This window comes from Leopardus geoffroyi, chromosome B2 (genome assembly GCF_018350155.1).
Source record: "Leopardus geoffroyi isolate Oge1 chromosome B2, O.geoffroyi_Oge1_pat1.0, whole genome shotgun sequence".
NCBI classification, from domain to species: Eukaryota; Metazoa; Chordata; class Mammalia; order Carnivora; family Felidae; genus Leopardus; species Leopardus geoffroyi.
The window spans coordinates 536,555-608,643 of NC_059332.1; the positions used below are offsets into that span (position 1 = coordinate 536,555).

The window sequence follows — 72,089 nt, forward strand, 5'->3', positions numbered from 1 at the left end:
TTTTTTTTTTCAACGTTTATTTATTTTTGGGACAGAGAGAGACAGAGCATGAACGGGGGAGGGGCAGCGAGAGAGGGAGACACAGAATCGGAAACAGGCTCCAGGCTCCGAGCCATCAGCCCAGAGCCCGACGCGGGGCTCGAACTCACGGACCGCGAGATCGTGACCTGGCTGAAGTCGGACGCTCAACCGACTGCGCCACCCAGGAGCCCCAACACTTTTATATATTTTATAAATTTGCTCTGAAAAGCATATATTATATTTGTTTTAACAAAAGGTCTACATTTAAATATTTTAGTATCTGTATTATACATACATTACATATTTATTGAAGAAACCTTAGAAACAAGGATAAGAAAAACATCTGCAATATAAACGCCTGGAGATTCTACTGTGAACATCCCATTGTAATCCTTTCAGATTTATAAAACTAAACAAAAATGGTCATGGTATACAAATCGTTTTTAACTTGCTTTAATAATCACTCTTTTTTTCTGGATTGATCATCATTTCTAATGCCTGCCTATAATTTCTGCCTATTGCATAGCATAATTGTTCCCCAGTTAGTTTTGCTTGTTCTGATTATTCCCATTGTCATTTACTCTGCACATGTCTAAATATGAACCACAATGCGTTATGTGTGAATGAATCGGACAGTTTTTGGTAAAGTAGGGATATCTGGAAAACACATCTTGGTCATTAGTGGACGTGACTATTGTCCCCTGATAGAATCATCACATTAGCACATTCTTTTTTTCTTTTACCACTAACTGACAAGCAAAACTGCATGTATTTAAGGTGCACAAGGTGATGAAGTATTAGCACACCTGAGTTATTGACACACCCATCACCTCAAATAGAGATTGTGTGTGTGGTGAGAGCACTTCAGATTTGCCCTCTCTGTGCACATCAAGTGTACAATACAGTGCTGCTAACCAGGGACCACACTTACATCACACCCAGGACTAGTCATCGTGCACAGTGATTGGGTCACACAGCTACGCTTGGTCCTATGACAGCTACTGCCTGAGTTGTTAGCAAACCCTCCTGCATCCCAGCACCCGTGAGGGCTGGGTGTTGGTGCCTCAGGCAATGCCTCTCCAGGCGCCTGCAGCTACTGTGTTGTGACCACGTTCATTTCCCTTGAGAGATAGTGTGTGGCTCATTTCCAAGCATAAGGAGCCAGAATTCATCTGTACATATGCAAATTTTGTAAATTATATAAAAATCTTTTAAATTGTTTATGTTAATTATGTTTAGTTCATTTTTATCTTTCTATCCTATAATTTAAATATGATTCTCTTTTTTTTTTTAATTTTTTTTTCAACGTTTATTTGTTTTTGGGGGGACAGAGAGAGACAGAGCATGAACGGGGGAGGGGCAGAGAGAGAGGGAGACACAGAATGGGAAACAGGCTCCAGGCTCTGAGCCATCAGCCCAGAGCCCGACGCGGGGCTCGAACTCACGGACCGCGAGATCGTGACCTGGCTGAAGTCGGACGCTTAACTGACTGCGCCACCCAGGCGCCCCTATGATTCTCTTTTTAAAAGCATTTTCACCATGGAGACTGATAAAAATTTCCCACTTTTTTCTTTTAATGTTCTGAAATGTGTTTGCTTTCTTTTTTTTTGCATGCTTACATATTTTATAGTACACGCAACTCACAGAAAGAATTAATTCCATGTCATGTAACAATAATTACAGTTGGAATGCTTAAAACATTTTTTATGGAAGGAAATAATGTGTTTCATGGAGTTATTAGGGATTTGAGCGTCATGTGGGGCAGACATATGTGGGAACACTTTCCCCAGGGACTAGGGCAGAGAGTCAGATGGGACCCTCGGGGACTGGAAAATGACTAAGACTGCAGAATGAGAATTTGCCAGACTTCTGAGATATAATCTGGCAATTTATACACTAAGTCTAGACTAACATATTTTGGAAAACCTGTCTAGTGTTGGACTCACATATTAAAAATTTTTGGTAGCCAACTTCCTTCCAGAATTTGGCAATCAGAACTTAGGCTGTGAGTACAGAGGTGTCTCCAAAATTGCAGCCACTGTTATCACAGAAGGTCCTTACACAGGCTGCAGGGCTCAGTGTTATCACAGAAGGTCCTAACACAGGCTGCAGGGCTCAGTGTTATCACAGAAGGTCCTTACACAGGCTGCAGGGCTCAGTGTTATCACAGAAGGTCCTTACACAGGCTGCAGGGCTCAGAGTTATCACAGAAGGTCCTAACACAGGCTTCAGGGCTCAGTGTTATCACAGAAGGTCCTAACACAGGCTGCAGGGCTCAGTGTTATCACAGAAGGTCCTAACACAGGCTGCAGGGCTCAGAGTTATCACAGAAGGCCCTTACACAGGCTGCAGGGCTCAGTGTTATCACTGAAGGTCCTAACACAGGCTGCAGGGCTCAGAGTTATCACAGAAGGTCCTTACACAGGCTGCAGGGCTCAGTGTTATCACAGAAGGTCCTTACACAGGCTGCAGGGCTCACAGTTATCACTGAAGGTCCTTACACAGGCTTCAGGGCTCAGTGTTATCACTGAAGGTCCTAACACAGGCTGCAGGGCTCAGTGTTATCACAGAAGGTCCTTACACAGGCTGCAGGGCTCAGAGTTATCACAGAAGGTCCTTACACAGGCTGCAGGGCTCAGAGTGTTATCACAGAAGGTCCTTACACAGGCTGCAGGGCTCAGTGTTATCACAGAAGGTCCTAACACAGGCTTCAGGGCTCAGTGTTATCACAGAAGGTCCTTACACAGGCTGCAGGGCTCAGAGTGTTATCACAGAAGGTCCTTACACAGGCTGCAGGGCTCAGTGTTATCACAGAAGGTCCTTACACAGGCTGCAGGGCTCAGTGTTATCACAGAAGGTCCTTACACAGGCTGCAGGGCTCACAGTTATCACTGAAGGTCCTTACACAGGCTTCAGGGCTCAGTGTTATCACTGAAGGTCCTAACACAGGCTGCAGGGCTCAGTGTTATCACAGAAGGTCCTTACACAGGCTGCAGGGCTCAGAGTTATCACAGAAGGTCCTTACACAGGCTGCAGGGCTCAGAGTGTTATCACAGAAGGTCCTAACACAGGCTGCAGGGCTCAGTGTTATCACAGAAGGTCCTTACACAGGCTTCAGGGCTCAGTGTTATCACAGAAGGTCCTTACACAGGCTGCAGGGCTCAGAGTGTTATCACAGAAGGTCCTAACACAGGCTGCAGGGCTCAGTGTTATCACAGAAGGTCCTTACACAGGCTGCAGGGCTCAGAGTGTTATCACAGAAAGTCCTTACACAGGCTGCAGGGCTCAGAGTGTTATCACAGAAGGTCCTTACACAGGCTGCAGGGCTCAGTGTTATCACAGAAGGTCCTAACACAGGCTTCAGGGCTCAGTGTTATCACAGAAGGTCCTAACACAGGCTGCAGGGCTCAGTGTTATCACAGAAGGTCCTAACACAGGCTGCAGGGCTCAGAGTTATCACAGAAGGTCCTAACACAGGCTGCAGGGCTCACAGTGTTATCACAGAAGGTCCTTACACAGGCTGCAGGGCTCAGTGTTATCACAGAAGGTCCTTACACAGGCTGCAGGGCTCACAGTTATCACTGAAGGTCCTTACACAGGCTTCAGGGCTCAGTGTTATCACAGAAGGTCCTTACACAGGCTGCAGGGCTCACAGTTATCACTGAAGGTCCTTACACAGGCTTCAGGGCTCAGTGTTATCACTGAAGGTCCTAACACAGGCTGCAAGGCTCAGTGTTATCACAGAAGGTCCTTACACAGGCTGCAGGGCTCAGTGTTATCACAGAAGGTCCTTACACAGGCTGCAGGGCTCAGAGTGTTATCACAGAAGGTCCTAACACAGGCTGCAGGGCTCAGTGTTATCACTGAAGGTCCTTACACAGGCTGCAGGGCTCAGAGTGTTATCACAGAAGGTCCTTACACAGGCTGCAGGGCTCAGAGTGTTATCACAGAAGGTCCTAACACAGGCTGCAGGGCTCAGAGAGTTATCACAGAAGGTCCTTACACAGGCTGCAGGGCTCAGTGTTATCACAGAAGGTCCTAACACAGGCTTCAGGGCTCAGTGTTATCACAGAAGGTCCTTACACAGGCTGCAGGGCTCAGAGTGTTATCACAGAAGGTCCTTACACAGGCTGCAGGGCTCAGTGTTATCACAGAAGGTCCTAACACAGGGTTCAGGGCTCAGTGTTATCACAGAAGGTCCTTACACAGGCTGCAGGGCTCAGAGTGTTATCACAGAAGGTCCTAACACAGGCTTCAGGGCTCAGTGTTATCACTGAAGGTCCTTACACAGGCTGCAGGGCTCAGAGTGTTATCACAGAAGGTCCTTACACAGGCTGCAGGGCTCAGAGAGTTATCACAGAAGGTCCTTACACAGGCTGCAGGGCTCAGTGTTATCACAGAAGGTCCTAACACAGGCTTCAGGGCTCAGTGTTATCACAGAAGGTCCTTACACAGGCTGCAGGGCTCAGAGTGTTATCACAGAAGGTCCTTACACAGGCTGCAGGGCTCAGAGTGTTATCACAGAAGGTCCTTACACAGGCTGCAGGGCTCAGTGTTATCACAGAAGGTCCTAACACAGGCTTCAGGGCTCAGTGTTATCACAGAAGGTCCTAACACAGGCTGCAGGGCTCAGTGTTATCACAGAAGGTCCTAACACAGGCTGCAGGGCTCAGAGTTATCACAGAAGGTCCTAACACAGGCTGCAGGGCTCACAGTGTTATCACAGAAGGTCCTTACACAGGCTGCAGGGCTCAGTGTTATCACAGAAGGTCCTTACACAGGCTGCAGGGCTCACAGTTATCACTGAAGGTCCTTACACAGGCTTCAGGGCTCAGTGTTATCACAGAAGGTCCTTACACAGGCTGCAGGGCTCACAGTTATCACTGAAGGTCCTTACACAGGCTTCAGGGCTCAGTGTTATCACTGAAGGTCCTAACACAGGCTGCAGGGCTCAGTGTTATCACAGAAGGTCCTTACACAGGCTGCAGGGCTCAGAGTTATCACAGAAGGTCCTTACACAGGCTGCAGGGCTCAGAGTGTTATCACAGAAGGTCCTAACACAGGCTGCAGGGCTCAGTGTTATCACAGAAGGTCCTTACACAGGCTTCAGGGCTCAGTGTTATCACAGAAGGTCCTTACACAGGCTGCAGGGCTCAGAGTGTTATCACAGAAGGTCCTTACACAGGCTGCAGGGCTCAGTGTTATCACAGAAGGTCCTAACACAGGCTTCAGGGCTCAGTGTTATCACAGAAGGTCCTAACACAGGCTGCAGGGCTCAGTGTTATCACAGAAGGTCCTAACACAGGCTGCAGGGCTCAGAGTTATCACAGAAGGTCCTAACACAGGCTGCAGGGCTCACAGTGTTATCACAGAAGGTCCTTACACAGGCTGCAGGGCTCAGTGTTATCACAGAAGGTCCTTACACAGGCTGCAGGGCTCACAGTTATCACTGAAGGTCCTTACACAGGCTTCAGGGCTCAGTGTTATCACAGAAGGTCCTTACACAGGCTGCAGGGCTCACAGTTATCACTGAAGGTCCTTACACAGGCTTCAGGGCTCAGTGTTATCACTGAAGGTCCTAACACAGGCTGCAGGGCTCAGTGTTATCACAGAAGGTCCTTACACAGGCTGCAGGGCTCAGTGTTATCACAGAAGGTCCTTACACAGGCTGCAGGGCTCAGAGTTATCACAGAAGGTCCTTACACAGGCTGCAGGGCTCAGTGTTATCACAGAAGGTCCTTACACAGGCTGCAGGGCTCAGTGTTATCACAGAAGGTCCTTACACAGGCTGCAGGGCTCAGAGTTATCACAGAAGGTCCTTACACAGGCTGCAGGGCTCAGAGTGTTATCACAGAAGGTCCTAACACAGGCTGCAGGGCTCACAGTGTTATCACAGAAGGTCCTAACACAGGCTGCAGGGCTCAGAGTTATCACAGAAGGTCCTAACACAGGCTGCAGGGCTCAGAGTTATCACAGAAGGTCCTTACACAGGCTGCAGGGCTCAGAGTTGTCACTGAAGGTCCTAACACAGGCTGCAGGGCTCAGTGTTATCACAGAAGGTCCTAACACAGGCTGCAGGGCTCACAGTGTATGTTTCTTTCTTTCCTCTTGGGTTGTGTGTGCATCTTTTCAAAGAGCAGATCTGCACAGTCCTTCGGTACCTACCCGCGAGTTAAAGCTTTTTTCCAGAGGGTTCTCCAGAGAGCTGCCTTGACCTCCTTGTTACGCAAACTGTAGATGATGGGGTTGAGCATGGAGGTTACCACTGTGTAGAAGAGAGCTAGGAGCTTATCTGTTCCTGGCGAATGGCTGGCCTTGGGCCTCAGGTAGGTGACAGACCCTGAGCCGTAGAAGAGTGTCACTACAAGCAGGTGGGAAGAGCAGGTAGACAGAGCTTTCCGGCGGCCTTCAGGTGAGGGCATGATCAGCACGGCAGCTAGGATTCTGCCATAGGAAGCGATGATCAGTAGAAATGGGCTGGAAATGCAAAGAACAGCTACAACAAAGACCGCGGCCTCGTTACGGGATGTATCCCCGCAGGCAAGAGCCAGGATAGGGGGGAGGTCGCAGAAGAAGTGGTCTATTTCACAGGGGCCACAGAAGTTCAAGGAGAAGATATAGTTGGTCTGGCCCAAGCCTACCACGCAACCCACTGCCCAGGAAACCACGGCCAGCTGGGCACATAGCCCACGGCTCATTCGTGTCGCGTAGTGTAGTGGGGAGCATATGGCCATGTAGCGGTCAAAAGCCATGGCTGCCAGAAGACAGCACTCACTGATGGCGAACAGCGTGAAGAAGAACATCTGTGTGGCACACCCCTCGCGGGAGATGCCCCGGGCCTCACTCACAAGGCTCTGAAGCATCTTGGGTATGACCGAACACGTGTAGCCAATCTCCAAGAGAGACAGGTTGGCCAGGAAGAAGTACATGGGCGTGTGGAGGGTGGGGTTGGTGCAGATGGCCAGGGCTATGAGAGCATTGCCCGTCAGGGAGGCGAGGAACATGAGCAGGATGAGGGTGAATAGAAGCAAGCACTGCTCGGCAGCGGCAGAGAACTTGGCGAATGCAAAGTGCTTGACGGACTCGCTGTTGTCCTGCCACTGGGAACAGCTGAGGTTCATGACCTGGGAAGGGGCCAGCAGGCAAGGATTCGTTCAATATAAATGCAAATCTACCTCTAAAGAGCGCTAGTACGCCAGGTAGGTACATTTCTTACCTGCAAATCTAAAACTCAAAAAGTTTGGAAGTTACACTCACCCTCACGCCTTTATGAACCAAATCCTCCTCTGTTCACAATACCAGCTGAGCTGCTCAAAAATACACCTGGTCACCAAGCATGACATTGAAAACATTTCCGTCTTCATCTAGTCTGAGCCAGGAATTGCACTCCTAGGTATTTATCCAAGGGGTACAGGTGTGCTGTTTTGAAGGGGCACATGCACCCCAATGTTTACAGCAGCCCTATCGACAAGAGCCAAAGGATGGAAGGAGCCCAAATGTCCATCGAAGGATGAATGGATAAAGAAGATGTGGTGTATATATACAGTGGAGTATTTCCTGGCAATCAAAAAGAATGAAATCTTGCCATTTGCAACTACATGGATGGAACTGGAGGATATTATGCTAAGTGAAATTAGTCAGAGAAAGACAAATAATCATATGACTTCACTCATATGAGGACTTTTAGAGACAAAACAGATGAACGTAAGGGAAGAGAAGCAAAAATAATATAAAAACAGGGAGGGGGACAAAAACATAAGAGACTCCTAAATATGGAGAACAAACAGAGGGTTACTGGAGGGGTTGTGGAAGGGGGAATGGGCTAAATGGGTCAGGGGCACTAAGGAATCTACTCCTGAAATCGATGTTGCACTATATGCTAACTAACTTGGATGTAAATTTAGAAATAAATAAACTATTTAAAAAAAAAGTCTAACTCATAAACTAATTAGTGAAGATTTGCTCTTAGCAGAATCTTCTCTGGCCGTCCAAGAGCACAGCACAAATTTCCTTCTGTTTTATTCATGGAGTTCCCATACATTTAATCACTGAGCTTTATCATAAGTATTTTATGGGGCCAGAGGCAGGTGAGTGGTTTCCAATGTTCTTATACATTTTATTGTATCCTATTGAATAAAAGGTTATCTGGTAAAAAAAAAAAAAAAAAAAAAAAAAAAAATACACCTGGTCACCAAGCATGACGTTGGAAAAAAAATTAACTCCAGCTCATTTCTGTCTTCATCCAGTCTGTTAATCAGTCTTCAGATACCACCAAAGGTCCTCTGTACCGATCCTTCCTTTTCCCCATTTCTGTTGTCACTGAGTCCTTCACACACTTATTCAGCACGTGTTTACTGAGCACAGAGATTCTGCCTTTCCTGCTGCAAGTCCTGAGATTCAACAATGAAAAACAACAACCCATTTCTTCCCAAATGGGACTTATTCAGTGAAAGAAAGTAGAGATTAAATAGCTATTCAGTAAATAAATAACTGCTGTACTGCAGAGAATTAAAGCCAGTGTGTCCTGGGGGCTCTGTGGGAACAGCAGGAGCCCGTACCCACTCTCACACCACGTCTACACTGCATGCTGAGTTCACTGCATTGAGGCAATAGACTACTCTCCTGGTGATTCTTCTCATCTGCCAGGCTTTCCCTGTCACAGGATTCTTTGCTAAATGACCACTGCCTTCAAGTTACAATTCAGATGTCTTATTAACGTCATTCATGCAAACCCATGGATTGGCTCAGTGACTATGACAGAGACGTTTGCCCCTTAACCAGAGGCCTCCTGTGACTGTCCTATCGAACCACACACACTCGCACCTTTTAGAGTGTGCCTTTCTTGCACGTGTTTCCTTTGTGCTGATTTTCTCGCAGGGACTTGACCTCTGCCACCCTGACTGTCCACCCAGTGAAGCGCCCACTGCGTTCAGGCTGCAGGATGCATCTTCTCCTCTCTGGAAACTTCTTCCTCACTCCTGCTCTGCCCTGTCCCCACAGCGGGTGTGGACATGTCCCTGAGTGTGTTCCCACCACCTGGTAACTCACATTCCTCCAAGGCAACTGCTCATTTCTTCCTGAGCGGAGCCTCGGACACAGACACGGAGTGCAGAATTGTATTTATCAGGACGCCTGGGTGGCTCAGTCGGTTAAGTGTCTGACCCTTGATTTAGGCTCAGGTCATGATCTCACAGTTCGTGAGTTCAAGCTCTGCATTGGGCTCTGCACTGACAGTGCAGATCCTGCTTAGGATTCTCTGTCTTTCTCTGCGCCCCCTCTCCTCTCTCTCTGTCTCAAATAAATAAATAAACATTTAAAAGAAACTAATTGTATTTACTTACCTCTTACACGCACCACACTTACTAATGAATAAGTTCTCGTGTAACGAGGAAAAGCTCGAACGCTCAGCTTTACTTTTCTGCCCACGGGTGCTGAGTCTGTTTTCTGAGGCTATGATAAATCTCATCTCCTTCAAATGTCCCAAATGTGACCGTCACCTTTCTCTCAATCTAGGAACATCAACTCCCGGCAAAATAGCCCTCGTTCCGTTTGTGGACGTCCTGCACTCTGGGTTGTTCTTTGGAAACGTCGTGAGTCAAAGCTCCAAGCCAGGTCTGCCATCCCAGGGGCGGGAGAGCAGGGAGGTCGCATGCCTGTCGGCCTGGACTCTATCTGCTCTGGCGTCACCTGAGATCCTGTTTGTACATTTGTTCACAACACATCACTGTTTATCGCACAGTAACGTGTGATGCCGGCACATGTAACACAAAAGTGCTTCCTGAGGTTGCACGTTATTGTGGATAGACAAGTACATGAGGTGCACTCACGAAAACCTAGCACAAAAATGTGCATTCTTGCATACACACGTACACCCACACACAGAAACACACATTCCAATCCACACCGAGTAGCATAGTAATCACGAGTGTTTTGGAGCTTTTCTATCTGGGTTCAAATCCTAATGCAGCCATCTAGGGCTGGGTCAAAGTCAACATTTCCTGGAACTATCTGTTCCTCAATTTTCCCATTTGTAAAAGGAGGTGACAGTGGTATGTCCCTAACGCGGTTGCTATGAGATTGAGTTAATTCCCATGAAAGCACCTAGAAAGTAAGCATCGGCCACGGCAGCGGCTGAGTCCGGGTACACTGTGGTGTTCGTCACCATAGATTTACCTTCACACACACTCCCTCTTGTGGGATTTTCATCCATCCCTGGTCATTTCTCCTGACTCTTCTTCATCCCCATGTCATGTTTTGCTGTGCACCTGCCGTGATGGAAAGAGGAACAGCAGAAAACACACACACACCCATACACACATAAAGATGCCTCCTGAGTGTTACGTCCTGAGAAAAAATAGTTATGTTGTGGACCGTTTTAACCTACTAATTTGGGTGTCCACGGAGCTATGCAAAAGGCCCAAAGCTAAGGATGGGAACAAGTGATCTGATCTAAGACTGGGAAATAAGAAATAACAACTCTGTGTAATGACAGGGGCTCCCACATCAAGTAGTCTATTATAATGTACTTATACAGATATTAAAGCATTTATAAACCTTTTTCCTGCATTGAAATTGTTTTTAACATCTATGTTTCCCATGAAAGCACACAATTCAGCGAAGCCTGAGGCAACAAAAACAGACAAGGACGTACTTATCTTTGTTTTTGCCCAAAACATTTTCTTGAATTTCCTGACTCTTCAGTCAGGGTCTATAGACAGAAAACTCTGCCTGTGGGGAAGGTGTCAGTCCATTTGTCAGTTAGACACGTGCACAGGCCTCTTACCCTGCACATCTTCCCTCATATTGGGAAGACAGCAGTTTCCTGAGTGGTGCCCATGGAGGGACCAGGCGGAAAGTCCCCAGCAGAGAAGGACAACGTCTGACTCCTTCTCAAGCAGTGACAGCCTGATGGTCTCCTTTCCTAAATGTCCCACCCCGTTTGGACAGCGGACAGGAAATGCTGGGCCTGTTTTGGGGCTAGGAGTCGGGCAATGCTGGGGGTGGACGGCACACAGTGGGGCCGCTCACACGGCCTAATGTGTGCTATGGCACCTGTTGTGCTTTGGACTCCCAGTATGAACAAAAAAGTCATCCTGTGATAGGACATTTTAAAACCTCACAAGTTCAGAGACAGTTGGAGAAACAGGATAACAGAGGCAGCAAAGGTCTGTGAGCGTTTCTAACTGTTGAACAAAGAATGGCACTCTGCCTGGAAAGAAATACTAAATCATATAACAATGAATGTACAGGACTCTCTGGAGGTGAGGGTACAACCAAATGCAGTCAGTCTCTTTTCCCTCCCTCTCTGTCACTTGGCCTGATACTGAAGCAGGTAAAATCCGATTGTTTAAATCACAAATCCTGCTGTTTTCAGGGTTTACTGTGTTGGCCTTAGTCTGGGGACCCGAGGCCCATGTGGTGGAGACCAGCCTTACGTACACCGATCACTGCTGTGCAGACAGTGAAGAAATGGAAGCAGAAAGGGCCTCCAGCTCGTACAGCAGCCAAGTTTGCACGTCGCTTCTGCTCTCACTTGACACCTTTTCTTGACTTAAAGTTTCTGACTCACCATTTTCACGTAAAGGCAGGGTGATGAAGCCTTCCTAGCTTTCTTGCTAAGTTGTTTTGAGTTAAAAATGCAAACACTGTGGAGGCAGACCATGAATAAAAAGTAAGAAATGGCCATTAAAATGCAATTAATCAGCATTAAAATCTCTTGTCTTCTAAAACAATGAACGAACTCCTAGGACACTGCATGGAGTATTTTCTGTTGTTATCATTCTCTATTGTTAAATTGTAACATATACAAAATAAATATATGCCATATAATATATAACTATATTATTATCAGTCTATAAGAGTAACTTATGAAGGGTGCGATCAAGCAGATAGTAACGTCATGTAACCTAAAGATATGCAAGTTTCATGCCCCGTGATAAATTCCACTTATAGATTCCTATTCCATGGGATCAGATTAAGTGGCCCTTGGACACTGGCAAGATTCTGAGGGTTTACACTTCAACATGGACTTTCAGTGATAGGTGGATGTGTGAGAAGTAGGAGGGAAATAAGGTGATTTTCATGCCCAGTCCTAAAAGCCAAGACAAACACTCTCTATAGACTTCTGCTTTGGAAGTAACCCAGCACAAGATGATTGGGTCATCTCCACATAATGAGAAATGTTCCTTGACTGACTCATTCTCTTATTAATCTCCGTTTTCATAACAAAATCTTTTTTTTCCAATCAACCAAAGGAAAACTTGTTATACATTATTAGACACTGTATCTGAAACAGCACAGTGCCTGGCATACAAGAAACACTCAGAAGTATTAATGTTCATTATAATGAAGTTTCCATTTCTAAAATGTCTGCATAGTAGATACAACCTATGTAAATGGCTCGTTATGGATTACGGAGGTGGTTACCCATTGCTTTCCACAATTTCCCCGTAGTCGCTTCTTCGAGGACCTGAGGTGATGCCTTACCATAACGCAGCAGAAACTATTTTGTCATTTGATTGGGTTAACGTGTACAGGACAATCTAGGTAGTTCACTCTCCAACAATAAGGTATTTCCATTTCCTATGAAGTAATTAATTTAGAACAACTCACAGCAATTTTATGACAGGAATACTGGCAAATTGGGTAGACTGTTCCACTCTCTGGAGATGGAGGAAATCGCTGATTAAATAGTGCTCAGAAGGAAAATGCTGCAGGTGCTGGCTGTCTGTTTCCACACTTTAACCCACTGTCTCCTACAGCCTCTCTTCTGGAAACATCCACTTATGCCACATTCCTTTAATCATAACGTTTGGGGGAAAGACTAGGTGGTTATGGCCACTGCCTGGTTTCCTCTGCACCCTCCCTTTACAACCTCCCAAAATCCAGAGGCTGTAAGTCTGTGGATCCTCTAAGACTGTTCATCCAGAGGCTTGGATTGTGCTCAGCACCTCCCGGCTCTCCGGACACCTCTGTGTCTCATGGGATCATGTCCCTCCAGCAATGCCCTCCACGCTCCCGCTGCCCCCTACGAACGCGCACAAGGCTGTGCCAATTACATGATGATATAGTTGAGCCTTCCTCCTTCCTGGAAAACAACAGAGCTTGAACAGTTATATTTGGATCCTTCTGGCTCTGGATCCTTAGCCTTCTTCCTCCCCAAGGAGGCAGATTTCTTTTCCCTGGAGACTCTCAGGGAGCAGTGTGATTCTGCCTCTCAGGAATTGTCACGGGCAATTCCTCTAACTGTTGGTAAAAGCTAACAGGTAAATGCTAAAGAAGTAAAAGACAAAAAAAAAAAAAATCAATAGTTATAATGAAAGCTCTATTATGAGTAACTGCTACCCCAGTCTGTGTACAAAGCATGATATGAAATCCATGAAATGCACTGTTGCAACCAAATCTTTGACAACTCCATTAGTATAAAATATTAAGATTTCAATTTTTTGTCTGATTGAACAAAACTCATGAAAAACAATTACGAAAACTACATAAGTACCATTCATGTCATATTACATCGATGCAGATAATATTTATTCCAACTATTATAAAAAACTCAAATTAATAAATCATAGTAATCTTGTTACACGTGAGTTTGACAAAGTGTCTACTTTTTTCTATCAAAGGAAATAATAAAATCATCAAAAGTCAAAGGATATATATTAGGATAGATAAATAAATAAAACTGTAAATACAGTTTCACAGGAAAAAACTGTAAGGTACTGAATGCTTCTTATTTAAATGCTACAGAAAAGTGGGTGAGGTACTACATTCATATTATTGTCCTGATACAAAGGCAAGGAGACATAGGAAAGGAGAAAGTGTCATTTCGGTAGAAAATTCTCCTGGTTGGAGCCCTCTCAGGTGAAGTGAGAACGTGTTCTTGGGAACCCCACACAAGAGCTTACGTCCCAAGTATACATTCTGGTATGTACTTTTTGCTTTAAGTCCTCCTGAATTAGAACCTGACAGCTTGAATGTGATTAAAATGTAGTTCTCCTACAATCATCACTCCCTAATTTGAACACAGAGCCAAGGGGTTTTTATTAGGTTTATCCATACAGGATGAGACAGCTGTCCTCTCCAACATTCTCCCCCTTAGTAACAGAATACAGACTTTATTTGTGGCAAATGCTCTAGTTCAGGAACTTTTCTCAGCTTCTCTTGCAGCGAGGTGCACCCACACCTAACTCTGGCCGAGAAGATGCGAACAGAGGCAGGTTGGTATGACCGAGAGGTTTCCTGAAAGGGAGGGAGACTGCCCTGCTTTGCCCCTCTCTGTCCATCCTGTGGCCCGGGAGCCCAGTGTGACATCCGCTTCAGCCAGGCTTACACCTTGCACACAAAGGACAACTCCAAAGCTGGGGGACGTTGGAATAGAAGGCCAGAGAGACGCGAATTCTGGACAAAGTGGACTTCATTGTGTGAGATGTATAAACTTGTATTTGTTAAGAAGGCACAGGTGTTTGGGAATCTTTCACTATGCGCCCCAGATTCAATGGTAACCTCTCAAGCAGGTGGTTCGGGTAAGGTGAGGAAAGCTGCTGGGATTCTGTGGACTTTCTATCCTGGACACGGGACTTTGCCCCTCTCCATCTGTCAGCACGAAGGAGCAAATGTGCTTGTTAGAGCTTTCTAATCGAAGGACATTACTTTAAGTATCATTAAATGGCCTTAGCACTGGAAGAATGCTAAGGAAGTTAGTAGCAAGTTGAGCTAAAAGGGAGAGTTTTGTGGAAGGAGACCTGGCTGGAAGTGAAGGGACGAGAGAAGAAAATAAAGGCAGGTGTTCAGAGCTACAGAATGTTTTGGCACAGGTGCACAGCCTGTCTGGGAGAAGTGCTAGCATGGTCTTTCCCCTAAAATATGCGGGTGTGTGCCCTGCTAAGTAGGAGTTGTACGTAGCAGCAGAGCCTCTAACATAACGCATTCAAATCCTTAAAGTGTCCCAAGTAATATGCTCTCCAAAGAAAAAAGATACTTATTCCAGGAATAGTAATGCACACTACTAGTTACTTAGTTTGTATGTGTTCATATTTGGCTTTTTAATTAGCATTGTTATATGTAATTATATAGCTTTATGCTTAAATATATGTTTCAAATAAACAATTTTATGAGGGAAGGAGAAATGGAGAGGAAAGCAGTTTAGTAGAATGAGTGAAGGTTATCAGTTTATTCAAAACATACCCATTTGGATGGAGCCAGAGGGTGTTAGGCTAAGCAAAATGATTTCAGTCATGTGTGGAATTTAAGAAGCAAGCAGATAACCATAGAGGGAAAAAAGAGACAGAGAGGGCAAACCATAAAACAGACTCTGAACTCTAGAGAGCACCCTGGCGGCCACCAGAGGGGAGGGGTGGATGGGGATATGGCTGATGGGGATGGAGGAGGCCACGGGGCGGAGCATCAGGGGTTGTAGGTGATGGGTCACTACACAGTCCACCTGAAACCAGTGTTACGCTGTTTCCGCGAAGCCTGCGTTAGCACGATGTCGACAAATGCACGTGTCAGGGTAGTGTACTGAATAATTATGTGGATCTTTTTCGAAAACTGCCTAACCCTCCTTTGCTAGTTTCTGTGGACAACTGCTAGAAGGGGGGCGAAGATGTTTGTTTAGGCAAAATCTCTTTATTTTACTCATAATCTTACAAGATGCCATTGACGAAACAGGGTGGATCTCCAGGAAAAAGACGACACAAGCTGGAAGAACTGGGCAATAATTAATCCCCACTTGTATATGTCCATTTATGTCACCATATGCTCTCTGTGAGTTTTGTATCCTTACCCTCCTCCTGAATGTGCACGGCTCCCCCACGTACGACACACAACACACACGTGACACTCTCGCCCACGCACACAGACACGCGCACACGCATGCACACGACGCACGCACACTCACAGGACGCGCGCACACGTGCTCACGCACTCACAGGACTCGCGCGCACGCACAAGGACACACGGGACGCACGCGCACGTACACGCATGCGCGCACACCCTACCTCCCGTCTCAATGCGGGTCGACCGCGTCCTGACGCTGGCTGGTCGCAGGGCACCGACCTGGCCAGGTTCGCGCTGAAGACTGGGCACAGGGAGCCCGAATCAGAGGACCTTGGCTGCCGGCTGCAGGACCAGACCCACAGGCAGCCGACACTGCTTCCTGCCGTCTCTCTGCTGCGTCTCCTGACACACACCTGTGTCACCTGCCAGCCAGTTGTTGACCTGCAGTGCAGATGTGACCAGTCCAGAATGCCCCCAGTCAACCTGCTCGGGTCTCAGCCCTTTCTCTTCTGTAAGTGTTGGCCTTGCCGAGTTAAATCAGTCCCCTGATTGATCTCCGGTATAAATAGTGTGCCGTTGATTAGCTGGACGTCTTTGAGCTAATTAGCAGTGCATCCCTGGAGGTCCCTGCGATGCCGCGCCCCTGGACCCCACGCTGGACCAACGGAAACAGGTGGTCTGCAGGGGACCTCCTCGGCTGCAGCCACCCTCCCGAGTCTGTTCTGGTGAGTTTCCCGGTTGAGCTGTTTTCGGTCTTGCATGTACACCTGAGTCTTTGCCAAGTTAGCGTTCCGTTGATGTTTCGATGGTGCACAGCCAGTCGTGTCCGCAGTGGTGCCAGCAGACCGGATTTTCAGTCGTGACCTTTACATTTCGAGTGTTAAGTGATTTCTGTCCAGTGACAGATCTTGGGAATTCGGCCGCAGCCAGGCGAAGGGTGAATCTGATTCGTTCGGTGTGTAAGTGCGTGTGCTTACTTGTGTGAGGACTCTTGTCTGTCTAGCAGGGCTGTTTTCTGGCCCGGGAGTCCCAGGGTGAGAGGTTTAGTCTTCTGTCTCTCTGACTTTTGCTGAATCTTCTCTGTGTGTTGTGTCTGTATGACTGTGAGTGTTCCCAGCCTGAAGCTCAGGACTCTGTTCCTCCTCCCAACACTCTGACTTTTTAAATGTAGATTCAGGGCAAGCCCAATAATTGTCGGTGTGCAAAATGGAGTTTGTGTGCCAAAGTGTATCGCAGCATCCCAGGTTCTCCAACAGATATTTTTGGTGTTAACAAAATTGTATTGTATTGTAACAGAATTGTATTGGTGTTAACAAAAATGAAGAGAAACTGAATCCCCGGTCTCTCACATTCAGCCTTCTTTGGTTTGCTAAAGTCTTTAAATGATGAAAGAGTTGGAATCAGTGCTCCTTCACGCCTCCTTAGGTAAGATAAGTCAAGTCATTGCAAATTGGACAAATTGATTCGGGAAAATGAGGGTTTTGTATAGCTGTGTAAATCAAGATTTAGTGTTTCCCAAACCTTAAGCCAGCTCATCTTTTAATAAAAAACTGATGGAAACCAATGTCACTATGGTAAGGGACATGAGCACAGAAGGGTATCTCACCAAGTTCAAAGGGAATCAGGTCACTACTAGGATTTCTCATCAGTGAGGATTCTGGAGTGATCCAATGATATTTAGTGGTACGTCTTTATTTCCTTTGTGTACATGAACGCTTTGGTTTCTATTTTAAATCATGTTCTATTACTTTTATGGATCTAATGTGCACAAGAGTTGATAAAATTTTCAATTTTTATAAATAAGAGGTTTTTTTTAGCAAATAGATCAGTATTCCTTGTCTTCATAAAGAGGGAGATAATGAAAATATTCCTCTTGAAATGCAAAGGCGTCCTGTTTGTTTTACAAGTAACAGTATACTATCAGCTTATCCCATTTGACATGGATTCTTAATTGTTTTATAAAGCATAACATACATAATGAAGAAAACACTAAACCTAACTGAATTACCACAAAGTGAGAACAAAACACATTCAACCACTTCCAAATGGAAATCTAGAATGTTACCCCACCTCCAGACCCCCTCATATCCATCCCATTTGCTGTTTCCACATTCCTCCCCAAAGGTAATCATCATCCAGATGTCTACAAAGTTTGTTTTACCTGTTTTTGAAATTTTCGTGCGTCCAAACATGTAGTACTAATCTTTCCATCTGACTTGTTTCTGAGATTCACCTGGGATGTCACAGGTAGCGAGGCTTTGTTTCGTTGCTGTATAGTATTATATGTAAGGATATATTACAATTTTATCGATCTACTTTACTACTGATGCATAGTTGGCAATTTCTATTTCGTTTTATTATTAATACTGTTTGCATAAGCATTTTAGTTGAGCTACTTTCTGCGTATCTGTAGCAGCAGAATTCCTGGGTACGAAGATATGCATACACTAGGCTTTAGTAGGTGCACTGCCTACTGGTTTCCAAGATGGACGAGCCACTTGGACTCCCGCCAGCCATGGATGAGAATTCCATCTATTCACGTTTTGCCAACACTTGGAACTATCAGTCTGTTTTAGTTCAGGTAACCCTGTAAGCATGCGGTGGTATTGAACTGTGAGTTTAATTTGCATTTCCTTGGTGACTAATGTAGGTGAATATCTTTTTGTATATTGATCGGTCATTTCATTTTTTGTGAAGCACTTCAGGCCATTTTTCATTAGGTCATTTGTCTTTTTCTTCTTGATTTATGACTATTTATATATTCTGGTCTAGCTTTTGAAGTTGTATTATAAACATCTTCTCTCACTCTGTGGTTTGCCTTTTCACTTTCTTAGCGGTATCTTGTGATTAGCAGAAGTTTCTAGAATTAATGTGGTCTAATTTATCAGTTACTGCCTTTATAGTTAGTGCTACGTATGCATTAGGTTTTTTGAAACTTTTGCCGACCCCAAGATCATGATCATATTCTTCAGGGTTATTTTCCCAGATGGTTTAATATTTTGCCATTCAAATTTATAATATCTAAACTCTATGGGGAAGTAGTTTCTGAGGCAAAGTGTCAATATTGATTTCATGTGGATAGACAAAGTACTATTTATCTTATTAAATATCGCCATGCCCCCTCTCCGCTGCCAAGTTCTTTATAAACCTAATGTCCAGGTTCAGGTGGGTCTGTTTCTAGATCCTCCACTGTACTTCACTGTTTTCTGTGTGTATTCCTACACCCATAAGAGACCATAATTGCTGTCTCTTTATAGTAAATCTTGATATCAAGTATTCCAAATCCTCTGACTTCGATTAGAAGGTAAAGTTGCAAGCCTGTCTCCCTCATGAGCATAATCTAAAATTCCAGCCAATAATTAGCATTTTTAATCTAGCAATTTATAAAAAGGAAAACAGATTATAACAAAGTTGATTTTATTGTAGGAATTCAGAGTTCTTTTTAATGTTAAAAAGTCAGTTAACAGAATATATTATATTAGAAAAAATAACAAGGGAAAATTATATAATCATTTCAATAGATGTAGAAGTCTTTTTTTTTCTCTTTCTACAGTAAAAGCTGTATAAAAAACAGCATCCATTTACGTTAACATAAAGACACACCTAGCATTACCAACAATAGAAGAGAACTTTCTTAATCTGATAAAGGGTAGGGGCGCCTGGGTGGCGCAGTTGGTTAAGCGTCCGACTTCAGCCAGGTCACGATCTCACGGTCCGGGAGTTCGAGCCCCGCGTCAGGCTCTGGGCTGATGGCTCAGGGCCTGGAGCCTGTTTCCGATTCTGTGTCTCCCTCTCTTTCTGCCCCTCCCCCGTTCATGCTCTGTCTCTCTCTGTCCCCAAAATAAATAAACGTTGAAAAAAAAAATCTGATAAAGGGTAGCTGCAAAGTCTCAGAAGAAGGGAAGGTCCCTTATGCTTAAAAAAATTCAACAAAATTGAAGAACCAACCATTTTAACGGAAATTTCCCAGGGTTATAGTTACCATATGTGACCAAGAAATGAAGCCTAAAAGCTCGGGACCATGTACACACAAGATCCTTTGAAATACTCCATCCCGCACCTCTTACACCCTGAGGTCACAACAGACTATCAGAATAGACACTGCTCGATAGCCCTTACCTTTCTGCATGTGATACATATCAGGCCTGTAAATGGGGGTAAAACCCACTAACTTTTCTTTTTAATTCTGCCAAACAACTTGAATACCAACTTTATTTACATAAAGATAGAATCCAGAAAAGATCAGTGTATTTGAAAAACCAAGACTCAGTCACAAAACCTACTCCCTACCCCCTCTACCAAGTCACAAACAACATAAGATACGTAAATGCTTAGGGAGGGTGGATAGTCATGATCCCTTAGAGAGGATTGGGAATACAATGTCTGTAATGTCTGAAACGTGATTTCTCATCCTGTATACACTTCTGAAATACAACACCTGTACATAGGGCACACACACAAGCATATACATATTAGAAAAAATGAGGAAATTTATATTGGGATAGAAGAGGAATGACAGACCGAGAGAAGGAGAAGGCAAGCCACAGACTGGGAGAAAATGTTTGCAAAAGACATATCTGATAAAGGACTGGTATCCAACATATACAAAAAGCTATTAAAACTCAACATTAAGAAAACAAACAACCTCATTAACAAGTGCACCAACAACCTTAACCTTAGCAAGGAACAGATGGTAGATCAGCGTATGAACAGATGCTCCACATCGTACGTCATTATGTAAATGCAAATTAAGGCAGCAGTGAGATACTACTATATACCAATTAGCATGACCCAAATCCAGAACACAAACAACACCAAGTGTGTGTGACGATGTGGAACAATAGGAACGCTCATTCATTCCTGGTGGGTATGCAAAATGGCGCAGCCACTTTGGGAGACAGTTTGGTGGTTTCTCACAAAACTAAACATACTCTTACCGTGTGGTCCAGCAGTCACACTCCTTAGTATTTACCCAAAGTGGTTGAAAACGTATGTTCTCACAAAAACCTGCTCATGGATGTTTATCATAGCTGGATTCGTAATTGAAAAATCATGGAAGCAAGGACCAAGATGTGCTTCGGTAGGTGAATCAATAAATCACCTGTGGTCCATCCACACAGTGGAATATGATTCATCACTTTTTAAAAAGAAATGAGCTATCCAGCCGTAAAAAGACATTGAGGAACTTAAATGCATATTAAGTGAAAAAAGCTGGCCTGAAAAGGCTATATACCATAACGATTCCAACTGTATGACATTCTGGAAAAGGCAAAACTATGGAGACAGTAAAGAGTTCAGTGTTTGCCTGGCACTGGGAGAGGGAGGGATGAACAGGTGGAGCACGGAGGACGTTTCAGGCAGTGAAAACACTCTGTATGATACTATCATGGTGGGTACGTGTCATTGTGTATTTATCTTAAACCCACAGAATGGACACTGAGAGTGAACCCTCATGTAAATAATGGACTTTGGGTGATAACGATGTGTCAGTGTGGGTCCATCAATTATAACAAATGTCCCCTCTGGTGTAGATAGTGGGGAAGGCTGTGTGCAGAGGGGCAGGGGCATGGGGGGGGGGTCTCTCTGAATCTCTCAGTTTTGCTGTAGATCTAAATCTACTCCTCCAAAAATGAAGTCTTTGATAGAAAACGATGTCAGAAATTTTGTCACATCTTCAAACAGCTCATTTTCATTACTCTTCAGGAGAATTGAACTATATACCCACTGCTCAGACATAGGTAGAAAGGACCACTGTGTGTCGCCACTAATAAAATAACTTGTACATTACAGTCTTTGAGAGTAGATGCTTTTTCATATTCTTCTGCTGTAAATTTACCCAGATGAAGATGTGGTCATTTTTTCCCCTCTGTTCCAAATGTGAAACCATAACTTGCACAAGAAGATAGGAAGAGAAGTAATTAAAATTTAATAAGACGTATTGATAGTAGGAATGTTCTTTCGATGTTTGGGCTGTTTTCATAGTACATGCAAGATATTTGGTTGTGTCAAGCCTACACATCCTTGCCTCGAGGTAGGCCTTTCATCCAGCAATGGTTACATAAAATGTAGAATCTATGAAACCGGAACTGGGGAGAGAGAGGCAAACCAAGAAACAGACTCTCAACTATAGAGAACAAACTTCTGGTGACCAGAGGGAACTTTGAGTGGGGGATGGGGGAAACAGGTGATGGGGATTAAGGAGGGCATGTGTCGTGATGGGTACTGGGTGATGTATGGAAGTGTTCTATCACTAGATTCTACACCTGGAACTATTATTACACTGTACGTTAGCTAACCAGAATTAAAAAAAAATCCTTAAACACATGGCGTTGGGGATATCTATCCTGTGTGTAGAACTTATATGCTTTCTTGCTTTTCGTTTTGGAGAAAAATGTCTATTTTTCTATTTTGCCTGCTGAGAATGCTGATAAAGATGACTGAGCACCAAAAATAAAATTTATACTGATTGGGAAACAAGTGTTTTCAGATCAAAAGCCATTGCTGAGAGATATACATGTTGTCTGTATATTGGCCATGAGGAAAAACTTCCATATGAGAACATGTTGAATTTTTAAAATATGCTAAAAGAGGCTGCTAGAAGGGTTGGATAAATGAACAAACAGGCAGAGGTCTTGCAGAGAGCTCTCTATACATCCACGCCTTTTTCCCCAGAACTGTGTCAATGCTCATAGCATGGATGTGGCTCCCTGAGGATGCTTCATTCTAATATTGACTAAAATGAGGTCAGAGGTACAACAGCTATACTGACAACACAAGAAAATATGGGTGGAGGAAATGAAGTTCCCTCTTGAGTATAAGGGCATTCTTCTAATTTTGTGGCATAATGTAGTTATTTCAGACAGTCCTCTTCCTGTTTTTTAAACAAGTCTCAAGATTAGCCCCTTAATCACCAGTTTTAATGTGCCATGTGACAAGAAAACTTACTTGGTTATTAATTTTAAGACTTCATTGGAAAAGACAGCATGGCAACAAATGCAATACTTTACTAAAATCTATGAATATTCATTATCTATTTTTAGAGCTCTTTCATTATTTTAGAGGGAGAATAGTCAGCATTTTATTTCCTCTGAAATACAAAGGTAATAGGAATAACAGGCAGCCACTGCTATTGGACCTTGGTGATGGCGTCCATGGCAGGCATTCTGGGAGTGAGGACACGAATTGCAAGGAACCACCTTCTCCTAAGCTGTGCTTCACCCCTGCTCTTCTCTCCCCAGTAGCTTCTTTACTGCTCCCTTCACATCCCTGTTTCTCAAGGTGTAGATAAGAGGGTTAAGCATTGGAGTTACAAGTCCATAAAAGAGAGCAAGAAGCTTGCCCTTCAGTTTGGCTGAATTGCTCTTGGGCGCCATATACGCATAACCACTGATAGCTGAGCCATAGAACATAACGACCACCAGCAGATGAGACCCACATGTGTTGAAGGCCTTCTTGCGACCCTCAGTAGATTGGATCCCAACCACTGCTCTGACAATGTTGAGATAAGAGAACAGAATTAATCCAACGGGGATAACTTTTATGATCACCACAGCTGCATACATCTCGACTTCGTTGGTCCGTGTATCAACACATGATAATTGAAGCATGGCAGGTACCTCACAGAAGAAATTCTCTACCCGATATTGACCACAGCGAGGCAACAAGAAAGTTAACACTGTTTGCACCAAGGAGTTACTGAAACCTGTTCCCCAAGCCACCACTGCCATTTGTTGGCAAAGCCGAGAGTTCATGATAACTATGTAATGGAGAGGCCGGCAGATAGCGACATAACGATCAAAGGCCATTATTGAGAGAAGTATGCATTCAGTGGATCCTAAGCCAACGAAGACGAAAAGCTGAGCTATGCATCCCGTGTAGCTGATGCTTCTCCGGTGGCTCTGTATGTTGACCAGCATCTGCGGGACAGTGGAGGTAGTGTAGCAGAGGTCCAAGAAAGAGAGATTAGCCAGAAAGAAATACATGGGTGTGTGGAGTCTGGGATCAAGGTGTGACAAGAAAATGATGGCTGAATTTCCGAGGAGGGTCATTATGTAGAAGGTGGAGACAGCCACAAAAAGAACCATTTCTAGTCTGGGCCATTCAGAGAAGCCCACCAGAACAAAGCCATCGGGGTGAGAAAAGGTGTTGTTGAATCTTCCCATTTCTGGAACACTACTTGCCAGAAACAACACAGTCAGAATCCTGGGAGCTTTGTTATCCTGTGGTTAGAACCTGATGCTGGCTTGTGGACTTAGAAGCAACACAGAAGCTGGGCAGGGGGTGTGAAACAGAGAAAATAATTAACATACTGCGTTTTATAACTTCAGCAAGAATAATGAGAATTAACAATTACATATCTGTATCTTAACAACCATGTTTTGTTTTGTTTTGTTTTTGTTTTTTTTTTTAACAACCATGTTTTAATCCTTGGTCTTCATTTAGTTTGCTAAGTGGGAGTATTGCAAAGATCAAGATAGTAAAGAGGCATTACTAATTATTTGTTACAGAAAGAAGATATCATATCTGTTAGGATTGGGAGAAACCAAGACATTGGAGCTTCAATAAATCTCTAATTTACTCAATTTTTTCTAACTTAATTCCTTTCAATTCATTTTTCTTGCTGATTTTTAATGGATTTCTATTATAGCATGTAAAATTACCACCCTTGAAAGTCACTATCAGTGAAGGTAAATTCTCCTTTCTTCTGGTAATTAAGTCAATATGGCTAAAACCCCAAGGACCCAAGGTAATGCACTCATGGAATTAATTTATCATGATATTTAGCCAAAGGGTAATTAGTAGGAGTTAACACAGCTAGGACTAATAGCACAAACACTTTCACTTAGTTTACTTATGTCAAACACTTTTATATTTGTATCAAATATCATGAACTAAAAAAAAAGTGTGGTATTCATGGATGGCCTCACTGTTCCTTCCATTAAGCCACACCTCCAAGTACAAAGATTTTCAACACAGGCTGTCCTGTAATAAAGCTTCAGTATAATATAATCTTCTGTTTTCTGGAAACTGTGATTACACAATGGACAGAGCTGTGAAGAACATTATATAGATTCTCCAGCGTGAGTCCTGGATGTGAGAATTCCCAAATATATGACCTTGCACATACACACACACACACTGGGCATGTGCTTCATTTTCCTTATGTATCAAGCAAATATATAATTCAGGAATGTTATACTCAAACTTTGAGCAACGTACAATGCATCACATAAATATAAGTATTACTATTAAGATAATAATTGTCAGTCAAGAAGTGATTCCGTGAGTGAAGGGCTTTTTTAAACACTTTAATTTTTAGAGAAGGTAACTTCTTTTTTTTTAAATTTTTTAATATTTATTTATTCTTGAGAGAAAGAGAGTGCAAACAGGGGAGGGGGAGAGAGAGGGAGACACAGAATCTGAAGCAGGCTCCAGGCTCTGAGCTGTCAGCACAGAGCCTGACAACAGGGCTCGAACCCACAAACCATGAGATCATGACCTGTGCCAAAGTCGGACGCTTAAGCAAATGAGCCAGCCAGGAGCCCCTCCTTAAGAAAACATTCTAGATGTATGATTAAATGCACAAAAATATTTACATGCTAGGATAAACATCATTGCTATATGTACATTATGGGAAAATTAGAAAAAATAAGCTTGATGTTTCAGAACAGAGAAATGTCAAAGATCATGTATCCATTGATTAGATTATTACATAGTCAATAAAATTAATTTTAAATATGTAATACCTATTCATGATGCTTACAATGTCTTAGTATATGGGCAGGCCTAATATAAAATATGAAATATTTTCCAAATATTGCTGAAATATATGAAAATGTAAGCATACAAAAGCATTGGAAAACACACTACAAGAATGATAATTTAGATTATCTGTGACTTTGGGATTATTAATAGTTTTCATTATATAATTGTGTTCTGCATTTCCAAATTTTATTCACTGATTAGGCATTCTTTTTATAATTAGCCAGTAAACACTGGATGTTAAACAAGGCACCTGGCCCAAGGAGCAGCCCTGTGTAATCCTACTTTGTTCTGGTAATACTGAATAGTCCTTGCCGAGCTATATGCCATGGTCTTGCTATTGTATATGTTAGAACTCCTGGTGCTTGTTATTAATTTTTTTACTGCTATACAATCTACTGATTTTGTGCTTTAAATGTTCTCACTCCAGAGTATTGATTAAGTCATTCAAAGAGGCAGTCACTGAGAGTAGAGGCCGCATATATTCTATTTTTATACTATTAGTTTACTGTCCTTGAACAATTGACTCAGGTAATTTTCACATGAGGGTTGTTAGGGAGATTCAATGAGTTGATGTAAAACAGCACAGAGGTGGATAGAATAAAGGATTTAAATCCTAATTGTTTTTATTGTGGCACGTATCTCCCCATGACCACTAAAATACTTTAGTCATCAATTTATTTATAATTAATCATATCCATAGTACAAATATGCAGAATTATTTTATAGGCAGGAAGGAATAATGAAAGTTTAGGTACTTTGGGTTAAATTATTATCCTGATAAAATGTACACTGTTCCCATAGATACATCATTCACCACTCATATTGTGATTTTTTGATATGAGGGAAAAGAGAAGTTATCGCATAGCCTATAAAAGCTTCTGAGTATGGGGAGGGGTCCTACCTTCAGATGGTGCAGAGAAGTTTTGAGACCCAGACAAGTTGACCTGAAGGAAGAAAGGCAGTGAAAATAGAAATGAAGTCTCCAAACTTGAATTGAAGTTTCACCCAATTCAAAATTTAGTCTGAGCCAGTTGTAATGTCCACACCTTCAAAGGATATTATTCACTACTCTTTTTGAAAGAAAGAAAGAGAAGGAGAGACAGGGAGGAAGGAAGGAAGGAAGGAAAAGGAAAATTTTGATTTTAATGACATTTCCTGGAAACAATAATTGTTAAAAAGAACTTTTATAATAATACAAGAGACAGATTTCAAAGGCTAAGAATCATGAAGATGTATTCAGAAATATGTTTACATCCTAATTCATCTAAATTACATTAAATAAATACCTCACAACAATCATTTGAAATGAATTTTCCTCAAGCTGTCTTAGTATAAAGTATATTTTTAAGTGCATAATTTCTTAGTGTCAAATAGTGTGAAATGTTTTTTCTTTCCTTATCTTTAGTAGAATAGGAGCGGTGACCAAGAGGCATAATTAAAATGGTCCTGAAAAAAAAGTGTATCTCTTTGTATCATTTATGATGCCTAATGGGTGTAATAATACCGTGCACGCCAGCAAACTTCCTGGACTATTGTGTCACTAAAATGAGTTTGTAGTGTCCCTAAACCACTGGTAATCATTTCCAGATTGCTAATCATGTACATGCAGTAATATGGTTCCTTGGTAAATAGGGGTTCATCCACTTGATTATTGAGGTCATTTCCCAAACCTCTAAGCAGACGACTTACCAAGTCTACATTGTTTTGGGGGAAAAGATCACTCATGCTTCCAGAGAATTGCCCAGCATAATTTCCCACAACTGTCGTTAGACCTTCCCATAAGTAGCAATCCCAAAATTAAAAAAAAAAAAATTGTCCAACTTAAACTCAGCACCTTACTTTACTCTTGTTACTTAAATATTTGAATATCACTGTTCTTTTCCTTTTACTCTAAATAAGTTTTATTCCTAAATTATTTTTAATCCACATGCCATGATCATCCCTCCCCTCTGCTGTACTCTGTAGCCTGTTTCCCTAAGACAAACCCATTGTTGTCGAAATGACCTCCAGTAAGGAAAAATTTCAGTCTCTAAGGTCAAGGAGAGCATAACCAGTAAAAGTAATTTCCCTCTCTCAGAACTGAGGCTCCTTGTGCTCTGAAAGTGTCTCTGATGTTCCTCGTGCCCTTACCTCTTGGGTTTGTGGCATTGTCCAAAGTCATGTTTCACTCCCCGAAATCTCCTTGTCTTCTCCACCGTTTGAAATATTACAGGGGTACCCGGGGTCTCCCTGTCTTTTAATCCTCAGGAAATGTGACTATAGGATTGGGGCTAGAAATTTTGACATTAGGGAACCAATCTCCCATTTGCAATTAAGCAAAACTCATGGAGAAAGGAGTTTGGGCCATGGGGAAAATATTAAAAAGTAGTATCACAAGTGGTTTGCAAAGCAAATGAATCCTCCTGAATTCTGCCATTTGGTTCTCCTTCCTATAGAATAAATCCTGCATTTCAGAGTTAGCTCTTCCCCAGATTTTTTTCTACCTCTATATTTATGAACACTTAAGCTACTTTCCAGCTTCAAGGAAAATTTCAGATCCAACTATAACTTTCTTAGGGTCATTTTATTGAAATAGTTATTTTTTCCCACAAGGAATCAATGCTTCCTTGAGGGCTAAGAATTGTAGGAAAAAATATATTCTCTGGATTGAATTTTAAATCCATAGTCCCTCTTGGTAGTTATACATACCTAACTTGTAAATCTTAAAGTGAATATTTAGTGTTTACTTTGTGCGAGTTATTTTTTCACTAGAGCTTAAGATGAAATACATCATTTACTTCTCCCTAGAGCCTCACCGATATAGTATATTGTCAACTTTTGGGATTTTGTTTCTCTTTCTTTCTTTCTTTTTTGGGCTGTAAATACTCTATTTTATTTTTTTAAAGATATAAGTGTCTTTATTTTTATTCATTTATTTTTAGTTAATTGGATTTCTTTTTCAAACTGATAGTTGAGAAATGGTATCTTATTGCCATTTTATTTTGCATTTTTTATTTTGAATGAGACTGATATTCTTTTTATATATTTGAAGGCCATTTAACCATTTGTGAAATATCTGCCCATACTTGAAGATGCTGCTGCCCATTTCACTATTAGCTTGTAAATATTTTTCTTCTTGATTTTGGGGAGCTCTTTATACATTAGGGGGTTGGCCCTTTGGCAACAATATAAAAGGAATTTTTTTGGTTGTCATGGGTGGTTTGACCTTTCTTGTTACATTTTTCCCATTGAATTATACATGCAGAAAAATGTAAAACTCCTAAGTGTAGCTCAATGAATTTTGATCAATGAATTTTGAGAGTATAAAGACTCCTGTAAGCACACACAGAGCCAAGAGAGAATATATCTACCAAGTCAAAAGTTCCCTGTGTGGCTCATCCAAGTCACTAGCCCCTCCAACATGATTTTATTATTGAAATTATAAGTCATATTTGCTTTGTTTTGAAATTTACATAATTGAATTCATCTGGTATATACTATTTTGTATCTCAACATTGTGTTTGCAAGATTCACCTATATTTTTACATGTACCATTAGTTCATTGATTCATATTACTGTATGCTTCTATATTTATGAATATGATACAATCTATTTATTCTTACTATGTTTGGAAAGTTGTATTGGTAGGTATTACAATATGGATATATCCAGTTGTACATGTCTTTCAGTGAACAAATTTATACATTTCTTTGGGTATATACCTAGGAGTAAAATTTCTGGCTCAGATGGTATTGAGATTATTTATTTTTAGTACAAACTGCTGACTAGTTTCTGAAGTAGTCAAGATAATTTATTCTCCCACCAGCATTTATAAACATTCATTTCTACCATTCGTAGCCTCTTCAATTGGTAACATCAGCTTTTGAAAACAGTATCCTTTCTATTTGGCATGAAAGGGGTATCTTATTTTGATTTAATTTTCATTTCCCAAATGACTGAAAGGATGAACAACTTTTCAAATTAGCCATTTATATACGCTCTCTTGTAAAATGTCTGTTCTTTTATCCATTTTTTTTCTATAAGATTTTATCTTTGTCTTACTGATTTCTAGGAGCTCTTTATATATTCTAGATACATGTACTTACAAAATAAATGCACTAGAAATATTTTCTCCAATTCTGTAACTAATATTTTTACTCTTTTAATAGAGTTGTCTTAACTTTTACTGGGAATTTTTAAAGATAAGCAAATATAAGAGAATAATCAGAATAGATCTGATGTACCCATCAGAGAGCTTCTAACAAGTATCAATAGATGGCCCAATTTGTCTAATTTATAACCCTTAACCACGTCAATACTTATTTTTGAACAAATCCCAAACATCATTTATTTCATGTGTGTATATTTCAGTATTCATCTTTCCTCATCTGCAGAGATCCCAAACTGACCCCTGGGTATCCCTAATGCTCTATATACCTCAAGCACAGCCCTTGCACACCCTATGGCCAACTCCCAGATCACACTCCCATGGATGATGAGTGTGACCTTTGCAGATGGCTAGCAAGGAAGCACAGAAAGCCAGCCTGACTCTGTTGATTTGGGAGAAGGTTCACAAACATGAGCATTTCAGGGCACCAGCCCAGGGAAAACAAACAGGAGGTTATCAGCACTCAGCATGCTTTTGTGGGATTGACCACAAAAAGAAGACATACAATCTTAATAATTGTCTACCTGCCAAGGGAGAACAGGAAGTAAAGAGTGGAAGCATCCACAGAAATGTTCTGAGAGCCTCATAATACCTGGCTAGATTGACCAATGAAGGTCTCTCTCTCTCAAAGCCAGTGAGTAAGGACTGGAGGAAGTGACTGCTTCTTCAAATGCAAAGACAGAAACACCAGACTTTAAGCAGTAGGAAACATCAAAGGATCATGACACCACCAAAGGAGAACAATAATTTTCCAGTGACCAACCTCAAAGAAGTGGAGATATATGAACTGCCTGACAGAGTATTCAAAATAATTGTTTTAAGGAAGCTCAGTGAGCTACAAGAGAACAGAGTTAAACAATGCAATGAAATTGGAAAAAATACATGAATAAAATGAGAGATTCAACAGAGACAGAAATCATAGAAAAGAACCAAATAAAATTGCTGAAGCTGAGTATTACAATTAATGAAATGAAAAAAGTAATAGCAGAAATGATCAAGCAGAAGAAAAAAAATCTATATGCTGTAAGACAGATCATATGAAAAAACCAGTCAGGAAAGGAGAAAGAAAGAAAAAGAGAAAGAAAGAAGAAAGAAAGAAAAAGAGAGGAAGATGGCGGCATAGGAGGATGCTAGGCTCACGTGTCCTGCTGATCGATTAGATTCCATCCACATCTGCCTAAATAACCCAGAAAACTGCCAGAAGACCAGCTGAACGGACTCTCTGGAACCAAGCTTAGACAAGAGGCCCAGGGAAGAGGGTGGGAAGGGCAGAGAGGTGGTATGTGCTACAGGGACTGGTGGGAGGGACCTGGGGTGGTGGAGGGGCAGCCTGCCCAGCAAGGTAGAGCCCCCGAGTCTGGCTTGCAAAAAGTGGAGGGGTAGACTTCGTGAGTTCTCACAGCCAGCGGTACTTAACATTTGGAATGTTAAAAGTCAACAGCTCTGCTCTCAGAGAGCGAGGAGGGCAAGAGGACGCTGGGACAGAGAGTGGTTGAGTCCTGGAAAGACAGAGCTTGGCAGGGGAACAAAGGCACTGGCAAGCGCCATCTCCCCCTCCCATACCCCAGCCAAAATTCCAGTGGGAACCAGTTCCTGCCACTGAACTTGCTTGCACTGCACAGATGCCCAACACTGTGCTTCTGTAGATCCATCCTTCTCATGGGACTGCCTCCCTCCCAGTGTGCAGGGCCCCTCCTGCAGGGGACCACCCATGGCAAAGCGAGCTAAGCCTAAGCCTGCCTCTCCCCACCTCCCCCCTGCCCCCGCCCCCACCCCCGCCCTGGTGCACCTTGCAGATCCACTCCTCTAATACGCCCTGGCCAGATCCCATTGAAGCAGTACCACAAGCCTGGCAGTGTGCAAGCAGCCCTCATAGGGGCCAACCACTCCACAGTGAGTTCTGCCCCTGGGAGAGGGGAAGGTAAGGTACACACCAGTCTGAATGTTGCCCCAGTGGTGGGCTGGGGGCAGACATTGGTCTAACTGCGGCTCCGCCCACCAACACAAGTTATTCTGGACAGCCTAAGGGAAGTGCCCTGCAGTTTGGAGCTACCACAGGGACTACCGAAGGTGATGAAATGGAAGAATTCTCCTCAAAATAAACTCTAGGAAGTAGCGACAGCTAACGAATTGATCAAAACCGATTTAAGAAATATAACGGAACAAGAATTTAGAATAATAGTCATAAAATTAATCGCTGGGCTTGAAAAAAGCAGAGAGGACAGAAGAGAATCTATTGCTACAGAGATCAAGGGACTAAAAAATAGTCATGAGGAATTTTAAAATGCTATAAATGAGGTGCAAAATAAAATGGAGGTGACTACAGCACAGATTTAAGAGGCAGAGGGAAGAATAGGTGAATTAGATAAAATTATGGAAAAATAGGACGCTGAGAAAAAGAGAGATAAAAAAATCCAGGAGTATGAGGGGAGAATTAGAGAACTAAGTGATGCAATCAAATGGGATAATATCCATATCATAAGAATTCCAGAAGAAGAAGAAGAGAGAGAAAGGGGCTGAAGGTGTATTTGAACAAATCATAGCTGAGAACTTCCCTGATCTGAGGAAGGAAAAAGGCATTGAAATCCAAGAGACACAGAGAACTCCCTTAAGACATAACTTGAATCGATCTTCTGCATGACATATCATAGTGAAACTGGCAAAATACAAGGATAAAGAGAGAATTTTGAAAGCAGCTAGGGATAAATGGTCCCTAACATACAAAGGTAGACACATAAGGGTAATAGCAGACCTATCTACTGAAACTTGGCAGGCCAGAAAGGAATGGCAGGAAATTTTCAGTGTGATGAACAGAAAAAAATATGCAGCCAAGAATCCTTTATCTAGCAAGTCTGTCATTCAGAATAGAAGGAGAGATAGAGATTTTCCCAAACAAACAAAAACTGAAGGAATTCATCACCACTAAACCAGCCCTACAAGAGATCCCAAGGGGGATTCTGTGAGTGAAATGTTGCAAGGACCACAAAATACCAGAGACATCACTATAAGCATGAAACCTACAGATACACGATGACTCTAAACCCTATTCTTTCAATAATAACACTGAATGTAAATGGACTAAATGCTCCAACCAAAAGACATAGGGTATCAGAATGGATAAAAAAAACAAGACACATCCATTTGCTGTCTACAAGAGACTCATTATAGACCAGAGTACACCTTCAGATTGAAAGTGAGGGGATGGAGAACTATCTATCATGCTACTGGAATTAAAAAAAAACCTGGGGTAGCCATACTTATATCAGACAAACTAGACTTTAATTTAAAGGCTGTAACAAGGGATGAAGAAGGGCATTATATCATAATTACAGGGTCTATCCATCAGGAAGAGCTAACAATTATAAATGTCTATGCGCCGAATACAGGAGCCCCCAACTATATAAAACAATCACAAACATAAGCAACCTTATTGATAAGAATGTGGTAATTACAGGGGACTTTAATACCCCATTTACAATAATGGATAGATCATCTAGACACAGGATCAATAAAGAAGCAAGAGCCCTGAATGATACATTGGATCAGATGGACTTGACAGATATATTTAGTACTCTGCATCCCAAAGCAACAGATTATACTTTCTTCTCGAGTGCACATAGAACATTCTCCAAGATAGATCACATACTGGGTCACAAAACAGCCCTTCATAAGTATAAAAGAATTGAGGTCATACCATGCACACTTTCAGACCACAATGTTGTGAAGCTTGAAATCAACCACAGGAAAAAATCTGGAAAACCTCCAAAAGCATGGAGGTTAAAGAACACCCTACTAACGAATGAGTGGGTCAACCAGGCAATTAGAGAAGAAATTAAAAAAATATATGGAAGGAAATGAAAATGAAAATGCAATAATCCAAACGCTTTGGGAGGCAGCGAAGGAAGTCCTGAGAGGAAAATACATTACAATCCAGGCCTATCTCCAGAAACAAGAAAAATCCCAAATACAAAATCTAACAGCACACCTAAAGGAACTAGAAGCAGAACAGCAAAGACACCCCAAACCCAGCAGAAAAAGAGAAAAAATCAAGATCAGAGAAGAAATAAATAATATAGAATCTAAAAAAACTGTAGAGCAGATCAATGAAACCAAGAGTTGGTTTTTTGAAAAAATAAACAAAATTGATAAACCTCTAGCCAGGCTTCTCAAAAAGAAAAGGGAGATGACCCATATAGATAAAATCATGAATGAAAATGGAATTATTACAACCAATCCCTCAGAGATACAAACAATTATCAGGGAATACTATGAAAAATTATATGCCAACAAACTGGACAACCTGGAAGAAATGGACAAATTCCTAAGCACCCACACACTTCCAAAACTCAAACAGGAAGAAAGAGAAAACTTGAACAGACCCATAACCAGCAAAGAAATTGAATCGGTTATCAAAAATCTCCCAACAAATAAGAGTCCAGTAACAGATGGCTTCCCTGGGGAATTCTACCAGACGTTTAAAGCAGAGATAATACCTATCCTTCTCAAGCTGTTCCAAAAAATAGAAAGGGAAGGAAAACTTCCAGACTCATTCTATGAAGCCAGCATTACTTTGACTCCCAAACCAGACAGAGACCCAGCAAAAAAAGAGAACTACAGGCCAATATCCCTGATGAATATGGATGCAAAAATTATCAACAAGATACTAGCAAATCGAATTCAACAGCATGTAAAAAGAATTATTCACCATGATCAGGTGAGATTCATTCCTGGCATGCAGGGCTGGTTCAACATTTGCAAATCAATCGATGTGATGCATCACATTAATGAAAGAAAAGAACCATGTGATCCTGTCAATCGATGCAGAAAAGGCCTTTGACAAAATGCAGCACCCTTTCTTAATAAAAACCCTCGAGAAAGTCAGGATAGAAGGAACATACTTAAACATCATAAAAACCATTTATGAAAAGCCCACAGCTAATATCATCCTCAATGGGGAAAAACTCAGAGCTTCCCTCTGAGGTCAGGAACTCGACAGGGATGTCCACTCTCATCGCTCTTGTTTAACATAGCATTTGAAGTTCTAGCATCAGCAATCAGACAACAAAAGGAAATCAAAGGCATCCAAATTGGCAAAGATGAAGTCAAGCTTTCACTTTTTGCAGATGACATGATACTCTACAAGGAAAACCCGATGGACTCCATCAAAAGTCTGCTAGAACTGATACATGAGTTCAGCAAAGTCGCAGGATACAAAATCAATGTACAGAAATCAGTTGCATTCTTATACACTAATAATGAAGCAACAGAAAGACAAATAAAGAAACTGATCCCATTCACAATTGCACCAAGAACCATAAAATACCTAGGAATAAACCTAACCAAAGATGTAAAAGATCTGTATGCTGAAAACTATAGAAAGTTTATGAAGGAAATTGAAGAAGATACCAAGAAATGGAAAAAACATTCTGTGCTCATGGATTAGAAGAAGAAATATTGTTAGAATGTCAATACTACCCATAGCAATCTACATATTCAATGCAATCCCATCAGAATTGCACCAGCATTCTTCTCAAAGCTAGAACAAGCAATCCTAAAATTTGTATGAAACCACAATAGACCCTGAATAGCCAAAGTAATAGTGAAGAAGACCAAAGTGGGAGGCATCACAATCCAGACTTTAGCCTCTATTACAAAGCTGTAATCATCAAGACAGCATGGTATTGGCACAAAAACAGACACACAGATCAATGGAATGAAATAGAGACTCCAGAATTGGACCCACAAAAGTATGGCCAACTAATCTTTGACAAAGCAGGAAAGAACATCCAATGGAAAGAAGACAGTCTTTTTAACAAATGGTGCTGGGAGAACTGGACAGCAACATGCAGAGGAGTGAAACTAGACCACTTTGTTACACCATTCACAAAAATAAACTCAAAATGGATAAAGGACCTGAATGTGTGACAGGAAACCATAAAAACTCTAGAGGAGAAAGCAGGAAAAATCCTCTATGACCTCAGCTGCAGCAATTTCTTACCTGGCACATCTCCAAAGGCAAGGGAATTAAAAACAAAAATGAACTACTGTGACTGCATGAAGACACAAAGCTTCTGCACTGCAAAGGAAACAATCAACAAAACTAAAAGGCAACCGATGGAATGGGAAAAGATATTTGCAAATGACATACTGGACAAAGGGCTAGTATCCAAAATCTATAAAGAGCTCACCAAACTCCACATCTGAAAACAAATAATCCAGTGAAGAAATGGGTAGAAAACATGAATAGACACTTCTCTAATGAAGACTTCCAGATGGCCAACAGGCACATGAAAAGATGCTCAACATCACTCCTCATCAGGGAAATACAAATCAAAACCACACTCAGATACCACCTCACACCAGGCAGAGTGGCTAAAATGAACAAATCAGGAGACTATAGATGCTGTAGAGGATGTGGAGAAATGGGAACCCTCCTGCACTGTTGGTGGGAATGCAAACTGGTGCAGCTGCTCTGGAAAACAGTGTGGATGTTCCTCAAAAATTAAAAATAGATGTACTCTATGACCCAGGAATAGCACTTCTAGGAATTTACCCAAGGGATACAGGAGTGCTGATGCATAGAGGCACTTGTACCCCAATGTTTATAGCAGCACTTTCAACAATAGCCAAAATTATGGAAAGAGCCTAAATGTCCATCAACTGATGAATGGATAAAGAAGTTGTGGTTTATATATACAGTGGAATACTAATTAGCAATGAGAAAGAATGAAATATGGCCTTTTGTAGCAACGTGGATGGAACTGGAGAGTGTTATGCTAAGTGAGATAAGTCATACAGAGAAAGACAGATACCATATGTTTTCACTCTTGTGTGGATCCTGATAAACTTAACAGAAGACCATGCAGAGGGGAAGGGGGAAAAATAAAGAGAGGGAGGGAGGCAAACCATAAGAGACTCTTAAAAACTGAGAACAAACTGAGGGTTGATGGGGGGTGGGAGGGAGGGGAAAGTGTGTGATGGGCATTTAGGAGGGCACCTGTTGGGATGAGCCTGGGTGTTATGTGGAAACCAATTTGACAATAAATTTCATATAAAAAAAAGAAGAGAAAGAAAGAAGAAAATAAAAGCACTGTAGTAATGAAGCCAATGTGAATTATGGGAAACTATGAACCTATGAACAATATCAAATTAATTAGTGATTTCAAAATTCTAACAGTATCCCCCTATATACAGGAGATACATTCCAAGACCCCCAGGGGATGCCTGGAATCCCAGATAGTATAAAATCCTATATATACTATGTTTTTCTGATACATACCTATGATAAAGTCATTTTATAAATTAGGCACAGTAGGAGATTAACAATAATGAATAATAATAACATAGAACAATAATAATAATATACTGTAACTAAAGTTATGTGAATGTGATTCTTCTCTCTCAGTGTATCTTATTGTGCTGTACTCACCCTTCTCTTTGTGATGCAGTGAGATGATAAAATGCCCACAACATGAGATGAAGGAGGTGAAGGACACAGGCTCTGTGATGTAGCGTTAGGCTACTACTGACCTTCTGACGATATACATCAGAGGAAGATCACCTGCTTTCACACCATGGTTGCCTACAGGTAAGTGAAACTGCACAAGGCAAAACCACAGATTAAGGGAAACTGCTGTAAAAGGATCAAATGGGATCAATGGTCAAATGGGATTTATCTGTGCGGTGCAAGGATGCTTCAGCACACACAAATCCATAGAGGTGGTGCAGCACAGTAACAGAATGGAGCCTAAGATTCCTCTGTTCATCTCATTAGATACAGAAAAAGCATTTAGCAAAATTTGACATCCTTTCATGATTAAAAACTCTCATCCAGTTAGATATGGAGGGACATACCTCATCGTAGTAAAGACCATATATGCCAAGCCTACAGCTAACCTCATACTCTGTGATGAAAGCTAAAAGTGTTTCCTTTAAGATCAGAAACAAGACAAGGGTACCTCTCTCACCACTTGTATTCAACATAGTATGTAAAGTATTAGCCAGAGCAATTAGGCAAGAAAAATAAATAAAAGGATTCAAAACAGGAAAGGAAGAAGTGAAATTGTCTCTGTTTGCAGATAATATGATATATATATATATATATATACACACACACATATACGTATATACGTATATATATATATATAGTATACACTAAAGACTCCATAAAAAAAATCTGTTAGCACTAATAAATGAATTCAGCAAAGTTGCAGAATACAAAGTCAACATACAGAAATCAGCTATATTTCTCAACACTAACAAGAACTATCTGAGAGAGAAATTAACAGAGCAATCCCACTTACAACAGCCCCACAAACAGTAAAATATTTAGGAATAAATTCAACCAAAGAGATGAAAGTTCTGTGCATGGAAAAACATTAAGATATTGATGAAAAACAAACTGAAGGAAGCTGTAAGAAATGGAAAAGGTGGATTGAATGCTAATGTGATAGGAATTACTGTCTGAATTTGCCAACCTTTAATGGTAGCAATGTCTGTGATTGCCCTGGAGCTTCAGTTTATTATTTAGAAGTGGTGGAGAGGGGGCACCTCTTACCTCTTACCTTTCTTTCTGCAATAGTCTATATTCGATGAATATGTTTCCCTTTTCCCATTGTACCCTGTAAAATGCCAAGGCTAAAGGTAGAGTTGTATACATAATTATGGTAATGTCTCTAGTCTTTCCTCAAGGAGACTGAGGTTTTTTTTATCCAATGACCTCTGGGCCTGTTAATTGGCTGTTAACTAAAATTCTAACCCCCAAAGGGATTGTATTAGGAAGTGTGTGTGTGTGTAGGGGGGTAATTAGCTTTAGATAAGGTCCTGAGGGTGAAGCCCCATGATGGCATTAGTGTCCTTGTAAGAAGCGAGGTCTACAGCCCCCTCTCTCTGCCATGTGAGGACACAGCAGAAGACAGCCGCCCTAAGCCAGGAGGCAGGCACTGAATCTGCCAGGACCCTGATCTTCGACTTCCCAGTCCCCAAAACCTCAAGAAATAAATGTTTGTTGTTTAAGCCACCTATTATGTACTATTTGGTGATAGTATCCCAAGCTGACATAATGCCCAGCATAAAATAAAGTTTCAAATTATAAGTCACATTAGCAAGCAAGAAAAGTAATCAGGGGAACCACCCAAAAGAGGCACACCCACAGATATCCTTGCCATTAGAATGATCAGACAGGGGCTTTTAAAAAACTATAATGATTACATTCAAAATTTTTGTGGTAAAGGAAGACCATGAACAAATGAGAAGCTTCAGCAGAGAGATGAGCATTATGCAAAAGAAGCAAGTGAAAATGTTAGATATGAAAAATGCAATATCAAAAAACATAAAGCAGAGCATACATATTCCATAGGGTACTAACTCTTCCAGCATATGAATAATTGAAGCCCCAAATGTGCCAAGAGAAGTAAAGGGCTGGAGAGATTGTTTGATTTAGTCCATTATCTTGGACTTTTACAAAATTGATGAACAACAGCATCACAAACTGAAGAAAAAAACAAAACTCACCAAACCCAAAGCAAGATGAATAAAAATAAAATCACATGTAGCCACCATATTGATGTAAACCAAAGGCAATTAGAAAAGCCTAGAAGAAACCAGGCAAAAGTAAACACTGAGTAGAGGGTAGTAGTCATAATGACGATGAGTGACTTTACCATGAGAAATGCTGACAATAAAATATCGTCTTTCAGATGCTAGAAAAAGCTATCGACCTACAGTATTATATTCAGTGAAAATATTCTTCAAGATGAAGGGAATTTAAGGGTGTTTCAGATATTTTAAAATTAAAAATTCATCCGCGGGAGAAGACCACCACAAGAAAGTTCAATAAGCCTTCCAGACTCAAAGATGATTGACTGTTTAAAACAAAAATAATGGGAGTGTGTTGTGTAGTGTTCAGCTGGTATTGAATGACAGTAAGGGGCCAGCAAGGAGCAGGACAGATGGAATTTATTGCTGTAGGTTTCTTACGTTGTTTCTGGTTAGAAAAAAAATTGTTTGATGATGTCCTCTGATAGATTAAAATGTCTTTTAACTACTAAAACAACTTCAAAAAAAAGATACAGAGTAGTTTAAGAAGTTAGTAAAGGAGAAGAAGTGTTAAAGAAGGCAGCAAAGGATGAACTGAACAAAAGCAGAATAGACAGGGCAAAGAGAAAACAATAAAACTGTAGGCTCAAAACCAATCACACTGTAAGTTACTTTATATTAAAATGGAAAATCACCCAACTAAAGGAAGAGATTGTTATGTTTAATAAATAACCAGACCCATCTATATCCTGTTTTCAGAGAAATGCACATTAAATATAAAATCACAGATAAATGGAAAGCAAAAGTGTTGGCAAACACAGGACAGAAAGCTGGCCTGATATTGACGTCAAACAAAGCAGATCTCAAGACAAGAAGTCCTACATGTGGGACATCACACAGAGATTAAATTACCAAAACATGAATCCACAATAGTCATAAATGTGTGTGCAACTGATAACAGAGCCTCAAATTCACAAAGCAAAAGTTGGACATGTTAAAGGGCAAATAGAAAAATGTGCAAACACAGGTGGAGATATCAACACATCTCTCTCAATAATGAATAGAACTAGACAAAAATTCATAATGGTATAAAATGTATCTGAAAACCACTGTCCATCAACTTGAACTAATTGAAATATATCTCTATCTATCTATCTATCTATCTATCTATCTATCTATATCTAGATATATATCTTCCTCTCTGCCCATCCCCTGCTTGTGCTCTCTCTAAACAAACAAAAAAAAATATTAAAAAAAATACTATCAGAATTCACCTAAGAAGAAATAGCAAGGTTTAAATAGCCCTGTGTATACTAAGGAATGAAATTGTTATCCAAAATCTTGCTCTGGTTGGATTTTCCAGGAAGCCAATGAGACGAGAACACGAGCTACAGGTTGTGAAGAGAGTGCCCTTGGGGTCAATTTCCATGGAACAGAAAGGAAGGAAGCGGGATTGGGGACAGCAAGAAGTACAGCCAGGACTCAGAGTCAAAGGGGGGGCCTTCGTGGCCTTGCAGAAGGTTCTGGAGACAGTCTTGGTCTGCAGAACTCTCCGGAGATGGCTCAGGTGGGCAGGGGCTTTATCCCCAGCCAACCAGTCACTAGGAGCATGTGGCCCTGAGAAGGCAGGTTTCCAGCTAAGGCAGCCCTTGGTGGGGCAGGCTGAGACATAACAGCTGAAAACATCCTCAGACTCTGAAGAAATAAGTCCTTTGTTCCTCAAGGGGCATCATCACAGCGTCCACCATGAACTTTCTCAAAGAAACCTCCAAGCCCAGACGATTTCATCAGTAAATCCCACCAAACATTATAAAGGAAATAATACCAATCTCGAATAAGCTGTTTAAAAATATAGAGAGACAGTGCTTGCTAACTTATTTAGTGAGGTCAATAGAATCCTGATAGAAGAACATGACAGTGACATACAATGAAAAGAAAATTATAGACCAGCATCTTTCATGAACACAAATGCCAAAATCCTCATCAAAATATTAACAGATTGAGTGGATAAAAATGTGGTATAGATACACAATGGAATATTACTCAGCTATAAACACAGATGAGCTCTTGCCATTAATGACAACATGGATGGGCCTAGAAGGTGTATACGAAGTGAAATATGTCAGTCAGAGAAAGACAAATACCATATGATTTCACTCACATGTGGAATCTAGACACAACAAAACAAAGCAAATGAACCAACAACATTACCACCAGAAACAGACTCATAAATACAGAGAACAAACTGGTAATTGCCAAAAGAGTAGGGACGGGGGTGGGAAAAATAGGTGAAGAATATTAAAAGGCGAAAACTTCCAGTTATAAAATAAATAAGTCACAGGAATGAAAAGTGAAGCATAGAGAACATAGTGAATAATATTGTAATAATGTATGGTGACAGACAGTGATTAACTTGCCATGGTGAGCATTGCACGTGTAGAATTGTTGAATCCTATGTTGTATGCCTGAAGCCAACATCACATTGTGTGTCAACTACATCAATAAATACATTACTTGCAGATTAAAGGGGGTGATAGACCATGATTAAGTAGGGTTCATCCCAGAAATACAAGAAGGATTGGTTTATTATTTGAAAATCACGGGGCGCCTGGGTGGTGCAGTCGGTTAAGCATCCGACTTCAGCCAGGTCATGATCTCGCGGTCCGTGAGTTCGAGCCCCGCGTCAGGCTCTGGGCTGATGGCTCAGAGCCTGGAGCCTATTTCCGATTCTGTGTCTCCCTCTCTCTCTGCCCCTCCCCTGTTCATGCTCTGTCTCTCTCTGTCCCAAAAATAAATAAACGTTAAAAAAAAAAAAAGAAAATCACTATAATACACCATATTAGCAGAATGAAGGAGAAAAATTCAGATGAGCATCTCAATAATTACAGAAAAGGCAAATTGTTTTATGATTGAAAACAAAATCCTTGAAAAGTAGAGACAGGTGGAAACTTCTTCTATCTGATACATGGCATTCATGAAAAGCCTACACCTAGCATTTTGTAAGAAAGAAAGAAAAATAAACCATGAAGATTGGAAAGGAAAAAGTACAATTCTTACTTAAAATGAAACTAGTAAAGTCACAGGATGCAAGTTAATGTAAGTTAGCTGAATTTTATATGTTCGTAACGAACCAGTGAAAACGAAACTTTCTTAAATACCATCTAGAAGATCAAATTCCTCAAAAAATATCTAATGAAAGGTGTGCATGGCCCCATGTGAGTTTCTGTGGTTGCCAAACAATTACCACAAATCTACTGGCTTGAACCAACAGAAATGTATTCTCTTACAGTTTGGGAGGCCAGAAGTCCAAAACTGAGGTGTTGATAGGCCATGTTCCTTCTGAGGCAGGGGGAGAACACTTCCTTCCCCTACGACCCTCACATTGTCCCAGGCAGACCCAGCTGCGACAGAGAAGTCTCTCCACCTGCCTTTCCACGTGGCCTTCTCTTCCAGGTCTCAAATCTCCCCGTGCCTTTCTCTTATGGGGACACTTGTCATCAGATTTAGGACCCACCCAGATATTCCAGGACGATTTTATTTCTAGACCCTTGGCATAATTACACCTGCAAAACCCTTTAGTTATGGAATGAATGTTTGTGATCATTTCCACTCTCCAAGTCAGATGCTGAAACCCTAATCCCCAGTGTATTTGAAGACAGAGCCTTTACAGAGGTAATCAAGGTTAAATGAGGTCATAGGGGTGGGGCCCCGATTCCATAGGATTCTTGTCTTTATAGGAAACACCAAAGCGTTAGCTCTCTCCCTGGGAGAAGGAGGCCCTCTGCAAGCCAGGAAGAGAACTCCCATCAGAAACTGACCCCCCCACCCCCCGGCACCCTGGTGTTGGACCCCCAGTCTCCAGAGCCGTGAGAAAATGCATTTCTGTTGTCTAAACCATCCAGTGTGTGGTGTTTTCTTATGGCAGCCCTGGCACACTAAGACACCCTCTCCAAGATCACATTCGCAGATTCTCAGTGAGCGTTCTTGGGGGACTGCCTTTCGACCAGCCACAGACCCCTACACTGGCGACCACAAAGGATGGGGAGGGAAAGTGACAAAGGCCTAAAAGGTAAGACCTGCCATACTCATTATTGGAAGACTCGATGTTAAGATGTCCATGATTTTTATACTAATTTATAATGAAAATCTCAGCAAGTTTTTTTTAAGAAATTGATATGCTGAATTTAAAAATTCAAAATATAACAAAAAAGGAAGCCTCTGTTTATCTTGCTGTAGAGTCAGGCTCCTAATTTTTTTATGCAATTTACTCTGTAGAATCAAAAGTAAGTTATCTCCATGATTCCTATTTCTGCTTTTCTGAGACTCCACATAGAGATCCAGGACAATTAACATTGCCCGCCTTCATTCCCCATTCCTGTTGTTGAAACAACAGGCTGTCTTTTCTTCAAGCTGGCCACTTGTTTGGAGGAAGCTGGCTTTTTCAGTCCATTTTGAACTCAGCAGTGATGGACATACTCCGTCTTAAGCCCTTGCTTTGGTCCTTCTTGTGTCTGGGACCATTATTTAATGGTTCTGGTTTTCAAGTATATTTTAGATTATTGTGCTTCTGTTCTCCTTATTAGTTTTGGGTCTCTTTCTGAGAGGGGAACAGGAAAGACATTTTATTCAACCATAAGAACATTGAAATGTTTGCTGTCATTGATGATCAATCTCCAAGATCATTACTGGACTGATGCTCTATGTTCCTATAAAATAAATCTCCCAGCAAGGGAAACTAGCCAAAATATTTTTTGTAACCCATGTCTAGTGGTAGTTACAAGGCGTTACATTATATAACATGAATCGCAACATTTATTTTTCCTTTTATTTTCAAACTTTTATTTAAATTTTGGTTAACGTATTGTGCAATATTGGATTCAGGAGTAGAATACAGTAATTCGTCACTTACTACGACACCCAGTGCTCATCCCAACAAGCGTCCTCCTTAATACTCATCACCCATCTAGCCCATCCCCCACCCTCCATCAACTCTGTTATCTGTCATTAAGAGTCTGTCTTGGTTTATTTCCCTCTCTCTTTTCTCCCTTCCTATATACTCATCTTTTGTGTTTCTTAAATTCCACATGAGTGAAATTGTATGGCATTTGTCTTTCTCTGACTGACTTATTTCACTTAGCATTATACTCTCTACCTTCATCCACATCATTGCAAATGGCAAGATTTCACTCTTTTTGATCACTGAGTAATATTCCATTGTGTGTGTGTGTGTGTGTGTGTGTGTGTGTGTGTGTGTGTGCGCGCGTGCATATATGTGTATACCACATTTTTTTTTTTATCCATTCATCAGCCGATGGACATTTGGGCTCTTTCCATATTTTGACTATTGATAGTGCTGCTATAAACATTGGGGTGCAGGTGCCCCTATGAATCAGCATTTTTCTGTCCTTTTCTATGAATACCTAGTAGTGCAATTGCTGGATCCTAGGGAAGTTCTGTTTTTAACTTTTTGCGGAACCTCCATACTCTTCCCCAGAGCGGCTGCACCAGTTTGCATTCCCACCAACAGTGCACGAGGCATCAAGAGGCAACATTTCTAAACTCTAAGCTATGTTTCTAGGTTTACATCTATCAAGTCATTACTGCTGGGATTTAGTTACAAAATTTTTTTAACTTTTATTTATTTTTGAGAGAGACAGAGCACGAGCAGGGAGGGGAAGAGAGAGGCACAGAATCCAAAGCAGACTCCAGGCTCTGAGCCGTCAGCACAGAGCCTGATGTGGGGCTTGAACCCACAAACTGTGAGATCGTGACCTGAGCTGAACTTGGATGCTTAAGCAACTAAGCCACCCAGGCATCTCTCCATGTTACTTTTATACCCATTACATTTCTTTCTCCTCTTACTCTTTTGGTAGATTGCTGAGGGGGCATTAACTTATGTTCCATGCTGAAATTATAAATGTATTTGCCAATTAAATTTATTTCAAAACTTGAGATCATTTATAAGAAGATATGTTCAATTAAAAAAAATTGTAGAGTCAGAACATGCAGACCACACTGTTTTGTTTATTATTCGTCATTCTGGGCTTGTCACAAGACTTCTATGATATGCAATTTGCAGCCACATAAAAAGAGTAATAATGTCCACTCAAGGCCTTAAGGATCACTAACACGTAATATACAAAAATGTGTTGTATATTGTATATTGAAGTATATCGTATTGCAGATCGTTTGTGTACAACAAAGCACAATACAAAACTCTTATAATTATTTTCACTCATATTAGCCTCATATATAATACAAATAATAGTAATGATGATTTTAATCTCAGTCTAAAATTAAGAAAAGTAGCTGACTTTGGACATTGATAACTTCCCTTCAGGGAGAATTGTTTTTGTTTTGGCTTTGTGTTTCTGAGCAATTATCAATACAAATTGCTTAGGAGAGACTCAGTATCCCCAGGTGTTACACCATTGCTCTTAGGGGAAAACTTCTTAGTTATCATTCATAGCACAGCTGTGTCTCCTTGCTGGGTTCTTTTCCACAGGAGGACATGAACGTGCCTCATTAATCGGGCCAGTGAATGGGGTGGTGAGAGGCAGCACAGCCTCCTTCCGCCAGCACAAAAGTCACGGTGATAATTGGGCAAAAGTGGAGATAGTCTAGGGATATATCTGCTCTATTTAGTTACAAAGAAGAATATTCATCTTGTACTTCAGAAAAAGAAAGTTTCTCTTCTAAGTTTTTCTTGCCTGAATTACCAGCGCTGAAAAGTTTACTCAACTGAATTAGGGTAAGTGGGCAGGAAATTAGGTTGTCTCGTAGTATTACTAGAAGTTCCTCAACATCAAAATAATTTGCACATAACCTTTTAGTTCTAGTTTTCTCTACCATGTAGGACATCTAATAATCTCTAGGTCACTATCTGTTAAGTGGAAATGGTTTTACCTCTCTACTCCTGTGTCTGTACCCCACCTTCTATGTTAACAAGCATGTATTAAGAGCCTGCTAAGTGCACTTTACGGATCATACGTCTAATAAACTAAGTGTGCCACAGTGAAAGGGGCAGTGGATTTGTTGGAGAGTGAAAATGAAGATCTCAGTTAGAACCATGGTGCATGACATTAGCTGTACATTTGCTCCTGGTGATGACGTGAACCTGTGTATGGCTGTGGACTCTGCTGCTGGGGGGAGCTGGGCAAGCAGAGACCCACGGCCGATCATCAGTCCCCAGTGAGAAAGTGAAACCTCAGGAGTGAAGATCCATGAAACAGGAGAGAAGCAGAGGATGGTGTGAACACAGGTGGAGGGAAGGAGAAATGGATGAGAAGACGAAGTGAAGGGAAGAGGTAAAGAGAGTGATAAAGTGATAATGGTAAGAAAAGGGGTTGTCCTATCTTGGAGGAGAGTAGAGTTATTTTAGAAGTTAAGTTTTGGTTACTGTTTTTGTAGGGCAAAGGTAAACCCAGGTGGCTAAGATAATTGAGAAAAGACACTGGTTTTAGAAATTAGGGCCACTTTGGTGGGTGCCTGGGTGGCTCAGTCAATTAAGTTTCAGACTTTGGCTTAGGTCATGATCTCCCAGTTCATGGGTTTGAGCCCATGTCAGGCTCTGTGCTGACAGCTCAAAGCCTGGAGCTTGATTTGGATTCTGTGTCCCCCTCTCTCTCTGCCGCTCCCCGGCTTCTGCTCTGTTTCACTCTCTCAAAAATAAAGAAACATTAAAAAAAATTAGGGCCACTTTGTCTTTAAGATGATATTTTTAATATATGGTATATGAGAGAAGCCAGATTGCTTTTTTGAAAGTTTGTGCTTGTAATTTTAAGAAGAAACTTCTCTTTCAGAGTTTAATAAAGGCAAAGGGTGAGGAACACAGATTTACTGTTACTATGGCTTTTATGTATTGCCAGTCTCTGTGCCTAAACCTGGGGTTAGTCACTGAGAATACAGCTATGAAATAACACAGCTTCATGTGGCTCAAAATTCTGACTGGAAGTGTGCCAGGAGTGAGTCATTGTATGGACGAAAGCCAAAGTATAAGTGAGTGGTAGAAAACCTGTATAAAATCAAGAAAGACATAAAAGTATGAATAACCAGACTTTAGGAGGCTGTAAATAATGGAATCAATAGTACAGGAGGTTAAACAATTTTTATAATAAAATAAATCAATTTCTGGATCTGAGAAAAAATAAGTGGTAGAAGATAGGTGGCAAGACAGAGAAATTTGAATCAAAGGGATAAATTTGACTCTTAGAAGGAAATGGCAGAATTTGAGAATAAAAATCTGGAAGGACAGAGTGGGATTCAGGCTCACACCAGCCACAGGTTAGACCAATGGTTCTCCACTCGGGAAACTTACCCCACATGGGACTTTGGGCAGTGCCTGGGCACTTTTTTTTTTTTTTTTCATTTCAAGCATTTATAATTTAAAATTCTCATGTCAGACTCCATAAGAATTGTGACATACTAAAGGCATAACCAATATCATAAATGTTTAGTTATTATATGACCACTTAGAATTAATGCTAGGATAAATACAATTCTCAAACAAGACCCACAGTCAAATACTTGGAGGGCTCTGTCGATGATTATGATTTTTTTCCAATGGTATTACAGAGATCTCTGTACAGAATGTATTTTATGTATTTTTCTTGTGATGAGAACTTTAAAGATCTACTCTCTCAGCAACTTTCAAGTATACAGTGTAGCATTATGGACTATAGTCACCATGCTTACCTCTCTAGGACTGACTTATTCCATTGTGTCTATACACAGTGTCTTTATCCATTCCTCCATCAATGGACACTTCGTTTGCTTCTATGACTTGACTATTGTGACTAGTGCTGCAGTGAATGAGTGAGCATTTTCATTTACTTTGGATAAATACACAAAAGTGGAATTGCTGGATCGTATGGTTGTTGTTTTCTTTTTTACTTTTTTGAGGAACTTCCATCCTATTTTCCATAGTGACTGCATCAAGGAATCTCTTTATTTGAAAATATCTCCAAAAGTTTTTTTTTGTTTAGACAGGGTTGGAAATTACTGTGCTATTTGATATTCATGTGATTTTGTTCCTTACTGGAATCAAAATTAAAAATATTTTATTTTATTTGATTAAACATAAAGTTACTGATTTAAATTCTTCAGTATACACTGCTGCTATTATTGACACAAAGAAAATTCCTCCAGTAAAGAACTAGCCACATTAAAATACATTTAATGACATTAAATCAAACAAAGTTCTCTTTTATATACTCTAGTGGTAGAGATACAGATTACTAGTTTTATCAGTAAATTTTTGTATTATAATTCACATTTGGACATTTTGTTTGATGTTCAAAAAAGAAAACTATACAATAGCCCATTACAATTGCCCATCAGAGCTTAAAATTTACATTATCTGAACCAATAAAAATGTACATTATCTGAAGCAATGAAAATGATATGTTTTATAATAAAACGTTTATCCATATCATCAATGTAATGCCTGATTTGAATCTGGCTATAAGGGTTTTGAATATACTCATTATTGATTATTCCATCTTTAGAATTGTTATTTACAAAAAAGAAAACAATGGTCAATGACAGCCACTTTGGTGGATTTACACTCCTTGGATTCCAGGGGCAGCCACAGCTGGAGATGATCATCTCTGGGGTTGTGTTTCTCTTCTACACCATTGCCTTGATGGGAAATATGGCCATCGTCCTGCTTTCTTTCCTAGATGACCATCTCCAGACCCCCATGTACTTCTTCCTTAGGAATTTGGCCATCTTGGATCTCTGTTATACCACAAATATAGTCCCACAGATGTTGGTCAATGTCTGGGGCAAAGACAAGAGAATTACGTTTGGTGGCTGTGTCCTTCAACTTTTCATTGATATGGTACTGTGCTCAGTGGAATGTATCCTTCTGGCTGTGATGTCTTATGACCGATTCAATGCTGTCTGCAAGCCTCTGCACTACATGACCATTATGAACCCCCAACTCTGTCGAACCCTGGTGGCCATGACCTGGGGAGTTGGTGTTACTAATTGCATGATACTTTCACCCTATGCCATGAGTCTTCCCCGATGTGGGAACCACGATTTGGATCACTTTTTTTGTGAAATGTCTGCAATGATCAAGATTGCGTGTGTGGACACCACAGCGATGGAGGAAACCTTATTTGCATTATGTTTTTTTATTTTCCTCACACCACTCCTTCTCATTCTAGTTTCTTATGGCTTCATTGCTATAGCTGTGTTGAAGATCAAATCTGCAGCAGGGAGACAGAAAGCATTTGGGACCTGTTCCTCCCACCTCATTGTGGTGTCAATCTTCTATGGGACTGTTATCTACATGTACATCCAGCCAGGAAACAGTCCATCTCAGGATGAAGGTAAACTTCTCAGTATCTTTTATTCCATTGTTACTCCCAGCTTGAACCCCCTGATCTACACACTAAGGAATAAGGAGTTCAAGGGGGCCATGAAGAGGCTGATTGGAAAAGAAAAACGTTCCTTGGAAACAACAGGACAATGATTCTTACTCCCAGCAATTTCCAATATGGAAATGTTCACCTGACATCCATTAAGTGTAGACAAGATATTTTGTAGTCATCAGCTGAGAGACAGAGGGTACTCTAAATACATACGATAATAATTATGATAAAATCCAATGTACAGAAATCCATATTTATTTATGTTAAAATGTTTATTTTGAGAGAGAGTGAGTGTGCATGTGCACAGGCATGAGCAGGGTAGGGGCAGAGAGAGGGAGAGAGAAAGAGACTCTCAAGCAGGATCTGCACTGTTAGCACTGAGCCTGATGCAGGGCTCAATCTCATGACCCTGGGATCATGACCCAACCTGAAATCCAGAGTACGTTGCTTCACTGACTGAGCCACCCAGTTGCCCCCAAAGTCCATATTTAAAATAAATTCTTAAACTGAGATGCCAACACTAGAGATTGCTTAAATTATGCACTGATTCTTTCAGAGGACACATGTCCCAATTATATTGACATTCATCAATTTAACTCCAATCTTCTCCCTTCATTATGCTAAGTAAATATTGTCAGGATGTCAAGGGGGCTAAAAGCTGTTCTCGTCACACCCCATGTTTGGGATGTCTTCGCCTCCAGCATTCTAGGAATATCTCCACATAGGGTGATCTCCAGTGTGAGGACAACTGTGAGACCACTAATAAACCAAGAAGACCATGAGTTCCAGCTACCACTTATCTTAAAAGTGAGGTGATGCTAATTACACCGAAAATGTCTTTCCTCTGACATCTTCCTCTGTCTATATAATTACTCAACAAACAACCCAATTCTTTGAGCACAAAAAGAAAAACATGTTATGTCACATTCCAGTGACTGTTGTTAAGATATTATAACTTTTCACTTTCCCACTTGGTCTTTTTTACTGATTATTTTTAGGGCCAGCATGGAGATCTTACCACAGCACCTGTTTGAACTGTACTAACTCCCTACTCTGTGTGCAGAGTAGAAACACTCTTTTCTCAACTTGGGGAAAAACTAGCACATGGGAAGGTGATTCATGGCCACTGAAGTGACCTCTCATATTTGCCTTTCGCTACAATGTTGTTTGTTTTTTAGTTATTTCTCCATCATTTTGGTCAAACTGTAATCCTTTCCATATTTAAGAAGAAAGATAAATATTGATATGTAGAGGCCCTTGAGAGCTGTATTATCAGACTGAAGCTTGAGGCTAAGACTTTTTGATGACTTCCTCTTTATTTCTGGTTCAGTATCCAGTGTCACTTCCTCTGGCTCCATTTCCGATCATGTCAGCGTCCTCACATCTGTCACAAAATCCCATTCACACCAAAGAGGTTAAAAAAGATGGCTATAACAATTCATTCCGTGTCTAATACCTGCCTATAATCCTGCCCTCCTCCCCCGGAAGAACCGTGATTCTCAATGTGTGGATTCCAATGTCTTCCTTTGTTTTATGGATGATTTACCTAGGTATGCATCTCCCAGGAACATGGTATAACTTGGATATTTAAAATTTTTTGTGTAAATGAATTCTGTTGTGCCTGACTTCCTTCATATGAATAACATCACATTTTCATGATTTATGCATGTCTAAGCATTTCAGTACTTCATTTATTTCCATAACTGTGATATTCTGAATAGAAAGTAATAATTTATCTCGCCTGTTCATAAAGGTTGTAGTTTTTAATAACCTATAGTTACATATGTATTAATATCCACATATATACATTCCAAAGCTCTTTTTATGAATTTTTTCCTAGATATTTGATGCGTTTTTATTCTATCGCAGGTTGTATCTTTAACATTTTTAATTTTGTTTTTTCACAATGGCTGTTCAAGCAAAATTGATTTCAATATTGACCCTGTATTCACATTTTACCCAACATACCTGCTGAGGCTCCTAATTTATCCAGAGATTATTTTAGACTGTCCACATATACACCATTATTATGTATAAAAAGTGACCGTATATACACCAATATTCATCAATATTATGTGAAGTTTTACTTGTACCTTTTCGAGTTATGTGATTTTAATTTTTCTACTCAATTTGTAGTACTAGCCTGCCCTGCCAATGATGAACGTAGTATGTGTGACATTGCTTATGTAGTTCCTAATATCAAAGGGAGAGTTTTGATTATTTCGCTATTACTATATAATAAATGTGATGTGTTTTATCTTGCCACTTTTTATCAGCTGTTATTTTTTTACACTGCTTACATTCTAAGATTATTTTATTTTTGTCATAAATAAATATGAAATTTTATGAAGTATTTTTCTGTGCCTGTTGTGAAGACCATGTGATTTTTTTTGGCTTTGCTTTATTATGTTGTAAATTAATATTTATTGATGATTTCTATGGTTATACAAACTTTACCTTCACAGAGTAGGCCTAACTTGGACCAGAATTATTATCTTAGTTTATACATTCAGTTTGTTACTTTTGTTGACAGTTTTTTTTTTTTTTTTACCAAAACTCATAAGTGCTATAGGCCTGTAATTTTCCATTTCTATAAAGTTCTTTCTGGTTTTAGTATCTAAGTTATGTTAGATTCGTGAAGTGAGTGGAGTTGCCTCATTTTCTATAATCTAAAAGAACTCAAGATTGACATTGTGATCTTTCAGTGCAGGGTCCTCTAGCCCATGACCATGACATCCCCTCCTTCTATCTCATTAATGTGTGCAGTTTTTCTGGGGGGCCCCTGCATGCATTTTACAAAGATTTATTCCTAGGCATCGAATGTTTCTGATCCTGTTGTAAATGGTAGTAAATGGTATTTGTTTAAAAATATTTTTATTGGTTGTTGCCACTGTATAAAAATATGTTTTGTGGGTTTTTTTTTTTTGGTATATTGACCTGGTATCCAATGAATTTGCTAGCCAAATTATTAATTCTAATTTATTTGTATATCCTTTTAGAGATTTTTGTGTATTTTATCACACAATCTGCAAATAATGACAAATTATTTCTTCCTTTCTGAAACTTCCTTTTTAGTTTTCTTTTTTTTTTCAAAAATTTTTTATTACATTTATTTATTTTTGATAGAGACAGAGCACATGTGGGGGAGGGGCAGAGAGTGATGGAGACACAAAATCTGAAACAGGCTCCAGGCTCTGAGCTGTCAGCACAGAGCCCCACGCGGGGCTCGAACCCACAAATGGTGAGAGATCATGACCTGAGCCGAAGCCGGACACTCAACTGACTGAGCCACTCAGGTGCTCTGCTCCCCCTTTTTAGTTTTCTTTTCTCTTACTGTACTGGCTGGGTTCCCAGCAGCATTTTGGCTGGAAGTGCCAGAAACTGTCCTGTTCACTGACAGGAAGGATGGCATCCCCTATTTCACCTCTGAGTTTAATGATTTGCTACAGGTTTGTGTTAAAGACTGTTTTCTTTCTTTTTTTTTTTAAATTTCTTTTAATGTTTATTTATTTCTGAGAGAGACAGAGACAGAATGCGAGTGGGTTATGGGCAGAGAGAGAGGGAGACACAGAAGCAGAAGCGGGCTCCAGGCTCTGAGCTGTCAGCACAGAGCCAGACGTGGGGCTCGAACTCACAAACCGTGAGATTGTGACCTGAGTCGAAGTCGGACGCTCAACCTACTGAGCCACCCAGGTGGCCCTGTTTTCTTTTTTAAAAAGATTTTTAATAATTTATTTATTTAAATTCAAGTTAGTTAACATACAGTATAGTATTTATTTCAGGAGTAGAACTCAGTGATTCATCACTTACATACACACCTAGTACTCATCACAAGTGCCCTCCTTATTGTCCTTCGCCCATTTAGCCCATACTCCCACCCAACACCCCTCCGGCAACCCTCTTTGTTCTCTGTATTTAAGTTTCTTATGGTTTGTCTCCCTCTGTTTTCATCTTATTTTTCCGTCCCTTCCCCCCATGTTCATCTGTTATGTTTCTTAAATTCCACATGAGTGAAATCATAAGATATTTGTCTTTCTCTGACTTATTTCGCTTAGCATAATACCCTCCAGTTCCATTCATATTGTTGAAAATGGCAAGATTTCACCCTTTTTGATTGCTGAGTAATATCAAAAATAGATTTTTATAAGGTGCTGAATTTTATCATATTTTCTTCTATATGATTAAAAGATTTTTTTTAACTTTTTTTTTTTTTTTTGAGAGAGAGAGACAGAGTGGGAGCAAGGAAGGAACAGAGAGAGGGAGACACGGAATCCAAAGCAGGCTCCAGGCTCTGAGCTGTCAGCACAGAGCCCGACACGGGGCTTGAACTCACAAACCGTGAGATTGGGACCTGAGCCAAAGTTGGATGCCAAACTAACTGAGCCACCTAGGCACCCCATCTTCTATATGATTTTTTATCTGATTTTATTCACTTACGTGGTGAATCATATTACCTGATTTTAAACATTAAGTGATTCCTTGCTTTCCTGGAATAAGTACAACTTGGTCGTGATATGTTTTCCTTGCCACATACCATAGGATCTCTTTTGTAGATGGCTGGTAATTTTCCCTAATCAACTAATAGTTCATTGAATTTGAGTAATTTCAAAACACTGATCTTTTTTTAGTTTCTAGACACATCTTTCCTTTGCTTCACTGTTTTAGTGATATTTATACATGAATTCCAATTGAACATATACATAATATCCTTGGTAAACTTTAATAACCATATTTTCTTGCTAATATTTTGAACATCTTGTTCATTTTATTTTAATTTTATTCAGCTTCTTAATCTTGACCTCATTTGCCTGTAAGATTTATTCAGCCAAGTCTGTATTCTGTGTTTCAAAATTTTATTTCATTTCTGTTGTTTTCTTCCCCATTTGTGTTCCCTGAGCGAAACTCCATTACTGCTCGTCTCTTACACCATGTATTTTATGAGTTCTTATATTTCTGAGCTGTCTTCTAGTTCCACAGAGCTAATTATTTCCTGATGTTTTTCTTTTTAAATGAAATGTGATCCTGTAACTTCATCTGCCGTGTGTAACACTTAAGGAATGAAGTGATGGGACCTGGGCGGCTCAGTTGGTTAAGTGTCCGATTTCAGCTCAGGTCAGGATCTCGCAGTTCGTGGGTTCGAGCACTGCGTCGGGCTCTGGGCTGATGGCTCAGAGCCTGGAGCCTGCTTCGGATTCTGTGTCATCCTCTCTCTCTGCCCCTCCCCTGTTCATGGTCTCTTTCAAAAATAAATAAACATTAAAAAAAATAAAGAGTGAGGTGAGTGCCCCTCCTCATCAGCTATTTGCTTCTCTCCTGACCCTTTCATGCCCATTGGGTGTTATTATTATTTTAGAAATATGGAACTCATTTCTTATTACTACATTCAACCTGAAATTCCTTTCCTGGACCACCCGCTTCAGAATATTTGTGTTGGGAAGGAGCAAAGTCTATGCTTTGAGCTTCAGAATGTTCCTTCAGACCCAGGGTCACACACATAAGGGAGATTTTAGGCTATCGTGTTGTGATGTGAACTCACAATTCCTGCTCACAGTCTGTTCACAGTCCCTCTCCTCGCCACATACATAACAAGAGAAAATATTCTTCAGAAGGTCTGTCTCAGTGGTGTCCTGTGTGGTTCTTCCGGAAGTCCAGATGGATATAAGAACCATCCCCTGATATGCTCCATCCTGCTCCGTGTTCAGGAGGCCCCTTAGCTTACCTCCTTCAGCTTCTCAAAGTAGGAGGCATCCTTTCTTCTGCATATTCCACTGTCTGACCTTCACTAACCCTGGAAGAGTTTTCTATTTTAGGGTCCATGTTTCAGAGCTCAGCTGCTTAAATAAAGCTGCATTTCCCCTTTATTATCATCCTTATTGTTTTGAGGTGATTTCTCAGAGGAGGAGAGGAAGTAATGATTCTCACAACACTAATGCTAGAGTTTTGGCCTATCCTTATAAATAATCTCTAGGGTCATTGACAAGACTTACACTCTCTGATCCTATTACCAAGCTATTCAACAATAAAAACTGCTGAAATTTTGTGGGATCACGTATCTATAAAATGTCAGTTTCCAGGGAGTGTTAATTGGCCAGTGTGTCCTCAATGGGAATAACAAGCCAAAGTTTAAATAACAAATTGTGGCTTTCAGGCATAACATAACTCTATCAAATAATCACCACCATAACCTCTCACCTCTTCCATCCATGGTTGTGACTCCAGGACAAACTGTCAGGGGCACTATTGCTAAAGGCGCCCTTCTTTGTAGAAGTCACACATTTCATTGTTATTGAAATATATTTGAAAGTTTAAGTCAAACAAAAGCAAATGTGACAGAAAAAATAAAACTTACAATCATGATTATATGTGGGTTAAATGTCTCATTATTGCCTATGTTGCCCCGTGACAATCTGTAAGTTCTGGACACATGAATTTCTTGCACAGAAACTGCAGTACTAACACCATCAGTAGAAGTGTTTCATTGATGAAACCAGACACAGAAATGGATTTTGAATTGCAAAGCATAGTTATTCATTTGGTCTTATATTAATATTACTTCAAATAAATGATGGTTGTAATTTCCATGCAGAGTTGAAAATGAGTCAGTTAACTATGGAAACTCCTGGGGTTTTTTAAAAATGATTTTCCCTGGGTAATTTACAATATACCTTAATTGCTAATGAGATAACCCAGCATCCCTAAGGTCTTCCCAGACTCAACACATTTCATCATTGCTGTTTGGGGAAATGACCTGTCATCTTTCACACTGCAGGTTTCTCTTCCCAGTCATATAAATAGGATGATTCTCCTTGGACAGGAACAGGAGTGTCTCCTGTATGATCCCCATGGCAAGTGGGAGAAATTTTGTAAGTAAAGAATAATTACATTCTCAGTGTTATTTAGGTGAAGAGAGAAAGAAACATTCCCTACTTTAAAAATCATGTTGTATTTAAATTAGTTTACAGTGCTCGCTTTGGCAGCACATATACTAAATTAGTTTACAAAATTCTCAAAGAAATGTACAAAAGAAGCTTCTGGCTTTTATATGAATTTTCTGTCCTTCAAAGTCCGAGACATATGTTTAATCACATGTAATGAAATGTACACTAGAAATGAAAATGAATATTTGTGTTTTTAATTTCTATGCCCAGAGTTCATAAATTCATTTTAACAAACATTTTTAAGACCCTAGGAAGTAGTTTATAACACCGCTATATACATAAAAAGTTCACGTCTGTGAAAGAAAGAGCTAACGTTTGTTTTACGAGGTAACGTAATAAATTCAATTTTGTGTACATGTGGTATGGGAAGTTACTGTTATCAAAGTCAGTACAGATGCCGAAAAATTAGCTAAAATTTTAAATCTGAGGCGCAAAGGACGAGAGGGCCAGAAGACCTAGGCTGTTAGTTTTCTATGAAAAATTGGTAAGGGAAGCCTTGTGACACAGGAGGAAGGGGAGAAAGGAGAGCCCGTTAGAACACTCTGGGGACAGAGCTAGCAGGGAGGGTGCCCTGGGTGGGGGGGTCAGGAGGGCAGCTAGGTGGTGTCTTTGGGAAAGCAAAGGGCAACGCTGACATGGGGGCACTAACCTGCCACTGAGAATTCAGGTAGAAAAATAACGTGGAAAAGACCACCGGTTTGGAAGCTAGGAATTCATTTCTGTGCATGAGAGACATTGTTTATTTTTTTTATTTTTATTATTAAGATTTTATTTAAATTCCAGTTAACCTACATGCAGTATTTGTTTCAGGTCTACAATTTAGTGATTCAACCTATACAGCACCCAGTGCTCATCACAAGTGCCCTCCCTAATACCCATCATCTGTTCCTCTAGCCTCCCACCCACCTCAGGAGAGACCTGTTTTAGTTGAATATTTGGGTTGAGCCTTTTTTTTTCTTTGGTAAAGTATAATTAATTCACAGTTTTATGCTAGTTCAGGTGTACAATATAATGATTCAGTAATTTTCTATCTTTCTCCAGGTTCATCACAATAAGTACACTCTTAATCTCCATCACCTATTTCACCTATCTCCTCCACCCCCCATCTCCCCTCTGTTGATCAGCAGTTTGTTTTCTATAGTTAAAAGTCTTGGTTTTTGTTTCCTTTTTTCTTTGTTCATTTGTTTTGTTTCTTAAATTTCACATATGTGTGAAATCATGTGGTGTTTTTCTTTCACTGGCTTATTTTGTTTAGGATATAAACTCTAGCTCCATCTACCTCTTTGCAAATGACCAGATTTTGTTCTTTTTGATCGCTGAGTACTATTTATATGTGTATGTGTATATATATATATGTATGTGTATGTGTATATACACACATACCATTTCTCCATCCATCAGTCAATGGACACAGGTTGCTTCATATCTCAGCTATTGTAAATAATACTGCAATAAACATGTGGGTTCATGTATCCCTTTTAGTTAGTGAGTTCATTTTCATTGGATAGCTCAGTAGAGACATTACTGTATTGTATGCTAATTTTAATTTCAATTTTTTTTTGAGGAACCTATATAGTTTTCCACAGTTCCTGCTTGAGTTTTTGCAAAGACACCACTTTTTTTTTTTTTAGGTATGAAAGGAAAGAGTCAGATGTGATCAGCAAAGTTTCTTTTAACAAATCTCACATATTCATGGATGTTTTCTCTGTGCCGATCCTGAGGGGAGTCATGAAATATGAACACAAAAATAACACAGCTCCCCCTCCTGAGGTGTTTTAACATTTCATATGTATGAGTCATAGAATGGAAGTTCTTGTAGAATGAGAGGAAAGACACAAATGAATATCAGAGATTGAATGTAAAATGAAGAGATGGAAACAGGAAGTGGTGGATGGTGGATACAAAGTTCAGATGAAAAATGGCATCTGAAGGGGAAGTGGGAGGAATGCTGTTCTGGGACCATGTGGGGAAGGGCAAATAGCATTTGGAAACCCAAGTTTTGAGATGAAAGAAAAAAGTTTGACTTTAAAATCTAAAGTCTGTTGGTCACCTGGGTGGCTCAGTTAACTGTCCAACTCTTGGTTTTGGCTCACGTCATGATCTCATGGTTTTGTGCTCAAGCCTCACTTAGGGCTCTGTGCTGATAGCATGGAGCCTGCTTGGGATTCTTTCTCTCTCCCTCTCTCTCTGCCCCTCCCCTGCTCATGCTGTGTCTGTCTCTCAAAAATAAATACATAAACTTAAGAAAGTTTAGGTATAAAGTCAGAAAATTTACATAGCAGAGTGAAAATGGAGACCCACACTGAGCCCATGCAGTTTAAGTATTAGAAAAGGGGTTTTAGAGGTATGAAACCTGTGTTTTCTATGAACCCTTGAATGAAAGAGACAATGAGTGATCACAAATTCCAAACCCCCTTCCCAGCACCCCGATTAATAAAGAGAAGTCCACTGGATTTCATCAGCCTTTCATCAGGCTTTTCCTATGAGATTTTGCAGGTTTTAGCCATGGCATAGAAGCCGACAGAAAACTGAGAGTATGGATCTAGTAGACAGGTCACCCTGGGATAAATTCTAGACCTAATTGGATAAACAGAACAAACACTCAATGAGATGTAAATACTGATGTGTTATTTGATTATATGATACGTTTCTTGCCAGCTATAATTCCACTAATATTGTTTATAAACACACTCACTTCCAATATGTTAATGTTTTATTGTCACAGCTGATATTAAGAAATAGGAAAATGGTCAACAATAGCCACTTTGGTGGATTTATACTCCTTGGATTCCCAGGGCAGCCACAGCTGGAGATGATCATCTCTGGGGTTGTCTTTCTCTTCTACACCATTGCCTTGATGGGAAACATGGCCATCATCCTGCTGCCGTTACTGGATGAACGTCTCCAGACCCCCATGTACTTCTTCCTTAGGAATTTGGCCATCTTGGATCTCTGTTATATCACAAATATAGTCCCACAGATGTTGGTCAATGTCTGGGGCAAAGACAAAAAAATCTCTTTTGGTGGCTGTGCCTTTCAACTTTTCACTGATGTGACACTATGCACAGTCGAATGTATGCTTCTGGCTGTGATGTCTTATGACCGATTCAATGCTGTCTGCAAGCCTCTGCACTACATGACCATTATGAACCCCCAACTCTGTCGAACCCTGGTGGCCATGACCTGGGGAGTTGGTGTTACTAATTGCATGATACTTTCACCCTATGCCATGAGTCTTCCCCGATGTGGGAACCACCATTTGGATCACTATTTTTGTGAAATATCTGCAATGGTGAAGATTGCGTGTGTGGACACCACAGCCATGGAGGAAACCTTATTTGCATTATGTTTTTTTATTTTCCTCACACCACTCCTTCTCATTCTAGTTTCTTATGGCTTCATTGCTATAGCTGTGTTGAAGATCAAATCTGCAGCAGGGAGACAGAAAGCATTTGGGACCTGTTCCTCCCACCTCATTGTGGTGTCCATCTTCTATGGGACTGTTATCTACATGTACATCCAGCCAGGAAACAGTCCATCTCAGGATGAAGGTAAACTTCTCAGTATCTTTTATTCCATTGTTACTCCCAGCTTGAACCCCCTGATCTACACACTAAGGAATAAGGAGTTCAAGGGGGCCATGAAGAGGCTGATTGGAAAAGAAAAACTTTCCTTGGAAACAACAGGACACTAATATCTTTTTATGAGAAGTTTCCAATTAAGAAATTCGTCCTGTGTAACATACAAATCATTGCCAAATTATTTTAGTAGTACTCATCACCTAAAAGTTAAAATTATACCTAAAATGTTGCTTACATTTTAGCATCAATGTCCCAAATTACCAAGGGTTGATTCTAAACCAAGTATGTCTCTCAAAGTCACCAGTTATCACCTTTGATCAGTCATCCCCACCTGCAGCCAGAGAGTAGGCTCTATGGAGTCCAAGCATTGTACTGTAGGGGAAGGAGGGAAGACTCTACCAAACTGGATTCAAGTTATAATTTATCAAATATCTTTAAATTATCATGACACTTTAACAAAAAGAAAAAAGGTAATGTTCTAACTATAAGTTTTTACACTGACTCTACAATTTGGTCGTGTGAAGACAAAATCATTTCTGTTCAGATCTTAAATGTTCCTGCCATGTCTATTTACTTTAAAAGAATCTTAATATATTATGTAAACTGGCTAAAATATATTTCTACTTGTAGCTGTTTTCTGCCTGAATCAGGACTTTCTCAAACTTAGCCTGTCAAAATAAAATGTGAGAATAAATTGGATGCAGAGTTTGATATTATAACACTGCTAACAAATCATCCTTGATTTCAAATTTCTGAGTTCATTACAGCAGGTACATTAATCTTTTTCATTAATTTGTAGTAAGTAAACAATACATGGAAAAATAAATAATGTGTTTATTAGCTCTTTTTTATAAGGTCAGCATAAACTTGACTTCAAAACGTTACAAGGATATTACAAAATTAAAAAAAAGGAAAAAAAAGAAAGAAAATGAAGGGAATTTTTTTCAATATCTTTCATGAACATAGATGCAAAATCCCTAACAAAAGATTAAGAAATTGAATCCAGAAATAAAGGTTAACATGTCAGTCAAGTGGGTTTACTCCCACTATGCAAGATTGGAGTAACATTGAAAATCAATCACCACATGATTCTGTTAATGTAATCCATAATATTAACAAAATGAAAGTAAAAACAATAAAGTTACTTCCATAGATTCAGTAAAACATTTCAACATTCATTTACTGGAAAACAAAGGCTCTTAGCAAACTTGGAATATAAACAAGTTCTGTATCTTGATGATGATTAAGTTTCCATCTAACATATTTGAGGAGGAGGCTAAACAACTCGACCAATAGGATAGTATGGAGTCCAGAAGGAGCTCCAACACATAGACAGCCAACCAATTAATGACTCTTGTGCCCTGTAGTGCAGGAGGGAGAGGACAGTCTTTCAATATGTGGCTCCAGATCAACTGACGTCCTTGTGGGAGAAAAGATACTTAAACTTATACATAAAAATCAATTTCAACTTGATTATAGATATAAGTAAAACAAGATGGATTTTAATGATATTATTCATGAATTTTGAATAGGAAAAGATCTATTAAATAAGACAGAAACTTTTAACCATAATAGAAAAAATTGACTAAATTGAAATATAGTAAAATTAAGACCATACCTTTGTGAAAAGTTCCATTAAGAGAGCCACTCCGTGTGTGTGTGTGTGTGTGTGTGTGTCTGGCTGGCTGGCTGGCTGGCTGTCTCAAGGAAAGAATTTCCATCCAGACTATACAAAAAATTCCTACAAATCAAAAAGAAAAAAACAGAAAATCTAACACAACAATCACATATCCAAATGGACAATACATAAAAATATACTTAAGTTCAGGGTTATGCTAAATGAAATAAATCAGACAGAGAAAGATAAATACCATATGATTTCACTTACATGTGGAATGTAAAAAAGTAAAGCAAAAAAAAAAAAAAAAGCCGAAACAGACCCATAAATACAGTGAACAAACTGTTGTCAGAAGAGAGAGGGGTGGGGGATGAGCAAAATGAGTGAAAGGGAGTGGGATATACAGGCTTCCAGGAATACAATGAATAAGTCACAAGAATAAAAGATACGGCACAAGAATACAGTCAGGGGTATCATAATAGTGTTGTGTAGTGAAAGATGGTACCTACACTTGTGGTGAATGTAGCATAGCATATAGAGTTATTGAAAGACTATATTGTGTTCGCCATACTTCATGTGTTCACTGTACTTCAATTAGAAAAAAAATATTTGCAGATAACACTATACTCTATGTAGAAAACCAGAAAGAATCCACCAAAAAATTGCTACAGCTACTACATGAATTCAGCAAAGTCACAGGGTATAAAAGCAATGTACAGAAATTGGTTGCATTTCTATACACCAATAATGAGGCATCAGAAAAAGAAATGAAGGAATCAATCACATTTGCAATTGCACCAAAAACAGTAAGATATTTAGGAATAAACCTAACTAAGGAGTTAAAAGATCTATACTCTGAAAACTATAGAAAGTTTATGAAAGAAATTGAAGAGGAGGCAAAGAAATGGAAAAAAAAATCCATGCTCATGGATTGGAAGAACACGCGTCATTAAAATGTCTATACTATGAAAAGCAATCTACACATTCAATGCCATCCCTGTCAAAATACCATTAGCATTCTTCATAGAGCTAGCACAAAAAATTCTAAAATTTGTATAGAACTACAAAAGACCCTGAATAGTCAAAGCAGTCCTGAAAAAGAAAAAACCGGAGGTGTCACAATTCCAGATTGCAAGCTATACTACAAAGCTGTAGCCATTAAGACAGTATGGTAACTGTCACAAAAACAGACACATAGATCAATGGAATAGAATAGAAAACCCAGAAATTGACCCACAACTATATGGTTAAGTCATCTTCAACAAAGCAGGAAAGAATATCCAATGGAAAAAAGTCTCTTCAACAAATGGTATTGGGAAAACTGGATGGCAACATGTGCAGGTATGAAACTGGACCATGTTCTTACACCATACTCAAAAATAAATTCAAAATGGATGAAAGGCCTAAATGTGAGACAGGAAACCATCAAAATTCTAGTGGAGCACACAGATAGCAGCCTCTTTGGCCTCAGCTGGAGTAACTTCTTACTTGATAACATCTCTGGCGGCAAGGGAAACCAAAGCAAACATGAACTATTGGGATTTCATCAAGATAGAATCTTCTGCACCCTGAAGGCAATAATAAACAAAACTAAAAGGCAGCTTATGGAATGGGAGAAGATATTTACAAATGACATATCTAATAAAGGGTTAGTATCCAAAATCTATAAAGAACTTCTCAAACTCAATACTCAAAACACAAATAACCCAGTTAAGAAATGGGCAGAAGACATGAACACACAACTTTCCAAGGAAGGCATCCAGGTGGAAAACAGATACATGAAAAGATGCTCAATATCACTCATCATCAGGGAAATACAAATCAAACCATGATGAGATACCACCTCACACCTGTCAGAATGGCTAAAACTAACACAGGAAAAACAGATGTTGGTGAGGGTGTGGTGAAAGGGGAACCCTCTTGCTGTTGGTGTGAATGCAAACTAATGCAGCCACTCTGGAGAGCAGTATGGAGGTCCTCAAGAAACCAAACATGGAACTACCCTGTGATCCAGCAATTGCACCATTAGATATTTACCCAAAGCATACAAAAATATGAATTCAAAGGAGGTAAATACACCTCAATGTTTATAGCAGCACTATCAACAATAGCCAAACTATGGAGAGAGCCCAAATATCCATTCACTGATGAATGGATAAAGAAGATGTGGTATATATATATATACAATGGAATATAACTGAGCCACCAAAAGGAATGAAATCTTGCCATTTCCAATGACATGGATGGAAATACAATGTATTATGCTAAGCAAAATAAGTCAATCAGAGAAAGTCAAATACCATATGATTTCACTCATATGTAGAATTTAAGAAACACGACAGATGAACATATGGGAAGGGAGGGAGAAAAGAGAAGACAGTGAAACAAAGCATAATAGACTCAACGATAGAGAACAAACTGAGGGTTGATGGAGGGAGGGAGGTGGGGCATGGGCTAGATAGGTAATGGGTATCAGGAGGGCACTTGTTGGGATGAGCTCTGGGTGTTGTATGTAAGTGTTGAATGATTGGATTCTACTTCTGAAACCAATATTTCACTGTATGTTAACTAACTAAAAGTTAAAAAAAGAGAAACAGTTGAAAATACAAAATAAATGCAAACAGAAAATACTTGGCCAATCAGGGTCAATTATAGTGACAAAACAGAGTCATTTTACACATTCAAGTATTGCTTCATGAGAATGTTGTATTCTATTCTAAAATGATGGTGTTTACTTACTGTTTGTATTAGCAAAAGTTTGAAGGCACACATGGGAATGATGTTACCTCATATGAAACATAACACCTGAATCATCTGAATTTAAGGACATTGGTGCCATCATCCAGAGCACAGGATATGATGAATTGGCTGTCTTCTGCATCGGCTGACTGAAGCTTGAACTTAAGGACAGTCTGTAGTCAATAATGTTGACAAGCTGGAAGTTTCCTGGTACCTTGTGGAATAAGGAATCAGTGGGCTCAGGAAGGTGGGAGTTTTGGAATCTGTGTAATGCAATATACTCAGCCACCCTCTAAACATACTGTGTGGGAAGCCTGGAGAACATTTCCTTCATGAAGGCATTAAGAAATGATTTGGTGAGGAGAACATCAGTATTCTTAAAACGGTCTGTGGTATCTAACTCCTGATGGCCAGTGATGGTGTTGGGAAGTGCAGTCATGGAATTGGACCACCTGATATTGAAAATAATGATGTTCTGGAAAATTAGGTGTCACGTAAACATGCTGGAAATAGTTACTATGATTAAGCCACATGAGTTTGGTGTATAGAGATCTGTGGTGATGGGTAACTTATCACAGGATTCTTAAAAATAAAACACTCGAGTGACCTACTAAGATGTTGGTTGGAATATATTAGCAGAAAAACATAGGTCTGAAGGCAGAAACATAACTTGAATCAACACAGTGGGGATTCATGACCAGTTCACAGACCCAGATCCTCTCATTTGAGAGCAGCTTGAAGAAAGGACCCTGCCATGCAGCAACATACTGTTAGATAATTTTCCCTCAAGTGTTCCCTAGAGGAATAGTTCAGCCACTTAACAAGTTAGCCATGCACAGGAGGAGGAAGGAGGAAGTTGCCTTGGGGATCTGGTTACTCCTCACCTCTATGTAGATGACTGCTTGACCTCTGCCCATGAAAGAGCTGGGGCTGAGCTTTAAGGGACTCATGTTGATGATTTTATTGTCTTTCTCCTCTAAGAGAGAAAACTTAGAGGTAGTTTTGCTCCATGACCTACAAAGAATGCACTTCAAACCTTAATAGCTTCAAGCAGCATTGGGAGAAATTAAATGTCAAAGTGACAGTCTCAAAGTGAGATCAGACAGCCCAGCAGCTCCATGCAACTTTCTAATGAGGTCACGTGGGTCATGATCTTTTCTCCTAACATGTAACTGTTTAAGTGAATATCTTCCTTGTTCTTTCTCTGACTTTAAACTTCAAATATTAGTCTCTTTATTCCAAATCCTTGAGAAATTTCCCCCCAGTTATCCAGAGGACAGCAATGGCAAATACAACAGTTGGTCAATCTCTCAGTAAGCAGGAACAAGCTACTCAAGATAGAAGCATAGTCCAAGCCTCCACAATCCCATCTGGTGACTCCATTTTCCTTTCTCATGCCTTTAGAATATGAAAGCCCTTGGGTGAATAAACCAATTATTACATGAAATAAAGGTCAAATTATGTGTTTTTTTTTACTTATAAATTGAAGGAAAATGTAGTGAAAATACAAGAGGCCAAAACTCTTGAATGCTTTCCTAAGCAATTTATAGTCAATAATTTTATGCTTTCAGGAAAAATTACCACACATATGAGAAAAGAAATATTTTTTTAATGCTTATTTATTCATTTTGAGAGAGAGAAAGAATGCACAAGTGAGCTGTGGGAGGACAGAGAGAGAGAGAGAGAGAGTGAGAGAGAGAGAGAGGGAATCCCAACCAGGTTCCATGCTATTAGGGCAGAGCCTGATGCAGGTCTCGATCCCACAAAATATAAGATCATGACCTGAACCAAAATCAAGAGTTGGATGCTTTACTGACTGAGCCCCCCAGGTGCTCTGAGAAAAGGAATCTTCTAATATTTTTCTCTGAAGTAACCTATTTTGTAAGAAGAAAAATAAACCTAATTTATGTACAAACCATTAGTGAGAAAGTGAGTTTAGTAGTAACTCAGTTTATGGCCAGTAGTAAACTCTACACAATCTGACATTTAAATGACAAAGAATATGAATTAATCTAGGAGAGCTCTATAGAATATGAATTAATCTAGGAGAGAACTCTATTAGATTGTTTGTTTTGTTTTGACAAGAGAAGATTCTGAAACAAAAACAAGTATTTTTCAAGAATCATTTTAATTATTTAATCTGTTTTTTAAAAGAATCTATTTTTTTAAGTTTCTTTCTTTTTTTTAATTTAAATTCAAGTTAGTCAACATATAATGTAGTATTGGTTCCAGGAGTAGAACCCAGTGATTCATCACTTACATATAACACCCAGTGGTCATCCCAACAAATGCCCTCCTTAGTAACCATGATCCATTTAACCCATCCCCCACACCCAACACCCCACCAGTAACCCTCAGTTTGTTCTCTGTATTTAAGTGTTTCTTATGGTTTGCCTCCCTTTCTGATTTTATTTTATTTTTCCTTCCCTTCCCCCATGTTTGGCTGTTTTGTTTCTTAAATTCCACATATGACTGAAGTCATATGATATTTATCTTTCTCTGACTAACTTATTTCACTTAGCATAATACACTCTAGTCCCATCCACATTGTTGCAAATGGCGCGATTTCCTTCTTTTTGATGGCTGAATAATATTCTATTGAATGTATATACCACATCTTCTTTATCCATTCATCAGTCCATGGACATTTGGGCTCTTTACATACTTTGGCTGTTGTTGATATTGCTGCTATAAGCCTTGGGGTAATGTGCCTTTGAATCAGGATTTTTGTATCCTTTGGATAAATACCTAGTAGTGCAATTGCTGGGTCCAAGGGTAGTTCTATTTGTAATTTTTTGAGGAACCTCCATACTGTTTCCAGAGTGGCTGCACCAGTTTGCATTGCCACTAACAGTACAAGAGAGTTCCTTTTCTCCACATCCTTGCCAACATCTGTTGTTTTCTGAGTTAAGTTTAGACATTCTGACAGGTGTGAGGGGGGTATCTCATTGTGATTTTGATTTGTATTTCCCTGATGATGAGTGATGTTGACCATCTTTTCATATGTCTGTTAGCCATCTGGATGTTTTCTTTGGAAAAGTGTCTATTCATGTCTTTTGCCCATTTCTTCACTGGATTATTTGTTTTTTTGGGAGTTCAGTTTGGTGAGTTCTTTATAGATTTTGGATACTAACCCTTTATCTGATATGTCATTTACAAATAAATTCTCCCATTACATCAGTTGCTGAATTCTTTGGAATATTGTGAAAAAAATAATCATGTAATAATTTTAATTGTGAGATTATAATATAAAATCAGAAATCTGGGAAGCTGGAAAGGTTTGAAGTTGTGGAATGTAATAGTTCTGTCAGAGGCAGAATCAATGCATTATAAAATATGCATTCAAGTTATTAATGATTTGAGAATTTTATAGAATGATATGTTCTTTATTATATCAAATTTGTTTCATGACTGAACATAAGTAAGATAATCAAAATAAGTTGTCTTTATTTTCCAATTTTTAATTTATTCTGAGTAACAAAGATTCAGCTTTAAAATATAGGAGTATATTCTGTTGGTTGCCTTATAGTTTTGTTGATTGTTTCCTTTTCTGTGCAGAAGCTTTTTATCTTCATGAGGTCCCAATAGTTCATTTTTGCTTTTAATTCCCTTGCCTTTGGGGATGTGTCAAGTAAGAAATTACTGCAACTGAGGTCAAAGAGATTTTTTCCTGCTTTCTCCTCTAGGGTTTCGATGGTTTGGTGTCTCACATTCAGGTCCTTTATCCATTTTGAGTTTATTTTTGTGAAAGGTGTAAGAAAGCGGTCTAGTTTCATCTTTCTGCATGTTGCTGTCCACTTCTCCCAGCACCATTTGTTAAAGAGACTGTCTTTTTTCCATTGGATATTCTTTCCTGCTTTGTCAAAGATGAGTTGGCCATACGTTTGTGGGTCTAGTTCTGGGGTTTCTATTCTATTCCATTGGTCTATGTGTCTGTTTTTGTGCCAATACCATGCTGTCTTGATGATTGCAGCTTTGTAGTAGAGGCTAAATTCTGGGATTGTGATGCCTCCTGCTTTGGCATCCAACGGAATGGGAAAAGATATTTGCAAATGACATATCACACAAAAGCCTAGTTATCCAAAATCTATAAAGAGCTCACCAAACTCCACACCCAAAAAACAAATAATCCAGTGAAGAAATGGGCAGAAAACATGAATAGACACTTCTGTAAAGAAGACATCCAGATGGCCAACAGGCTCATGAAAAGATGCTCAACATTGCTCCCCATCAGGGAAATACAAATCAAAACCACACTCAGATATCACCTCGCGCCAGTCAGAGTGGCTAAAATGAACAAATCAGGAGAATATAGATGCTGGAGAGGATGTGGAGAAGTGGGAACCCTCTTGCACTGTTGGTGGGAATGCATTTAGTTAACTAGTTACTTCTGATGATCATTTATGTTGTTTCAAACTTTTCACGTGAAAACAATTCTGCACAAATATTTCTGGGGGAGTTATGGTAAGTATGCATGTGTGCAAATTCCTATAAATGAAACTGGGGGAATGTGGTTCAGAAGGTTTGCACATTTTCAATTGTGAAAGATAATGGCAACTTGTCTTCCAAAAAGATTTATACACTTTGACACAGATTATGTGCCTGACCATCTTCTCATATATGCAACATTAAATTCTTAATATATGGCACGTTAGGAGAAAAATCTCAACTTTTCAATTTCAATTTTTCTAATTAGAATAGCATTGAAATTATTTTCATATGATTAATATATTTCTTTTTCCTCAAAATACATTTTTATAACATTTGCCTTTGTTTTGGTTTGTTTGTTTTTGTAAAGGCATTCCTTATTTCGGGGAAATAAAAAGCCAGAAAGCTATTTTGTAAAGGAAATGAGTCTTTTTCAACCATGTATATTAAAGGTTTTATTTTAATCCTATTGGACCATATGGTTTATCCATGGTGGAATTTTTTTTAATGTTTATTTTATTTTTGAGAGGAGAGAAAGAGAAAGAGCATGAGCCAGGGAGGGCAGAGAGAGAAGTAGACACAGATTCTGAAACAGGCTCCAGGCTCTGAGCTGTCAGTACAGAGCCTGACACACGGCTCAAACTCATGAACCATGAGATCATGACCTGAGCTGAAGTTGAATGCTTAACTTACTGAGCCACCTAGGCACAGCTGATGGTGGAATTTGTTTTTTTTTTTTTTAATTCATGACATATTCTTTTTCTCAACTCTTGTTTAATATCTGCAAATAATACTTTTATTCATATTCTGGTCATAAATTTTTAATTTGGCTATGACTTTGAAAGAAATTTTTATAAATTATAATAACACTTCTGGAATTGTGAGGTGAGGAGCTCCACAGACTCACTGCCCTGTTAACCATAAGTGGTGAATTTTATTTATTTATTTATTTATTTATTTATTTTATTTATTTATTTATTTAAAAAAATTTACATGCAAGTTAGCTGGCATATAGTGCAAGAATGATTTCAGGAGTAGATTCCTTAATGCCTCTTACCCATTTAGCCTATCCCCCTTCCCACAATCCAAATTTATTCTCTAAAATTGTTCTATGGGAAAACAGCAAAAAAAGTAATATTTATCCAAGAAAATCTACTAAATATCAGTAAGAGCAAGAATCTATGACAATTGAGCCACAGTGTGTCCCCCCCCCCCCCACCCCTTTCCTGCCTAGCAGTATGGTGGAAGTTCCACTCCAGGCAGGTGTGGCCGAGAAAACAAGGATCCTCCTCCCCTCCACTCCCAGTTGGGGGTTATACCTTACTGAGAAGGGTAAGCTGCCTGCATTTCTCATTGTCTCTAGCTCTGAGTTGTGGAGGCCACATTCCTGGAGTTATGGCCATGAGGTTGGGGGGTTCCTTCCTCCACCTAGCCCCCATTCATAGTGTGGATGCTCTACACTAGGCATGGCGGGCCAACAATACTGGGACCCTGGTCACCCTTGCCCTCACTCACCTCTAAGCAAAGGTTCAATGATAGGAGAGGCGAGCAAAGGAGACCAAAGGCTACCACTCATGGCCAATGCACTGTTCATTAAGAAAGGATGTATTACTGCCCTCCAGCTTTGGAGCAGTGGCTCAGGGATTTTTCCAGGGACAGAGGTAGTACAAAAGAACAGAACACCCAGAAGCTGTCCAAAGGAAAAGACTTTATTTGGAGCAGAGTATTGGAAAGTTTAAGCCTAATGGGTATTTTGATGGTAAACCAGTAAGACAAGGCTGAGACTGGATGGGACACCAAGCTACACTGTGGGCCAATTAGTTGACCAGAAAGAACTGGGAAAGAGCCTTCCTGGGATTGGAACAAAGCTCAAAGAGTGGCCTCAAAAAACTACCCCTGAAAAGATGGATCAGACTGTGAAGAAATCTGTGCCCCAGGGCATTAACAACAAGAAAAACAATCAGCCAGCCATTAGTGGAGTCTGGTAGTTGGCTATGATACCAAATGAGGTGGACAGCTTAACAGAGAAATCAGAAAAAGACAGTCAAAAATATTCTCATCCCAAGATGGCTGTGCACATGGAAAGGCAGCAGCCAGAGGCTTCACACTGTGGGGGAAATTTGCTAAAACAGTCCATCCCAGGGCCGCCTGGGTGGCTCAGTCGGTTAAGCATCCAACTTTGGCTCAGGTCATGATCTGGCGGTTCATGGGTTTGAGCCCTGCATTGGGCTCTGTGCTGACAGCTTGGAGCCTGGAGCCTGCTTCAGATTCTGTGTCTCCCTCTCTCTCTGCCCCTCCCCAGCTCATGCTCTATCTCTGTCTCTCAAAAATAAATAAACATTAAAAAAGTTAAAAAAATAAAAATAAAACAGTCCATCTCAGTCACTAAACAACAAAGTAAACAAATAACCAAGTAAGTCCCAAGGAGGGGCTATAGTAGTTTCCAAAATTACTATGTGGTACTTAAAATGACTAGTTTTCAGTAACAACAGCAAAAAATGTGAGACATGTAAAGAATAGGAAAGTGTGACCAATGTATGAGAAAAAGAGCAGGCAACGGAAACCATCAGTGACAAGGCCCAAGGGTCAGATTTAACATGCAAAGACATCAAAGCAGTCATTATAAATGTGTTCAAAGAAATAAAGCAAATTGTGCTTACAGACATAAAGGAAGGTATGATAACAATGTCTCATCAAATAGAGACCACAAAAAAGGATAGAGATTTTTAAATAACCAAATGGAGATTCTGGAGATGAGGGCCTCAGCAGTAGAGTTGAATGAGAAGAATGAGTCCATAAACTTAACGATCGATAATGCAATCTGAAGAACTGAGAGGGAAAAAGTAAAGTAGATGAACAGAGACTCAGACAAATCTGGAACACCACTGAGCACACCAAAGTGCATGTACTGGATATACCAGAAGCAGGGAAAAGAAGCTGAAAAATATTCAAAGAAATAATTGCTGAAAACATCAAATTTTTAAAAATGTTTACTTATTTATTTTTGAGAGAGAGAAAGAGCACAAGCAGGGAGGGGCAGAGACAGATAGGGAGACAGAATCTGAAGCAGACTCTGAGCTGTCAGCACAGAACCCGATGTGGGGCTGGAACTCATGAACCGCGAGATCATGACCTGGGCTGAAGTCAGATACTTAACTG

General features: G+C 40.1%; 4 protein-coding genes and 1 long non-coding RNA gene across 5 annotated transcripts; 3 read left to right on the forward strand and 2 right to left on the reverse strand.

Moving 5' to 3' along the window:
* Positions 1 to 6,182: 6,182 nt before the first annotated feature.
* On the reverse strand, positions 6,183 to 7,142 carry LOC123609381 (olfactory receptor 10C1-like). The gene has a single exon (XM_045500396.1). The coding sequence runs from the start codon at positions 7,140 to 7,142 to the stop codon at positions 6,183 to 6,185; it is 960 nt and encodes a 319-aa protein (XP_045356352.1).
* An 8,888-nt stretch (positions 7,143 to 16,030) lies between these two features.
* LOC123607912 lies at positions 16,031 to 43,071 on the forward strand. Its single transcript, XR_006716971.1, has 3 exons — positions 16,031 to 16,309; positions 37,159 to 37,298; positions 42,985 to 43,071. It is a non-coding gene; the product is annotated as an uncharacterized LOC123607912 (long non-coding RNA).
* On the reverse strand, positions 22,867 to 24,028 carry LOC123607911 (putative olfactory receptor 2B8). The gene has a single exon (XM_045497157.1). It carries the CDS (start codon positions 23,958 to 23,960, stop codon positions 23,013 to 23,015), a length of 948 nt encoding a protein of 315 aa, XP_045353113.1. The 5' UTR covers positions 23,961 to 24,028; the 3' UTR covers positions 22,867 to 23,012.
* A 5,708-nt stretch (positions 43,072 to 48,779) lies between the features above and the next one.
* Positions 48,780 to 49,853, forward strand: LOC123607910 (olfactory receptor 2W1-like). Its single transcript, XM_045497156.1, has one exon. The coding sequence runs from the start codon at positions 48,780 to 48,782 to the stop codon at positions 49,725 to 49,727; it is 948 nt and encodes a 315-aa protein (XP_045353112.1). The 3' UTR covers positions 49,728 to 49,853.
* A 9,457-nt stretch (positions 49,854 to 59,310) lies between these two features.
* Positions 59,311 to 60,844, forward strand: LOC123607908 (olfactory receptor 2W1-like). The gene has a single exon (XM_045497155.1). It carries the CDS (start codon positions 59,311 to 59,313, stop codon positions 60,256 to 60,258), a length of 948 nt encoding a protein of 315 aa, XP_045353111.1. The 3' UTR covers positions 60,259 to 60,844.
* The last annotated feature ends 11,245 nt before the right edge of the window (positions 60,845 to 72,089 follow it).

Excerpts from the sequence above, each read along its gene's own strand:
- LOC123609381 (XM_045500396.1), bottom strand. The coding sequence starts at position 7,142 with ATGAACCTCAGCTGTTCCCAGTGGCAGGACAACAGCGAGTCCGTCAAG.
- LOC123607910 (XM_045497156.1), top strand. The coding sequence starts at position 48,780 with ATGGTCAATGACAGCCACTTTGGTGGATTTACACTCCTTGGATTCCAG.
- LOC123607911 (XM_045497157.1), bottom strand. The coding sequence starts at position 23,960 with ATGGGAAGATTCAACAACACCTTTTCTCACCCCGATGGCTTTGTTCTG.
- LOC123607908 (XM_045497155.1), top strand. The coding sequence starts at position 59,311 with ATGGTCAACAATAGCCACTTTGGTGGATTTATACTCCTTGGATTCCCA.